The following is a 72,089-nucleotide window of genomic DNA, read 5'->3' as shown; positions in this document are numbered from 1 at the left end:
CAATGTTCTCCATTTTGAGGAGTGCTTTGAACAAATGCATCTTGAGATTTAGACTTCTAGTGTTGAGCAGCATGACCCTCAGATTGCATTCATTTATAGCTGTTATGGTGGTAATTTGGGTTTTGGAACATTGCCTAAAAAAGGCACTATAGGGGTGGCAAGAGCCTTAGCCAGTATCTGGAAACCCAGGGGTGACAGATGCAGGCCATCTCTGGCAAAGCATCAAGGTCTGTCAATCATGTCATCCCAAGCAGACAGATACTGGATCCCCTTAGAATGACACTAGAAACTTAGCCAATTGTTGAAGTCAATCATTTTCTGCTTGTACTGTGGTATCATTCTGGGTGTTGGTAGGATGCTGCTCAGGGCTAGGGTCATACCTGCCTGGGCCACATAATCTGAGTGCTCCTCCATGTCTCTTTTCATGTAGTCCAGGGAGATGCGTCTCAGATCATTCACACCCACATGGACAGTGACAGAGCCATACTTGTACTTGTTGTGGAGTGACCTGAGTGCGTGTTTTATGTGTCAGATTCTGGCACCTGATAGACAGCTGACTGTTACCTTCTCCTTATTCAACCTAGTGAGTGGGACATCAGTGTGCCTCACTACTGAGTCACCAAAAATTAGTGTATTGAGCAAGCTGTTTTTCCTTAGGGGCTTAGGTTGAGGGGCACACTGTGTAGGAAAGCTATGTGTCTTGTGGTTTGTGCTGTGTTGTGGTGGTTGAGTGTGTTTCTGCCTTGGAGGTCTCTGTTGTTTGAGTAGATTTCTATTGAGAGCCTCCACGAATGTGGGTGTGTGATTTGTGTTTTTATGTGAGAGCTGTGATGGTGGGTGTTCTGAAAGGCTATGTATTGCATGTGGTGTGGTGCAGGTGTTGTCCTTCTCCTCTTGACTAGCTATTCCAGTCTTGGATTGAGAGTGCATGGATTCCAATTTGGATATATAAGTACATCTCTCACAAGTCTGGGTGTTGGGAGGTAAGAGGAGAGGGTTGTCTGTGTACATGAGGCAGCTGCTACACTGCCTCAGAATTCCCAGGTTCACCAGGTTAATATGAGAAAGCACAGGGAACTGACCTTTAGACATGCCAGGAGGGATGGTCAGTATTACTAAGTACTGGAGCTGTTTCCTTATATATTCCTTTTACAGGAAAAATGTCACTCAATGTGTCTGAGTCTGTACAGAGCACTGCCAAACACTTGAGGGGAAACTAATACATAGACCCTGAAAATTTAAGGATGAAGTATTTAGGCAGATATTCTGAAGTTAGAAAGAAATCAAGCAGTACTTACTGAAAAATAAATAATTAGCTTGTCAAGAATGATGAAAAGAGGGGAGTTACATGAATGGCTACTGCCTGGCTACTACTAATGCTGGTCTCAGCACAGCTTCACTCTGTTGGGATACAATACTCCTTTGCTTCTTTTCTCAAAAGAAGCAAAATGTTAACACCAATCCCAAGAAGAGAAGCAGGCTTCTCACATCTCCTTGTCAAAACTTCAGTTTCTTGCATACACTATCAGGACTATAGCTAATGCCAAATAATGGTAAAGTGGACAGACAAAAGCTCATGTGTTATTATCAATACTGGGAATAGTTGATTTTCAAACAGCAACACAATGATATAACAAAATGTGTGTAAATATGTATTCAGGTCCCCCTTTAAAGTTATGGCTTAACTGGATTTGAACCCTGCATCACCTGTCTTCTTTTTCTAAATTTATTGCACTTGTACCTTGTGCCACTGAGAAAGTTACCTGACAGGTGCATTTTATTCACTGAGTACTATCATGAGTGCTGATGTTCACACACTAGTGTCAAGCTCATTTGCAGTACAGAAAGCAGCCAAATTAAAATTTTCACTTTTTTTCCTCAGGAATTGAACTTTTGTCCATTGCTATGGACTACTGCCAATCCAGAGTGCACAATGCCAGATGGCATGCGAACAAAGAAGAGAAAAGAAAACAAAAAGTTTTACTGAAGTTGAAACAAGTAGATAAATGCACAGTTCTGATAGGTCCTCTACTTTGTTGTGTTTCAACTTGATCATGTGCTACTTAAACATCATTATCTTCACACAAACAGCACCATCTCCAGATTAGAACCCCAGGGCATTCACAAGACACACTTGAGATTCTTATCAGTATGTGCCACACACACAAACTTACACTGGGAAGATAAAAAGGAGGTTACATATACTTAAAATGTAACATAGTATCAATTGACATTACAGGAGCAACAAAACTGAGTTCTGACCTTTGTTCTGTGTGCAGTTAGATGCATGGGTGGCTGTAATAATGGCAAAAGGGAAGATATTCTTTCCTCACATAATATAAAATAAAAATTGAACACTGCACATCTTTTCTTTATTTTGTGAAAATCATTCCCTTATCTATGTTCCTCTAACAAAACTGCTATGTAGTTGATACTTGTTTCAACGAGCAATCTACTTCCTTAGAAATGCATTCACAATGTACTCAGAGGCAGAAGCTGCTGTTATAAACAATTCATATAAATATTAGGAATGTTGCTCTCCTATGTCAGTTAATGTAGTCACAAACTTTCTTATAAGCCTCTTCTCCCTGATACATCCTCAGTTAGTGTATACCAAAGAGGACTGATTCTGAAAATCCGATTGATACTGCAGTAAGACCAATTATTCACACTTGCAATTACTTAGCAGGTAGCACTTCTAAGTGCCCATCCTTACAGAAGTAGGGTGTGTGCATGCACTTGTGTAGGTCCTTACACCATGTCTACATTCCCTGTATTTAGCATAGATTTTGGAATTAATGAATGCTAATGTGTTCAAACCTCATTTGCATATTCACAGTGCTAAAGAGATATAATCTGCACTATAAAAAGGTTATTGTGTAGGTAAGAAACTTTTATCACAGTAGGGGAAAATGGTTGGATCCAGAGAGCTTGATACTTCTACTTGCTTTTAAGACTTGTTGCTACTTTCATAACTGACTTGCTGCAAACGTAGGTTGCTGTTATTAACAAATTGATGTATTTAACCTTAATTATGAATTGCATTTCACAATACAAGTATAGCTTTACTGTCTTCATTATTCTCAGTAGCTATCATCATAGGCATGCATACTACAGATATTTCTTGACACTGCAGAATTTTTCCACGTAATGCTGACAGTTTAATGGAAATTTCTATCCTGAGGGCTGACCACTTTGTTCAGAAGACTGTAGTATTACTTATTATCAAGGTCATGTGTTTTTGCATTATTAGCAAAGACAATTATGTTAAGGCTCTGATGTCTACCTGGTCATCTTATACAGAAGTGGATATCATGCCAAAAACTGTCAACCATTCTTCCTTGACAGGTTACATTATTTTTGTTAATGCTGCAGTGTACTACAGAGTGACTGAAATGTTTACCCTTTCATTAATTTATTATCAGGTTCTTTCTTTTGTGTTTGGGGGGAATCTGTATTACGTTGTGAGTACTCATATGAAGCCTTATTCTTTCATCCATTTTGTGTATGATGGATGGATAGATTTACAGGTATTTTTTTGTGTGTGTGTGTGTGTGTGTGTGTGTGTGTGTGTGTGTGTGTGTGTGTGTGTGTGTGTGTGTGTGTGTGTGTGTGTGTGTATGTGTGTGTGTGTTTAACAATCAAGTTATTTCTTTATTTTGCATTGGGAAAGGAAGAGAAAATATGTTGTGTGTACTCATATTGAATCTTCCTTTTTCATTTATTTTGTGCATGATGAATGCATTCATAGATATTTTTTGGGGGGTTAACATTCATTTTTGTTTTTACTTATGTATTTTTTTCTTTCCTGTAATGCTTCCTGTCATACAGGACTGTGGTGACCAAGACATGTGCACCCCATAAATTGCCATATAGAGACGCTTAGAATAATGTGATCATTCAGGCCCTGTGTCACTATGAGTCATTTCTCTTAGAGATAGGCAGGGGTGACAAGTCCTCCTGTGACCATATCTGGGAGAAAGTGGTGAATGATGAGAATGTAGTGGGAGACCACAGAAGTACATATTCCAAAATAAGACATATGACCAGTGATATGATTATAGCAGCCAGATATTGGGCAGCTGCAATTGCCTGTGAATATATGACAAGGAGGGGGGTTATCCTCCTATGTTACAAAAGAAAACCCAAGTGCATCTACTGCAGAACTTCCAGATATGCTATATAATTAAATAATTGTCATTGTATACATACATGTATACACATATACATAGGTTCATAGGTTCATAGGTTGGTACTAGGCTATCGGCCCTAGGGCCTATACAAGCCAAGCCATAACAATTCCCTGGCTATTTCTTCCCACACTATTTACTTCCCTGGACCCCTGTCTAGCAGGGTGACTGACGTGATCCCCGGGGTGAATATCCTTTCTCCCATCCAATTATCAAGGTTCCTTTTGAAGAGGGCCAAAAAAGCACTCTGCTTGACATGTATGAGCAGTCTATTCCAGAGTCTGGGGAGTCTCTAGGTCAGGAACCTATCCCTCCAGCATATTTTGTTTATTGTGATGACAACATTTAGATCCCTGGAGCGTGTGGCTCTGAGGGATTGGGATTTCTTTAAGTGTAGCTTGTCCAACAGCTCTGGGTTTGACATGCCTTGTATGTTAAGCAGAGATCGCCTCGGAGTAGACGATATGTGGCAGAGTATATAGCTGGAGTTTTTTAAGGCAGTCAGCATAGGGCATCTGCTTTAGGCCTGCGATTCTTTTAGTGAGGTATTTCTGTGTCCTTTCCAATTGTTGCAGATGTTCTGAGAGGTACATTCCAAATGGGGCATTGTATTCTATAATGGGTCTAATGAGGGATGAGTACAGTGGGACAATGACCTCCTTTTTTCTGGATGAAAAGCCCTTAGTGATGAAGTGTGCCACATAGAAGGATTTTCTGACTGTTGTGGCAATGTGATTATTGAAGGTGAGACCACTGTCCACCTGTGTCCCTAAGTCTCTTATCACACTTTCAGTGTTTAGTGTAATGTCACCTATGTGATAATTCATGGGTACATGTTTTTTTCCCAAAGGGGATAACTATACATTTCTTGGCATTGAGCTTGAGCCCATGGCTCTGGCACCAAGCATCTGTTTCTGTAAGGCTCTTTTGTAGAGTATCCACATCATTTGGGGATTGAATAATAGCTCCCAGTTTGTAGTCATCTGCAAACTTTGTTAGCCAGAGTCCCTTAGTGTTGGCCTGTACTTCAGAGAAGAAGATGCCAAACAAGTGAGGTCCCAGGACGGAACCCTGAGGTACTCCACTTGTCACTTGTCTGGAGCTGGATTTGGAGTCAGCTACTTTTACAGTGTGGGTTCTGTCAGTAAGCCAGTTGGCAACCCATTGAGTGATGTAGGGATTAATGCCCAACTTAGTAAATTTATTTATGATTCCAGAGTGGAGGATGGTGTCAAAGGCCTTGGCGAGGTCCAGATAGGCTGTGTGGACTGCCTTACCCTCATCCACAGTTCTGGGGACTGATTCAAAGAAGTCAGTAAGGTTCAGGAGACAAGATTGGCCCTTCCTGAACCCAAACTGGGTGGGATCCAGTGTTTTAAGGTTGCCATTGTATTTGTTTATAAGTTCCATGATAATACTTCCCATAGCCTTGCAGATCAGGTTCAACAGACTGATGGGGTGGTAGTTCCCGTGATCAAGGTGGATCCCCCCTTATGGAGTGGGATAACTGTAGCTGTGCGCCACTCAGTGGGCACGAAGTCTGAGGTGAGGGTATGATTAAACATGACACTTAGTTGAGGTGCCAGTTCATTTTGTAGTTCATGTAGCACACAGCCCGGGATGTCATCTGGTCCCATGGATGCTGTATTCTTAGCTTTGGAGAGTGCATTTTTTACCTGTGTGGCCATTATTACCAGTTTTGGCAATCTTCCAGTATTGAGATGGGCCATTTAGGGGGTGAGAGGGTGGTGAAGTTTGCACTGAATCGATCTGCCAGGATACTGGCAATATCCTTGGGATCAGTATATTTAATTCCATTCTGTTGTAGCTCAGAGCAGATCTGAGCATTGCCATTTAGATTCTTGAGATAGATATATAGAATGCCTTGCAGTTGTCTTTGGAATCTTTGGCAATTTTATTTTCGTAACTAGCTTTGGAGGATTTTATGAGGGATCTCAGCTTCTTACTGAGGCTGGTAAGGGAGTTTTTTGCATCCTGGGATTTTCCTCTTTTCTGCAACAGTTTTTTCCTTTTGTTGTAAAGTTTGTTTATGGCAGGGGACCACCAGATTGGCTTCCTTTTTTTGGAGGAGAGCATCTTGGTTCTATTTGGGATGGCACGATTCATGCATGAGTGGATGTGCTTGTACAGTGCCTTAGTGTAGGACTCAGCAATCGAACTTTCAGTTCCCGTCTGCATGGGTGTCATGAAGTTTGTAACTTCTGACTTGAGTAGCATGATGTTGGCCTTGGAGAAGTTTTTTATGGAGGTTTCCTTACTGGGGAGTGGGGGTGGGATGTGGATGTTAAGGGTGATTAGCTTATGGTCTGACGTGACCAACGAGAGAATGACCATAGGTGTGGAGCATTGATTTCCCATGTTGGTAATGACCAGGTCTAGGATATTGGAGCCCCTGGTGGGACTATGGATTAGATGATCCAGGGCGTTGGAATTTATGAATTCCAAGAACCGTTGGGCAAAGGTGTTGGTGCACGAGTAGTTTTCCCAGTTAATGTCAGGGTAGTTGAAATCACCCAGTATTAGGGTGTTTGGGTGTATATTAATATTTTCCAATATGTTTAGAAAGGTGTAATGAGAATCTTGGGGCATGGTGGGGGATCTGTAGCAAGCTACAATTTGGATTGCAGCCTTACCTAGTGTTAGTTGCACCTGGAGAATTTCAGACGCATTGTGTTGGGCAACTAACCTAGTGGTGTGAATATCCTTGGTGCATATGGACACTCCTCCACCTTTAGTGTTTCGATCCTGGTTTGGTAGCCGAAACGTGTGGTAAGAGTTATAGCCTGGTATTGCAGGGGTGCTCTCTGGAGCCTTGAACCAGGTCTCGGTTACTGCACAGATATTGATGTTCTCCATTTTTAGAATTGCCACGCGAGAGTGCATTTTGATTTTTAGACTTCTAGCATTGAGAAGCATTACCTTCAGATTTTGCATGTATATACATATATATATATATCTATATACATATATATATATATATATGTGTGTGTGTGTGTGTGTGTGTGTGTGTGTGTGTGTGTGTGTGTGTGTGTGTGTGTGTGTGTGTGTGTGTGTGTGTGTGTGTGTGTGTGTGTATATATATATATATACATATATATATATATATATATATATATATATATATATATATATAATATATATATATATATATATATAGGGTCTATATTAGAAGACTGAAGACGCATTCTTTTTAATGCATCTTGGTCAAACTTAAAAGGCTGAAAACACAAAATATCGAAGTGGCTGTTAAGCAAATTCTTTCCCTGGGAAAGAATTCACTTGGCTGCTTCTGTACTTTTCCATTTTTGGCACTGTAGTGCGGTCTCTCGTGGTATATTTAAGAAGGGGGGTGTGGGGGTGTGCAGCCTGCCCACATCGAGGGTGTGGGGGGGTGAAGCCCCCCACTTAATGTAATGTTTGAAATTGATTTTTATTTATTTTTTTTTTGTTGTTGGAACAGCGATTTTTTTCCATATGGGTCTAACTGACTTTATTGAAAGCCCACTTCATCAAATCTCACTTCATTGACACTGAAAATATCAAAATGAATTTCATCAAAGCAGCGGAACAAGGAACAGTTTCCCACAGTGAGTAACTTGTTGTGCGAGATGGTGAACTTTGTCCTTTTCCTAACAGTAGTGCAATCTCAGAGTTGATATATTTAGTTATGGAGGTGTGGGGGCTCATAGCCCCCCACCTGGGTGACTTGGGGATGGTGCAGTTTATGTTTTGTTTCTGTTTGGGTAACTGGTTACTTATCATAGGAAAACCTTCCTTGTTTTGCTGCTTTGATGATGTGTGTTTCGATATTTTTAGTGTCGATGAACTGAGAGTCGATGAAGTGGGATTTCGACAAACTGAGGTAAATATATACATACATATATATACACACACACACACACACACACACACACACACACACACACACACACACACACACACACACACACACACACACACACACACACACACACACACATACACACAGACATAAACATAGAGCCAGAGACATGGGGGGATAGAAGAGACATAGAAGGAGTTGGAGAAGGAGGGGAGAATGGAGGGAGTCATTAAGGATATCCACACCTCCAGGCTAGTTGCTCAGCATAATGCATCCAAGATTATCCAAGTGCAACTAACTCTGGGCAAGACCGCAATCCAAATTGTAGCTTGCTACAAATCTCCCAAGATGCTATCCTCCAAAAAAAGCCAGTCTGGTGGTCCCTTGCCATAAACAAACTCTACAACAGAAGAAAGAAACTGTTGCAAAAAAGAGTAAAATCCCATGATTGGAGGAACTCCCTGGTCAGCCTCAGTAAGAAGCTGAGATCCCTCATAAAATCCTCCAAAGCTAGTTATAAAAACAAAATCACCATTGATTCTAAAGACAACCACAAAGCATTCTATAGCTATGTCAAGAATCTCAATGGCAACACTCAGATCTGCTCTGAGCTACAGCACAATGGCACTAAATATACAGAATCAACTGATATTGCCAACATCCTGGCAGATAGGCTCAGTGCTAACTTTACCCCCCCCCTCTCACCCCGCAAAGTTCCTGTAATCACGGCTTCACAGGTAAAAAACACACTCTCCAAAGCCAAGAACACAGCATCCATGGGACCTGACAACATCCCAGGCTGTGTTCTACATGAACTACAGAAAGAACTGGCTCCCCACCTAAGTACCATGTTCAATCATAGCCTCACCTCAGGCTTTGTGCCCACTGAATGGTGCACAGCAACGGTTATCCCACTCCACAAAGGGGGAGCCACCACAGACCCTGGGAACTACAGCCCCATTAGCCTGATGAACCTGGTCTGCAAGGCTATGGAACGTATCATCATGGAACTTATAAACAATGACATTGGTAATCTCCAATCTCTGTACCCTACCCAGTTCGGGTTTGTAAAAGGCAGATCATGTCTCCTAAACCTGATAGACTTCTTTGAAGCGGTCACCAAAGCCGTAGATGAGGGTAAGGTGGTTCACACAGCCCATCTAGATCTCAGGCTTTCGACACCATCCCCTGCTCTGGAATTATAGATAAACTCACTAAACTAGGTATAAATCCCTTTGTCACAAGATGGGTTGCCAAATGGCTCACTGACAGAAACCACACTGTGAAAGTAGCAGACTCCAAATCCAACTTCAGACCAGTGACACGTGGAGTACTACAGGGTACAGTCCTGGGTCCTCTCTTGTTTGATATCTACTTCTCTGAAGTGCAGGATAACACATAAGGTCTTTGGCTAATGAAGTTCACAGATGACTGCAAACTAGGAGCCATAATCAAACTCCTAACGATGTGGACATCCTACAAAAGGGCCTCAATGAGACAGATGCCTGGTGTCAAAGCCATGGCCTCAAGCTCAATGCCAAAATGTGCATTGCCATCCCTTTTGGTAAAAACTCTGTACCCATGAACTACCATATAGGTGGTAGTCTACTTAACACCGAAAGTGTGATAAGAAACCTTGGGACACAGGTGGACAGTAGTCTCTCCTTTGATAATCACATTGCCACAGTAATCAGGAAATCCTTCTACGTGGCACACCTCATTACAAAAGGTTTCTCATCCAGGAAAAAAGAGGTCATTGTTCCCCTCTACTCGTTACTCACTAGACCCATTATAGAGTACAACGTCCCTTTTGGTATGTACCTCACAAGACATCTACAACAACTGGAAAGGTTGCAGAAATACCTCACAAAGAGGATTACTGGCCTCAAGCAGATGCCCTACGCAGACCATCTCAAAAAACTTCAGCTTTACTCCATTGCATATCACCTGTTCAGAGGTGATCTCTGCCTAACATACAAAGCTATGTCAAACCCAGAGCTGTTGGAGATGCTCCACTTAAAGAAATCCCAATCCATCCGAGCTACACGCTCTAGGGGCCTAAACATTGTCACCACAATAAACAGAACATACTGGAGAGATCGATTCCTGTCCCAGAGACTTCCCATACTCTGCAACAAACTACCTATCTATATCAAACAAAGCTCCTCATTAGCACGCTTCAAAAAAAATCTTGATGATTGTATGGGAGATAGGAAATTCACCCCGGGGATCACTTCTGTGGCTCTGCTCGACAGGGGCACAGGAAAATAATTTTCTTGGGTGATGAAAGCCAGGGTACTGTTTGGCTAGGCTTATATAGGCCCTAGGGCCAATAGCCTAGGACCTACCTATCAACCTATGAGTCCAGTAAACAGTAATGATTTGTATGACATGTGTCTTATTCTAAGGCTGTAAAGGCAATTGTTTTCTGTTTCTGCTGCTATTTGCTTTGTGATGTGTATCATCCTTGTTTCATCTCACTTTTTTATATCTAGGCCATCTCAGTCTGTTATTGCACACCCAACTGCACATGGTAAGCACATTGTCTGTATTTCTATTAATGTCTGAAAGGTAGATGTATGTGTAACTGAAAGTTATTTGATTTCATTCCATTAGCACATTTTAATTTCTAATATATATTTCACATTATATAGGTTTGATCATTGTTTATTCTATTTTTCTGGGAGGGGGTTGTGTTGCTTACTTGTTATCATAGATGATCCTGCCAGTGGCACTGTGAAACTGCTGATGCCTAATGATGATGGCGGCCATGAAGCGGCCAGTATGCCTACAGATACCGATGAAATGGAGCCCTCTGATATAGGACAGGTGGAGGGTGATTCCTTTAATCAGGGTTTTGTGGTTACTCCAGTTGCAGAGCTAACTGATTCTCATCTTCTTTGTAGCCATCATGAGGGTGAGAGGCCACAATGGTAGGTTTGTAAAGGTGCTCAGAGGAGACCTGCTATCCACTCTGCTGCTGATTTTAGTGTGTCAGTAGGTGTCACACAATGTACGTGCGGGGCTGTCATGGAGGCAATGGCACATTCCACAAGGGCCTCAGAAGAGATAGTATTAGTACTAAACATTGTGCATTCTGACATGGGCCACTGCCTGAACTGTGTAGGTGACTCTTTGGACAGGATGAATGACACACTGCATCAGGCAGTGTCTGTAATGGAATGTTTGCTGGGGGAGGGTCGGCATCCACATGGCTGTAGAGCAGGTACATCATCTGGTGTTTGCAAAATTGGCCATGTCAGATCTTGCTCCCTTAGTGGCACTACTTCCACTGCTCTATCAGTGATTGTAGTGCCCACACACAGATGTGGTAGGCCACATTGTCATACTTTTAGGCATAGCTGTGATGACAGCTCCTCCAGAAGACATCATTCACATTCAGGTAGCACATAAAATTCAAGCCACAGCCATGGAACTAGCAGAGCAACTCCTTCCAGAGGATGTTCTTCCGGTCAGGGTGATGACACAAAACTGACTTGCCTACACTGCATGGCTCACACCTGTCCGACATAGCAGAACGTAGTGCTAACACAGTGCTTGATTGTGTTCATGCAGATACAAACATTCAACAAATACTTGCACATAGCACCACAGTACACACAAGCATACTACTTATATAAGCAGTACAGTGGACTGCTAAACATATCTTGCTACTGGCCCTGCAGATTGTAATAAAAAGGAATACATTTTGTTTTACTTGCACACACTTACATCGTTAGTGTCGGGCTTACCCTCCTGCCTCCACCCTATGCAAGTGATGACTGTGCACTGCCCTTTGTACATTTCTTTGTGACTTCAGGTTGCATATATGCCCGATCCACAGAGTGGATAGCTAATGCTTGCTTGCTCAGAACCTTCCTTTAATATAAATGTATTGCAGAATAAATAAATGCTTTTAATCATAGCTCATAATCAGTTGTGAATGATTGCTACTGTACTTGCTGTCACTGAATTTCTGTTACTGCTGTTACTCATCAAGCCATAGTAGATTTTTCCATCCTGCTTATTGCTATACTTGTGCAAATGATGCTAACATTGACCTGCTCACTGGTTTATATTCTGTGGTCAAATTAAATGTTTGATGCATGTTACTGGGCAAAATCCATAGCTGTGTATTGCAACCATCAGTCATAAGCTGTTACCGACATTACTGTACAGCTGAGACATGTATCAACTTAGGGATATAAGAGAATTTACATAACACAGTAATCATTTATATAACTGTATTGCTTTTTCTATACAGGTTCCATACTTACCTCGGTAATAATGCAGATACAAGCTATCTCCTTGAGGGGTAGCCTGTGTGATGCTAACAGAATACAACCACTATATGGTTAAGTAAAGTTTATGCAGTTTGGCAGGCATCATTTTTAATATTTGTATGTGCTAAGGCTGTTATTCTTTCATATAGTTATTCAGTGTATGTTTATTCTTTCATATAGTTATTCAATGAATGTGCTATCATTTTCCTCTTAGCCAGAACCATGGCATATTGTGCACACCTACATCTGCCAGCCGCATCTGTGGCTGGTGGTTCTCCCTCAGACTCTTCATCTGCATCTGATGGAGCTGCTGGTCCTGCCTATGGTACTGAGAACTATGATCAGTTTGCCTAGTTGTCATTGTTGAAGCTGTATCCTGAGAATGATATTGTGTAACATGGAACAGACTATGAGTATTTTGGTAGAGGTTGCTGAGTGGTACTGCAGGGCATCTTCTGAGGTATCTAGACACCAGAATCTTGATTTGAGCAAGCTAAAAACACATTCTATGATATTTGTAGTTTGATCATAGGCATCATTGTATCCTTGCTTGATAGGGTTGTGTGGGTTTCTCATGGGTGTTAAGAGCCATAGTCCCAGTGCATAACCTGCATCCCCCATCTAGCTGCCTTTGTGGACAGTCACCAGTAGCAAACCTTGTGTACAGCCCACAGGTGTGCCATATTTTAGAGTCATGAAAGCTGTTGGGGTTACCTGCACAGACACTGTAGATGATCCCTTGGGCATTACAGACAACATTGTAGTTTACAGAGTATTAGAGAATGGACAAACTGTACATCAACACCCTGACTGGAAAACAAATGTTCTCCAGCAGGGTATTAATGTATAAGTAATGCCCACTGAAAAATGAATCAGCTGCTTTACAGCAGCATATCAAGCTGCCATGGAGCGCGGACAGAAAAAAAAAATAATGGCCACCATAATTTCACACTCGCTAGAAGTGCTTCTGCTATTTAGCAAGTGTAAAATGCAAAAAAAAGAAAATTAAAAAGTGTGTGTGTGTGTGTGTGTGTGTGTGTGTGTGTGTGTGTGTGTGTGTGTGTGTGTGTGTGTGTGTCTGTGCTTATCTCTGTGTGTATGTAAGTGTATGCATGAATGTGAATGAAAGCAAGATTGATCGAGCCATTATTTCCCCCTCGCTAAGCAGCACTTTAGCTGTTTAGCAAGTATAAAACTAAATATAACAGAAAAAAGTGTGTGTGTATGTGTATAAATTTCTGTTTCTGTATGTGTGTTTATGTTTCTATCTGTGTGTGTGAATCTGTGCTGGCGTGCATGAAAGCAGGTTGTGTGTGTGAGAGAGAGAGTAAAGAGTGACAGCAATCCAACACTGGGAGCAGCAGCATTCAGGAGGTTTGTGTACCTCTCACGACTTAGATCCAGTTAACTGAATAAAACCTAAAATAAAGGGGGAACAAAGGCTCACAGCAGGAACATAACTTGTGTTAGCACACATTTTCTGAAGGGCAAATGTTTGTGTGTCAGGGGGGGGGGTCTGTGTGAGAGAGGGAGAGACAGTGAGATGATGGACCACTGGCAGCAGCAGGTAAGTTTATTTACCTCTTAACCTTTTAGTTCAAGAAATCTGGATAAAGCCATAAATAAAGGGGGAGCAAAGGCTCAAAAATAGGAACAAATTTTAAATGTCGTACTTAAAAAAATTAAAAAGTACGTTAAATAACAGGATTTCTGTTAACATGAATTTTATGAAGGAAATAAAGTCTGACGTATATCATTATTTAATGACTTCAATCCCCAGTGACTAGCAAGAAACCATTTTATCAGTAAGGGATAAAAAATAATCTAAATATCTAGATATTTTTTAAAAATGATATATTATGGATGTAAAATGCTTCCACTGACACCATTTACATATACTACAGCAACTTTGAAACATTAGGTGGAGGAACTACTTTACATCAAAAATATATAAAAAGAATAATATAGTAATAAAAAATATAAATAAGTAAGTAAAGCACAACAATTTTACAGAGATCTCATTCTCTAAGCTCAATAATAGCCTCCAGGGTGTGTGTTAATGTGTAATTAATGCCATTCCAGAGGTGTAGATGCCCTCCACTGCAGTGTCGGGCCACATAATAGCCCTGGGTGGGCATTAATTATACATTAACACACACACACACACACACTGTCAGGCATTATTTTTGCATATCCTTTTCTGTTGATGTACCTCCTTCAATGTTCATCAGGTGGGGCTTTTTGTTTTCTATGTGCATGCAATCTACAGCCCCCAAAACTTCAGAGAAAGGCGTTGTTGCTTAAAATTCATGCATGGTTCTTGCCCTCTCCTGTGGGATGTGTGGGAAACTAATATGCTCCTTTGCATGCTGTAGCACTGCATTCAGAAACTGATGTAAGATTTTGGAAGCTGAGGCCTGTGATGCCCCTAATACATAACCTGTGGATCTCTGGAAAGTACCTGTATCTAGCATACATACTGCTACACACAGGAGTTTCTCCACCATTTCCTTGAAGTCTCAGATGGGGGTGACAGAGGTTGCATATTTCCTCTGGTGTTTTCCCATTTACCCAGTATCACTTTGCAGTTTCTATGTCATGTAGTCAATTGTAGGTTAAATGGGATCCAAACACTTTTCTTCTTCTTGGCAGAGGTCTGGCAGTAGCAGCAGCAGCATCACCTTGAATTAAAGCCCGTTCCACATATAGGTTTATAAAGGCAGCAGCAACTGCAAATATGGTTTTTTTTAAGTGTAATCGTGGCTGTACTCCAAAGAGTGAGAGTACACGATTGTTTTATAGCTTCATGAATAGCTCCACTGTGTTGGATTAGTTAAATAGCATGCAATTCAGCTACTCATGTTGTCGTTAGCATATTCTGCCATTTATACTTGTTTTGCAGTTCTACAGTTAGAGCCATTTAATGAATATAAAATGTAAAATCACTTTTTGACAAGAGAGGCCATCATTCTCATAGAATTGATAACATCATTGATGAAGTTAAAGCAAAATGATTTTATAAATCTTCACCAATTTTAAGATTTGGTTTTACCATTAAGGGTGTAGGATCTGAAGATAATAAAAGTTATTTCATTAATGCTTTTCCTATACTTATCAGTGTTGACAGTGAAAGTGAGAATATTAGAACAATTATTTTTGATAACTGGAAAATCATTGCAGGCAATCAAGACTTGATTAATGTAGTAGGTAAACCCCCTCATTTTGTTTACAAAAGATCTGCTAATTTTAAGGACCGGCTTGAAAGATCTAAATCTGTTTACCAACCAAAAATGGAGTATTTGGCACTTACATGTGCAAAGATTGTAAACGTTGTAGGTTCGTCAATACTGGCCAAGTTTTTCTACTGGCACACAGTGGAGAAGAAATTTATAGCAATGGAAGATGGAATTACAAATCCATCCAATTGCATATCTTGCAACCTGTGTTTACTGCAAGGGCTTCTATATGAGCAAAACCCCTAGAATGCTCTTGCAGAGAATTAATGAACATACACTACCAATATTGAGGGATAATGATACCAATACCTTAGCTAAGCATATGTCCTCATGTAAAGATTAAAACTAATGTATTTTTTGTTTTAGAACAAATCAAAATCTGATTTTAACATGGACAGTCTGAACAATATTTTAGAAATTTATGACATTAAATGACAGCTTAAACTGGCTACAGATATTCCTTCTGGGTTAAATGAATCAATCAATATGTAAAATAATTCCAGAAGATGGGATAGCCAAGAAAAACATCAAAAATAATAATCAACCACAAAGGGTAAACAATTTTTCAAACAAAATATTTTTATAAATGAATTTAGGTCTATCGCTACTTATCTTAATTAACTCAGAGTTCCCTTTTAAGATGTTCTAATTCTTTTCTGAGTTAATTAACATAATTGGAGATAGACCTACATTCATTTATAAAAATACTTTTTGTTTGAAAAATTGTTGACTGTTTCTTTCTCCAAAACTACTACTACTATTAATGAAAGAGATAAGGGAATGTACAAAGTGGCTTCTGTAGTACCTGTAGGTTTATTCTGGATTGACCCTTTGTTCGGTTGCCACATTTGAATAGAACTATTGCCATCAATGGTGTTTACAATTGTAACACAAGAGGGATAGTATATATTGCTGTTTGTTCATTCTGTAATGAGTTCTATATAGGCATGTCTATGGGATGTTTGAGCAAAAGAATTAAGGAACACTATTATTGTATTAAAACAAAGAATAGTAACAACACTTTGTTTAAACATACACTTGAGTAAAGTTGGTGTTTTCCTCCTGTTTGGTCCTGTTCTGCCAGTGTGGTTGAATCAATCAATATAAAATGTATTTTAAAAGCCAGATGTTTGTGAATCATTTTTCTTGTACTTATAAATATTTTCTTTTGCACATTTTTATTGTATTCTAAACATTTTTATAAGTGCTTCACTGTAGAAAAAGTGTTTCTGGGATGTTTGTATTGTTTACTTTGATAATTTAATTGTAGTGATCTCTTCTGGTGCCTTGAAAGTCAGCTGACTTGTAATCACATGACTGATTCAGTATTTAAAGTTAGAGTTTTCTTCTGTTTGACCATTTTCTGATGAAGCTGTGGTTATGATTAAAGAATGAAAGCACTTCCATTCAAGTGTTTCTTTTATTTTTTTTGTAAGTTTGTTGGTACACTTTGGCATTGCCTTTTTTGTTATGTTTTAGTTTGTTTCAATACAAAATAGCAAGCTATCATGTGCTTGGTGCAACACAGCCCGTACACAATAGCTGCACTTAGTGAAGCCCTGTGCCTTTTAAGCTCTTTTAGGTAGCTTGTTGAATGGTTAGATAAGTTGGGTATAAAGTTGTATGACATTGAGTGAATAGATATGCCCTTTAAATTAGATAAGCTATAGAATATGTTTTCCTAACTTTGGATATGCATGGCGGTCAATGTTTAAATTGTTATACAACATTCCTCCTCTATCCTTAATAATGGTGTCAGTCTTTTTATAATTTTGACATTTATCTTGTAATCATGTGTCATTTTTTGTCAAGTCTAATGATTTGTTTATTGTTTTTACTACTGCACTAGTTATATTCTTTTTGTAGGCATTATTAGAAAAGTTCAGCATCATTTATTGAAGCAACTGAGACAAATTTGCAGGCATCAGCATATCTTGCAATCTGCAGCACATTTCCTCTTTTATGTCTATGAAGAATACTCCAAAAAGAAGTGGCCCCAGTATGGAGCCTTGTGGAACACCAGTAGTAATCCCTTTTTGGGAAAGATAGGTAACCCCTGCCTTCATTTGTTGTATTCTATTTCTTAACCAGTGTTTTGCCCATTTTATTATATGTGAATTGACATTCAGTGCTGTTAATCTGTCAACTATTTCCCCTTATGGAGAAGAGTGTTTAATGCTTTAGGTCAAGATAAGCAGCATATCCTGACAGCCCTTCATCAAATGCTGCTATTAACTCTTCAAAAATTAGTACAAGATTCACAAGACAAGTCTTCTTCAAACATACCAGAATGAAAACTTTATTCAGTAAAATTATGTCAGCATAGTGGGCACCACTTAGCTAATGAAGAGGCATTAGTTTTGTAGAACATATTAATACATGATAACAAAATTATTTTCCAAGTTTGAATATGTGTGTTCTTTAAAATTATAAAACAGTCAGGTTCTTTCAACTTAATTAAAATGTAAAGTATATGTATGCTCTGAATTTTAAATCTTGCAGGAAAAAAAATATGTACCGATATCTGTTTAATTCATACTGGTTTCCTAAAGAAGGCAAGACATATCACTTTTGTAATATGAGGAGATTAATCATTGCTTGTAGCATAAAGGAAGTGTATATACCATACATTTCCTAAAATATACAGCCATCCTAAATGTTTTGTAATAATCACTATGGGAGTAGTGGCATCTATTCATTTTTTTTTCTTTCTCACTCTTGGCATCTGTTTCACTCAACAGAGATATCCACTATCACCCAAAATGTAACCCTTGTCAAACTTTTTGATGTCATTATTTTTTTATTTATGTTGCTTTCCTCCCCTGGACCTTACCCTATAGTTCCTGTACATTCACCCAATTATGAATGGAAACTGGGTATTCCCTGGTTAGGCAGGAGCTCTACAGCCCATTAGTTCCTGCTCAGAAATCCCTATCATTCCTCATTCCCCAATGAAAGTTAGCTGGTACTGAGAAAGGGAGTTTGCTGACTCCTGGGATGGCCCACCCTCTCATCTTAGAAACACTGCCTTCCCTCTTAGCACCTCCTCTGAAAACCACAGTTGGTGCCACCCAAGAGGACTTGTGCCTCTGTATTATGTCCCTTTGCTCTGCATTGCATGGCTGCACCAATGGCAGAGCAGGATCAGCCGGCTAGGAACTCTAATATGTCAACACCTAGTACTCCCAAGTCTCTCCACTTATGATGGATGAACAGACAGTGACTGCTCACCCCCATCCTCCTTGGCCAGTTCCTACAAGCACCCAAGCTGCTAATGGAACTCAGGACACCTGAATATAGTCAGGGCAAACTCTCCCCCATACCACAGAGGGGGCTTACACTTTCCGACATCCTTAACAAACTTCTTCTTGCTGTCCAAACCTCACTAAATTTTTAATACTTTTACAATACGCCTTCCTGTGTTTGACAATACTTAGCCTTCTGAATAGCAAATATCTTTGTTTTTTCTAAAAGCATTTATCTCCCAATCAATCATTTCTGTTTTAAGACAATTTCTTGTGTCCCTCATAAGCTTTATAACTTCATTTTCATTTTTCAAAGAGTAATTTTCATCTGCCTGTATTTTAAGAATTTACCTGAAGTCTTTATATTTGTTTGTCTGACTCAATTTAATTTATTACGCATGCACATATGTTCTGTCAAATTGATCATTTTTTTTGTTAACAATCATTCAAACATCTCATTTAAAAGAATAACCTTGTTTAGAATATTGCTTTGTGCAAACTGGTTAAATTCTGTTGAATTCCTCTTTATTAGCAAAGTTGAATAGAAATAATTTCATTCAACTTCATAACGCTGTTTCTTTTTTCAGTGAACTCTTTAATAATTAAAGCCACCGTAATCAGTTTTCCTGCTCACCGGTAGCATTTCTGTCATCAGCATAAAACATTTAATTAACTGCTTTACCTTTAGGGATGGTAGAAGCTATGTCAGTTGCAGGCAATTATTTTTCAGTGTTCAGGTACTGAATCCCTTTGAACTGTGACCACTGCTCCAAAATCTGAATATAGAAAATGTCACTCAAAGGCAAAACAGCTGAACATTTTATTGTAGCCAACTGCTGCAGAGAAGTTTCCTCAGAAAAAAAGTTTGTTTTAGTACCTACTCATCAACTTTTGCATGTGCTGCAACTAATACAAAATATTCTAAGTAGTAGGACATTGGTTTCCATATCATCAGATTGTTTGCTTGTTTCTTCTAGTGAAAGGGACTTTTTCAAAGTAAATAGTGAATTTCCAGTACATTTCAGTAGAACACCATATGTTGTCTGATGTCCTTATTCTCCTCTTAGAAGACCAAAATGCCTTGGATTGCAAGATGAACTGCAGTGCTCTTTTACTGGCCATAAATTGCATCATTTTAATTCGAAATTTGCATTTTAAACAAAACAAAATATTTACTACAGGTGGAACTGCAAAATGGGACCATGGACGTTCATTGCTCTCCTCAGTGCACTTATCACAGAAGGTTCTTTCCTGTCAGTGGTGCCTTCTTGTTAACACACCTGAATCACCATCTTTTGGTTCTTAACTTGATTACTTATTCACGTTTTACAGTACAGTATTTTCATTACTGTGGTAAAAGTCATTATAGAACAGGTCATTGAAATGAAGAGACTTTACTAATATCTTTGCGTCTCTGTAGCCCTTTTGAGTTTCATACGTCTTCATTTTGCTATTGGAACATATTAGAACATATTTTATATATATATATATATATATATATATATATATATATATATATATATATATATATATATATATATATATACACACATATATATATATATATATATATATATATATATATACACACATATATATATATATATATATATATATATATATATATATATATATATATATATATATAGTGTGTGTGTGTGTATTTATGGTAAAACACAGAAGTTCACTCTGTCCAAAATCCATTTTCAAAACAAAGTAATCAAAAAACAAATGAATCGAATATAATGAAAAACTCACATAAATGTTTTGCAAGGGTGCCTCCCTCCATCTCCCATGTGGAGGACTCAGGTATCTTTCACACCTCTGCTAACTTAAATATGTCACTTCCAAGATTACACAATTGAGGAGGAAAGGAAAATTCCTATATTTCCTGTATAAAGTGATCTGACAAAAATATCACTTTTCCATGCATTCTTCTTGAAATGTGTTTTATTCAATAAGTTTAATTAGAACAAAATACATTTGTGCATTTGAAAAAAAATATATACTTCAACCAAGAACAGTAGATAAATATAAATATGTAATATGATACAATGCTTTCACTATGAGTATGTGAAGTTCAGTATGCTGAGGATCAGAATCCTTGAATGCCATTCCCCCCTCAAAAAAAAAAAAAAAAAAAAAAGATTAAAAAATACATTTCTAAGTGATATGTTGCAGGAGGGCAAGCCCAACACACCTCTAAAAGTTATATATGCCAAATCCTTGGATGTACCTAGTCAAAAAAGGGGAAAATTACTCCTAAAAAGAGCATCATTGCCAGCATAACTTGCTGACAGTGATTTCCTGTGGAGGAGCTCTGATCATTGACATGTTGAACCTTGGGTAAATGGCATTCACGTATTCAGTCTTTGTCCACTAGTGGGGTAACATAATTTAACATAATATAGTCATGCATATGACCATTTCATACACTCTGCAATGCTGTTTATACAACGTATGTTGGTTTCATCTTCTTTGCCATCTCTACTTGCAGCTGTTGCTCCTGTGTTTTTCTACCACCATTTTTTGTTTGTTTTTGATTACTGTATGTTCTCTTCTTCCTACTTCTGTTTGCTACTTCTTCCTATGTCCTTCAGTGAATAATTTGTCAGTATGTATTTTGCACTTCAGCTGTTGTCTGACCTGCTCGTTTTCAGTCTATGTAGTAATTGTTAGATTGATTTTTCTTGCAGGAATTCACAATGGGTAATTGGTTGTTTTTTTATAAACATGAATGAGTAGAGCAGTAAAGCTGGTGTCCCTTATAGGATTTGTTTTCTGCCTTATGCCTGTTGCTTTGTAAAATAGCCTTTTTTTCCCCACAACCCTAGATGGGATAAAGAAGGTATTACTGAATAAATGATTGACCTTCAGGTAGGGCATGCTTTCCACAATAACCATACAGCTAAACTACACTAAACAAAAAAGCAAACTTGAAGTCCAAAATCCATTAACAAATTTAAACATACCCCAGAGTACACTGAGATTGACCAAAGATCAAAAATGGACTTTAATAAAAACAATAACAATCAATTTTATTCAAAATTAGGCTGTAATAAAAATAAAAATGTATTTTCATTAATGTTCATTTCCAAATTTGGTCAGCCCCCATGTGTTCTTGGATATTTATAATTATACTACACTTTGAGTGAGGTGCTACGAGTAATGTTTCCATCACAGCACTTCATGTTGTGCATACAAACAAGCAAGGACTTCTGTGGTTCATTTGTTTTATAAAGCACATTTTGCACTAGTACTTATATGAAATTATTTAGTAGAGTTCTGATACAAGTGGGCCAAGTATGAAACATTAAAATATCTCAGTATTTCATTCGGGAGACTCTAGCTATCATTTTCTGCTTCTTTTGTTTTTTCCCTCCATCCTTTTTTGTCCATAACCATTACCCAAATCAAATATGCCATTGCAATCCATTTATTAAACATTTTACACATACATTTGTAAAACTGTACAGTCATAATCATTCTAAATTTATCATCAACACTAAATACAAATTCCTAGTTGAATAACACAGTTCCTTGGCACGGTGGGGAATGCTCATCAATCACCCCTCCAATACAAGCAGCATTAAACAAACCACTCACTGTGACTTAGAGATTTAAAACTTGGAACAGTATAACACAGCTTACTTTTAAAACATGCACAACCTTCGGCCAGCCAAAACAGAGGAGCAGAAAAGGAAACAAACACCCGACAAAGAGGACAACCCTTCTTCAAACTCTTTTATAAATAATCTCTTTTCACACTCCCCTCTCTTTACCTCACTTTCTGACCCTATCCCTCACACCAACTCTTAAATCATCCCTAACTCCTTAACTTTATATACCCTGTCCTCACCCTCCTTCACATAATGCTAAGCAACCTATACCTGCCCTTCAATACAGGTGTATATGGACAAATAGGTCTGCAAGCAAATTGCATTTGCACTGATGACCACTAATGGATTTACCTTGTTGCAGGATTTCAGTGAAACAAAACTGAATTTGTACATTTTCCTCTCCAGGTTCACTAACTTGACTTCATAGACAGAACCACACGAGACTGGTTTTACATGATTGTAAATCTCAGAATCTATACTGTGATTGATGGTGCACCACTGTGGTCTCATGCCCATCATCAATTCTTAATTTTAGAAAATGCTTAATATGCTAACAATGTCTTAAAACTGACTTATACCAGTGTTTAGATAGTCATCTTATAGTCAACTTATTGTTGCCTTCATGAAACAATTGTTCTAATTAATATTTGATAAAAAATATAATTTTTAATGTATACATTTTACTGTAAAACTTTAAGCCACTGCAAGTTCAGCTGCTTGATAAAAGTTTGCAGCTTGTTTGACACTAGAGTGCAAATACTAAGATGTGAATCAATAACAAATCAGACAAGTGTACAACTCAAACAAACAAGCAAAAACACATTTTTATAGTGGATAAGCCTTCTTTTTGTTTACCTTACCATGCGCCACATCTCTCCTCTACTTGCCACTTACATACTCACTTTGAAATCACAATACAACAGTTCTGGACTTCATAGCTGCTATGTGATTGTGTTAAGGCAAGTCACACTGTTCACAAATGAGCATAGCAAAGCTGCAGTTCATAGAGGACACATGCTATTGTATGATGACTTCGAATAAGCATAAGAAAATAAAGTAATAATGAGATGCAAATGTGAAATGATGTAAAACTGAGAATGGAAATGCAGTCTTCTCCTGCCTACCTGCAATTCATAGCCAATGTTTTGCACTTATCATACTATCCACAGATTCATAATAAAAGGCAAAGTTGCACCTGTTCTATCTACTTTTCAGATCCAAGATGAAGCTGTCACTTGCCACTAGCCTTAATATTTCCAGGGTGAGCTGCTTATCTTGGTCAAGCCAAAACTGTTTGTACCCACAAGCAGTTGCCAACCAATAAGGTGGAGATATAGACAGAGAATCAATCACTATAATTTTGACAGTCATGGGGGGTAAATGCTAAACTGGGGACATGTTGGGTATCTCATAGGCTTCTGCCCTGAGAATACTTCAGCAGTTCCTGGATGTACTCTTGGCACATGTGGATTAGTGCATCTATTTCCAGGTATTACCTCAAGATGGAGTCCAGACTATGTATTTATTGAGGTGGCATGTTTCCTTGCAATACTCGGATATACTAGGTTCCCCCCGTGTTACTATTAGGGCCCCATGTCATCCATAGGGGAATGGTGCCACAATAGGAAAGGCTATCATTCCATCAATTGTTGGGTAGTGTCTGTAATGCATGGGAGTGTATCACCAACATGTATAAACATTATCCTAGCAGTGTACACAATTCACATATCTGTCACATAGGCTTATCCTACCACCTCTTTCTGCATGGTAGGATGTCCAGTGGTCATCTTGTCGGTAAGTGGCAACATATTTTTTGTGTCTTTTTTATCTTATTTAAGTATTTGTGGTAAAATTTATTGCTGAATACTAAACTATTGTTCTTTGTTTTGTCTCCCCACTCCCATTTTCACTTTTTGTGTGTGTGTGTGTGTGTGTGTGTGTGTGTGTGTGTGTGTGTGTGTGTGTGTGTGTGTGTGTGTGTGTGTGTGTTCTTTCAGGTGATGCTGGATTATGACATCAGTTAGAAATCCAAGTGAAAATGCAGAAGAGAGCTACAACTCTGCCCTATCCCAGACCCATATTGTCATTAAGATGGTCTTTGGATTCTTGAAGAGTCATTTTAGGTGCCTGGATGAGTCTGGGGGTGCCCTTCAGTATGACCCAGCAACTGCATTGCAGGATGTTTACTGTATGGTGAATTCTGCACAGCATGATCATGCACCACTCTGGTAGTGAAATGAGCCATGCTGTCATTGCAGCTCCCATTTCCAGTCCTACTCTGAGTAATGGTAACAAGCTGGCAGCAGTAGAAAAGACCCTCATGTGGCAGGCTCATGCACAGCATACAGCTGCTCAGTTAAAGAGGTGACATCTAGTCCACAACTATGGAGCATGACATTGAGGTTAGTGGGGTTTTTTTCTTATATAAAACACATAGAGTATAATTGATGCATACAGTGATATTTGCGAGCTATGCAGTGTAATGCACTGTCTGCTGTCACCGTTCACCAGACATTTTTTCTTGTCTTTAAATAATTATTTTTTTATTTCAGAACAGCTACTTCTATTATTGTTTGTAGAAATTATGCCTGAGTGCTCACTGACACCTGTTCAGTGTTGTCATAAAGCACCATATAATGAATAATCACATTTTAACTGTTTTGCACAATACTTTCTGCTGAGGTGATGCATTTAAGTATGCAAATATTGAATGCCGTGAAGTGGTACAATTAGTAAAAAGTCTTTTTTCAGTACTTAACATGAGGTCATACCTTGCAATGCAATGAAATGTATCATAACATTTTTTTATTTTTATATTACACAATGTTTCTTCAGTTTAAACCATCTCCAGAATGTAATAGACTCTGTGTAGGCACTATGTAGAGCCTACACTGAATGTATCCATGTACACGACCACGGTGCCCCAACAGCAGTGTACCATGCATATTAATGATGGAGCGCTATCGATGGAGAGCCAAGGAACATGGATAGTGAATCACTGTTGTCTGTTTTTTTTGTTTTTTTATTTTTTTAAAATGCATGTCTGCATGGAGGGCACGGAATGCAGCAATGCCAACCTGTGCTCACATGTAGACAGGTGACATCTACCAGACATCTAAAAATAGAAACCAGATGTAATTAATAAGCATAATGACATTTTATGTGGGTTTTTTTAATTTGGCATTTGTGCTACGTGGAGAGCAGCTAAGCCGAGTGGAGCTCATACATACATGACAAGCACCTTCCAGACATCAAAATATAGAAACCAGTTGTAATGAATTGTTTATTTATTGTTGTGTTTAAGCATGCTCAGCAGTGCTAACAGGTAGCTCACTGATATATGTGAAGGTATACTGGATTTCTTAATATCCATGTAGCTTAATGGGTATAGTTATGGCTGTATGTGTAGTAGGTTCAGGGTTTGAATACATGGAAGTCAGAAGTTGTCTGTATTTTTTGTTCCACATCTTATGGACAAAATTTTTAAATTTTAAAATATGGCTCCCCTGAGCTCTGCACAACTGTGCTCAAACCTGCTAAGCACTACATAAACATGGTAATGGCTGCTAATGTTTGTGCAGTGCTCAGCTTCACTAAAACCATGATAGTGCGTGTTTGCATGCTGCTTAGCTCTGTTTGGCTGGTTTGCTCTCTGCCAAGCACCGCAACACTTTTTTGAATGTTGCTCATTGATATGTAAGGGTGGGAAAACAGCCTGTATAAAGCACACTAGGCGGGAATTCTGCAGAATCCATTGGGGTTCAATCATCTTTCGATATGGCTGATGGTGTTGGAGAAGGAGTGCACTTTCAGGTGTAGCAATGGGGCATTCAGGAGTCCAGGGTCATGGTTGGGCTCCTTATAAAAAAGCATGATGATAGGCTGCTGCAGGGCAGTTTCCAGAGTTCAGAGTGTAAGCTGGAGGCCTGGGACTGGCTGGCCAGAGAACTCACCAGTGTTACTGCTATCCCCCACACAGGTGAGCAGTGTCATCACCACCATGATGACCCGAAAAGGCAAAAAAGGAGAACCTTGGACACATGGGTCCAAGAAGTGAGAGCTGGGAATGACCCACAAGTATGTAAGTACTTTTTCCTCTTTTTTACCAATATGTAATCTGAATGTCTGCAAACTGGTATGCAGGTTGCACTGTGAGCGTGATGAGTATGGCTGTATAAAGCCAACTGTAGTGCAATAAGCAAGAAAGAGTAAAGCATTAACTGCAACAAAGTATATACAGTAAAGTCTGTAGTGCAATAAAGTTTGAATTAGAGCTGTAGTGCAATAAATGAATAATAACAACTTTAGTTAAATAAAAACAAGAAACAATACCAAATACAGCAAGGAAAAGGGAGTACATCAGAATTGTCTTGTCATAACCATTGTAGTAGAGCTGTATGCATTGAGTCTGTAAGGTAAAGTTGCTGCAGTCAAGTTTAACCCTGCAATAGCTGTAGAATGTGATTCTAATGGCTGCACATTGTATTGCTTAACTCATAGTACTGTTCAAGGTTTTCTCTAGGCCAGTACTGGTCACATAATGCTCTGTCTTCCACAGGCATCAGGTAATAAAAGTATATGGGTGAGGAAGCCCACTCCATGGCCAGATGTTGTGTGTGTGGACTTCACAAATATTGCAAACCAATAACAGTAATATGTGTTCACCAGTATTGTTGAAAGTGAAATAAAGCTGTAGTAATATATGCAGTATGGTTGTATACCATGCATGTGTTTTCATTGGCACTGCAATCTAGTAAAACACTGTAAAAGTACTAGAATGCTAGAGGAAAGTTTTGTAACCTGTATTGCACAATTCATAGTATGTTTCCAGGTGGTCTCCAGGCAAGTATCAGTCACCTGGTAATCAGCAGTACCTCAGTAGCTCAGTCTGTTAAATTATTTGTACACTATACATTTTGCCATGCACAGTCCTGGGTTCAAATCCAGTGCTATGTAGCACTACATTTTCAGCATCGGTCACGTAATGCTCACAATTTATCTCAAAAATGTGATGGGTGAGTTAACCCATATTATGAACAGGTATTGTGTTTTGATCTCACAGAATGTTACACTCAACAGCAAGAATGTGTGCATCAGCATTGTTGATTCAGAAATAAAACTGTATAATCCTAGTATGCCTGCATCTCCTGCATGTCTATACTATCCTGCTGCAGTCAGTTATTAAATTATTTGCAGATGTCCCCTGCAGTCACAACTAGTAGGTTCTGCTCCCTTGCCAACTGCTTTCATGACGGCAGTCTGGTTTAATTACTGTATCCAAACATGCCTCTCAAGTGTCACAATTTCTTGTAATGTAAATAGAATTGACTAATCCATCTGTCACATGTTTACTAGATAATTATTACCTGAATGCAATATATTACCAAATCCATTTACAGAACACCCTGGTAGTTATATAAGTCCACATTATGTGAAACTATTCTGAGTAGTTCTGTACCTGCATTTGTTAGTGCTTGGCATATTGTCTCATGCAATGAACTTGAGAGGTATGCATGTGCTACAACAGCTATAGGAAAATTGTAGTCACTGTAATCACAACTGTCAGTACACACCTGTAAAGTATGTATGACCAGTGCTGTCAGGGATATCATCTGCAGTGTCACTAATGGAATGTTTTTCTCTCTCTCTCCACCCCTTATCTTAATTTATTCATTATTGTAATGTATTATTATGATTTAATATTAACATATTTTGTTAAACTAATGGAAAATGTGGTTGATTATTGTTATGTTTTATTTAAATTGCTATTTGTTATATATTGAAATTTGGTCTGATCTGGGTTTTATGACCCAGCAACTGCATTGCAGGATGTTTACTGTATGGTGAATTCTGCACAGCATGATCATGCACCACTCTGGTAGTGAAATCAGCCATGCTGTCATTGCAGCTCCCATTTCCAGTCCTACTCTGAGTAATGGTAACAAGCTGGCAGCAGTAGAAAAGACCCTCATGTGGCAGGCTCATGCACAGCATACAGCTGCTCAGTTAAAGAGGTGACATCTAGTCCACAACTATGGAGCATGACATTGAGGTTAGTGGGGTTTTTTTCTTATATAAAACACATAGAGTATAATTGATGCATACAGTGATATTTGCGAGCTATGCAGTGTAATGCACTGTCTACTGTCACCGTTCACCAGACATTCTTTCTTGTCTTTAAATAATTATTTTTTTTATTTCAGAACAGCTACTTCTATTATTGTTTGTAGAAATTATGCCTGAGTGCTCACTGACACCTGTTCAGTGTTGTCATAAAGCACCATATAATGAATAATCACATGTTAACTGTTTTGCACAATACTTTCTGCTGAGGTGATGCATTTAAGTATGCAAATATTGAATGCCGTGAAGTGGTACAATTAGTAAAAAGTCTTTTTTCAGTACTTAACATGAGGTCATACCTTGCAATGCATTGAAATGTATCATAACATTTTTTTATTTTTATATTACACAATGTTTCTTCAGTTTAAACCATCTCCAGAATGTAATAGACTCTGTGTAGGCACTATGTAGAGCCTACACTGAATGTATCCATGTACACGACCACCGTGCCCCCACAGCAGTGTACCATGCATATTAATGATGGAGCGCTATCGATGGAGAGCCAAGAAACATGGGTAGTGAATCAGTGTTGTCTGTTTTTTTTGTTTTTTTATTTTTTTAAAATGCATGTCTGCATGGAGGGCACGGAATGCAGCAATGCCAACCTGTGCTCAGATGTAGACAGGTGACATCTACCAGACATCTAAAAATAGAAACCAGATGTAATTAATAAGCATAATGACATTTTATGTGGGTTTTTTTAATTTGGCATTTGTGCTACGCGGAGAGCAGCTAAGCCGAGTCGAGCTCATACATACATGACAAGCACCTTCCAGACATCAAAATATAGAAACCAGTTGTAATGAATTGTTTATTTATTGTTGTGTTTAAGCATGCTCAGCAGTGCTAACAGGTAGCTCAGAGATATATGTGAAGGTATACTGGATTTCTTAATATCCATGTAGCTTAATGGGTATAGTTATGGCTGTATGTGTAGTAGGTTCAGGGTTTGAATACACGGAAGTCAGAAGTTGTCTGTATTTTTTGATCCACATCTTATGGACAAAATTTTTAAATTTTAAAATATGGCTCCCCTGAGCTCTGCACAACTGTGCTCAAACCTGCTAAGCACTACATAAACATGGTAATGGCTGCTAATGTTTGTGCAGTGCTCAGCTTCACTAAAACCATGATAGTGCGTGTTTGCATGCTGCTTAGCTCTGTTTGGCTGGTTTGCTCTCTGCCAAGCACCGCAACACTTTTTCGAATGTTGCTCATTGATATGTAAGGGTGGGAAAACAGCCTGTATAAAGCACACTAGGCGGGAATTCTGCAGAATCCATTGGGGTTCAATCATCTTTCGATATGGCTGATGGTGTTGGAGAAGGAGTGCACTTTCAGGTGTAGCAATGGGGCATTCAGGAGTCCAGGGTCATGGTTGGGCTCCTTATAAAAAAGCATGATGATGGGCTGCTGCAGGGCAGTTTCCAGAGTTCAGAGTGTAAGCTGGAGGCCTGGGACTGGCTGGCCAGAGAACTCACCAGTGTTACTGCTATCCCCCACACAGGTGAGCAGTGTCATCACCACCATGATGACCCAAAAAGGCAAAAAAGGAGAACCTTGGGAACATGGGTCCAAGACGCGAGAGCTGGGAATGACCCACAAGTATGTAAGTACTTTTTCCTCTTTTTTACCAATATGTAATCTGAATGTCTGCAAACTGGTATGCAGGTTGCACTGTGAGCGTGATGAGTATGGCTGTATAAAGCCAACTGTAGTATAATAAGCAAGAAGGAGTAAAGCATTAACCTCAACAAAGTATATACAGTAAAGTCTGTAGTGCAATAAAGTTTGAATTAGAGCTGTAGTGCAATAAATGAATAATAACAACTTTAGTTAAATAAAAACAAGAAACAATACCAAATACAGCAAGGAAAAGGGAGTACATCAGAATTGTCTTGTCATAACCATTGTAGTAGAGCTGTATGCATTGAGTCTGTAAGGTAAAGTTGCTGCAGTCAAGTTTAACCCTGCAATAGCTGTAGAATGTTATTCTAATAGCTGCACATTGTATTGCTTAACTCATAGTACTGTTCAAGGTTTTCTCTAGGCCAGTACTGGTCACATAATGCTCTGTCTTCCACAGGCATCAGGTAATAAAAGTATATGGGTGAGGAAGCCCACTCCATGGCCAGATGTTGTGTGTGTGGACTTCACAAATATTGCAAACCAATAACAGTAATATGTGTTCACCAGTATTGTTGAAAGTGAAATAAAGCTGTAGTAATATATGCAGTATGGTTGTATACCATGCATGTGTTTTCTATTGGCACTGCAATCTAGTAAAACACTGTAAAAGTACTAGAATGCTAGAGGAAAGTTTTGTAACCTGTATTGCACAATTCATAGTATGTTTCCAGGTGGTCTCCAGGCAAGTATCAATCACCTGGTAATCAGCAGTACCTCAGTAGCTCAGTCTGTTAAATTATTTGTACACTATACATTTTGCCATGCACAGTCCTGGGTTCAAATCCAGTGCTATGTAGCACTACATTTTCAGCATCGGTCACATAATGCTCACAATTTATCTCTCCCAAAGAACACAAAAATTTGATGGGTGAGTTAACCCATACTATGAACAGGTATTGTGTTTTGATCTCACAGAATGTTACACTCAACAGCAAGAATGTGTGCATCAGCATTGTTGATTCAGAAATAAAACTGTATAATCCTAGTATGCCTGCATCTCCTGCATGTCTATACTATCCTGCTGCAGTCAGTTATTAAATTATTTGCAGATGTCCCCTGCAGTCACAACTAGTAGGTTCTGCTCCCTTGCCTGCCAACTAAGCCATGACGGCAGTCTAGTTTAATTACTGTATCCAAACATGCCTCTCAAGTGTCACAATTTCTTGTAATGTAAATAGAATTGATTAATCCATCTGTCACATGTTTACTAGATAAATTATTACCTGGAATGCAATATATTACCAAATCCATTTACAGAACACCCTGGTAGTTATATAAGTCCACATTATGTGAAACTATTCTGAGTAGTTCTGTACCTGCATTTGTTAGTGCTTGGCCCTTATTGTCTCATGCAATGAACTTGAGAGGTATGCATGTGCTACAACAGCTATAGGAAAATTGTAGTCACTGTAATCACAACTGTCAGTACACACCTGTAAAAGTATGTATGACCAGTGCTGTCAGGGATATCATCTGCAGTGTCACTAATGGAATGTTTTTTCTCTCTCTCTCCACCCCTTATCTTAATTTATTCATTATTGTAATGTATTATTATGATTTAATATTAACATATTTTGTTAAACTAATGGAAAATGTGGTTGATTATTGTTATGTTTTATTATAATTTAATATTAACATATTTTGTTAAGCTATATTTTCGAAAATGTGGTTGCTTACTGTTGTTTTTATGATTCAATATTAACATATTTTGTTAAGCTAACTGTTTTGTTGGCCATATGGTTTACTTCACACTGGTATGCTGTTAACATACTGAGTGTTATGTTACATTATGTTGTGTTGGATTAATAAATGTGATGTTCCATTCTGTTAATACTAACAATGGTTTGGTAGTTACTAACTGTAACTTATTGCTTTATTTTATTTACCACAGCACGTCAAGTTAGGCTGGTTCTGGCTGATCACCCTACCTTGCCTCAACCGGCCATGGCACCAGGTCCTTGCACGTCAGGGACCCAGACCACTGGTGCTCCCTCTGCTGCCCCTGCACAACCTGTGGCATCTGGTAGTACCACCCCAGGGGATGGGGCCCAGTCCCCCTCTGGGAGAGGTGGCAGAGGGAGAGTAACCACCAGTGATGAGCTACTAGTCCTGGTGTGCAGAATAGTTCACAGTGGCTATGACCAACACCTGTGCCAGATTGAGGGTATGCTGGCCAAGCTGGTGGAGCAGCATTACCCTGATGCCCAGCCTCCACCATAGCTACCCTCGGGCAGTGAAGGAGTGGTGCCAACAGTCCTGTGGGTGGGAACATGAGTCATGTTGCTGCCATCTGGAGGTACATGGGACTCGGATTCCACAACACCCTCTCCGTCAAAGGTGTTCAACCCCCTCATGTCACACACCACCCCTGTCTGCTGTCTTGCCTGTCTTGTCTGTTTGCAAGTGCATCCTCACCTGCCCAACTTACCTCTCCCATATGTACCTATGTCTTTTCCCCAACATTTCATTCTCACCTTAAAAAAATAATGGGCACCTGTCCCAAAAAAATATATTGTCCCATACATAGCTTTCCATTTCACATATGTGTCCACTGGAGACACTTAATTTTGTCCAGTTGTTTTGACAATGCAGTTATGTTGTCTTCACCCCTCTCTCTGGGATTTGAGCATCTAAATTCATGTACAAATCTGTCAAAGTGCACAGTTGTTGCTTTATGAGAAATTGATAGCTATGGTTCTTTCCTGCACTCTTCCTGCACATCCCTCCCTGTCTTTCAATATGTTTTTCCCCCTGCTTGCCCCCATTTCACCACTTTTCTATCTCCCCTTTTCTCTTTTCTTTATATTTTTAGCACAGTGCTGCACGGCATGCTGTTACATGCAGTTTTGCTTAGCCCAGCTAAATAGAGCTATAATTAGTATATGTGTTTTTAACATTGTAAGTCACATTTACAAAATAAACATCTCTGCCATGTTTAGAACCCAAGCACATCACACCTGCAGCACACTGCATTAACTCACCATGCCACATAACTCTTAAAAAGGTGATTTAAACAAAACATAGTAATTACCAACTACAGTCATTAGGTGTGTTTCAGCGCACTACCCCACACCACTCAAACTGGAATAAACAGTAATGGAAAAAATGGGAGTGTACCTTGGATTCTAGTGCAATAGTACACTACTAGCCAGCCACACACATGATAATGGATGTAACTGAGGCCTGTGATAGCAGGTAAATGTGAACTTTTATCAGCAACATGTAGAAAGTCACCTGCTCAGGCATTCATGGCAAAATATACATTCAACTGAGACTCTGGTGCCGAAATACATCCATATGAAGCCATGCACATGCTGATGGATGTAGAAAATGTTTGTCACAGCCTGTATGTGTGCACATATATCTTCCAAGTACACCTGCTATAGCAGTGACTCAGTAGCTCAGTCTGTTAAATGACTTGCGTACAGTGCATTTTGCCACACACAGTCCAGGGTACAAATCCAGTGTTGTGCTGCATTTCAATTACATTATTGTGGCAACAGCAATTAATGGATCACTAATACACTCTTTATCCACACAAAGCATTGCAAATTAAATATCCACTTTTCAGTGCATGAAGTCACAGGCCTGCAGGTAGGGACACACTTCACATATCTGTATAGCAGTACAATATGTCACGTAGTACTCTGTTATTGACACAGTTGCCTAACATCCGTACCTTAAATACATGCCTTAATTGTAGTGTAAAGGGTACTGTCACCCTGGCACTGCCTCTGCAACAAGGTTGACACAGCTGACACAGATACACCTACAGCTTGTTGCCCTCCAAAGTGTTCACACTCTCTGCTTATGTCTACTACCTGCAGCAGCAGCTACAGCCTATGGTACACGCAGCTCTATGTAAAGGTTTCTGCTATAGACCTACCCCCTGTGGCAATGTAGTCTCCTCACCCCAGTAGTGTCCATCTCAACAACTAAGAAAGGGGCCCAGGTCTACATGAAGCCCTTATATATTGCAAAGTGCTTACATGTCATTGGCTAATGACAGTGCAATTCAGCTGCTTTGGCTGCAATTAGCATTTCAGAACTACAGATTGGTTTAGAAGTAATCACCTACTGATGGGGAGCATGTTTAAAAGGCAGGCAGCTGGCTATGGGGAACCATTCTGTATGAGACCTTGCTCACAAAGAGCATGCCTTTGTGAAACTTTAACAGACACACAGTTCAACAGAAGAATGCTGCACTCTAGCAGGTATGTAACTCTTTTTGTGCATAACAGGATTCAGATGGGAGGATAGAGGTATGGGGAATAGGGATTACAGCAGTAAACTGGTCATAGACCTGTGCTAATGACAAGTCAGTGATACTTTGCTGACTTACACATACAGGGGATGCACAATACATTAGGGTGGCATTGTCTTTTGTCAGAGTGGCACACTGGTGTTGTTGGACTGTCCATATATAGCCCTATATAGTGGTTATTATAGTACTGCTATCTGTCTGGCACTAATTGTATGACATATTATTATGTGATTGGCCTTAGGGGACACACCACAGTGGACTGGAGTGTTGGGTGTATGATCATACAGTAGAAACTGTCATGGCACCTTGGTAATGGTACTATCTCAGTTCTAGCCATACATCTAGTATGTTGTCACACTGTGGGTTATGCCATGTCTTAGCAAGCAGTGAATAGTGCTGACCATTTTACCCTTGCTATATCTGTACATAGTGGACATCCATGTATCTGATCTTGTAATGTGTTCTTCTTGTGTTGTCTTTCAGGAATAATGTACCACAGATGACACCCACCCTTCTTGGATGCAGAGAATGAGATAATCTTTCAAGGACTAAGGCAGCATCGTGACATCCTGTTATCCAGGGGGAGGCATAATAGGGAACAGCAGTCTGCATTGTGGTCAGACCTTGTTCATGATGTTAATGCCATGGGCCAACAGGACAGGATATATGAGCAGGTTCGACACTGGGCAACCAATATGATTAATGCTGCATGTTGATGGGCAGTGGATATAGCCAAGGATCATGCTGTCAGCAATGGACAGTCTGTAGTGAAACAACAACTCTCAGCCACTGAGGAATTCCTGGCATACCTAGGCACACTCGACAGTTCCCAGGCATCCGTCACACCGTACATCGTGGAGGTGGGTGCCATAGTTTCCACAGCTGAGGAGCATGCAGGTAAATTTACTGTGATCAGCATTGTAATACTGTCATACTCAATCTGTCATGCTGTAGATACATTTATGAGGGGGTTAGGTCTTTGATCTTTAGGGGGGGTTAACCTCAATTATACACTTCTACCCAGATTGTGACCAATACAATGAGTAATACAGTAGCTCTGTAAATGTGAGATATATGGATGTATTACCTTGTTGTGCTGCAACATGCAGTGGTACTGACATTACCCCACCCTCAACTTTTCACAGGTCCATCAGGTATTGCCCAAGGCCATGGTCTTGCCCCTGGTAAGTATGACACTTATTTTGTTAAGGAACAATTATAGTCCAGTATGATTAAGGGCCAGAATGAGGTCCTATGCACAAGTAATTATGTTTGTAGACAGTGTAGGATATTTTTAAATGCCAGTCCGGAAGAGGTACCTAAAGTTTTGAGAGGGGGTAGTCACAGGAGTATAGTTCAACAAACAGATAAACTTTGGCAGTTACAGGCAAGAGCAGATAAAGCTCTTGGTTTAACTGAGGCAAGGATTCTAAAATGCCATTTAAAATATAACAGGTTGAAGGTAAATACATTAGGCAGTGAAATGTGTATTTCCATGCAATTGTGAAGAGAGTTGTACTGGGTTTTATGTGTTGTTTTTCAATTATAGTTTCACACTGAGTAAGTAAAAGGTAAATATTGCTACTTATGTTTGACTTGATTTACTTCATTCAAGTGATAGTTATAAAGGTCCTGAGTTGAATATGAATTGTGTTCCTAGGCAGTGCTTTGTGGATGAAGGTGGAGAAGGAAGTTGTTTGACCACTAATCCAGTTGTGGATCTTCATTGTTATGAGTCTTCGATGCTTTTTGTACACAATAGTGCAGGTATTAATGTTCTGCTTTTTTCATTCATATTGCAGGTGACTGTGGGGATTAGAGTTTGTCCTCTACAAAACCTGACAGCCTCCACCGCATTGGGGAAACCCTGGATTGGTTGACTGATTCAGTGGACAGATTGTGGGCTGAGACAGTGTCTGTCTTGCTGGAACATGTGGTTCAAGTTGAGTGTCGGACCCGTGGACGTAGGTAAGAAAAAATAACTGCTGAGAGTCCACATCACTGTGCACACTCACGTTCCCATAGTGGCAGTACATCCAGCACTACAGAGGGAAGTGTGCTGTCCACACCACAACATGGCAAGCCATGGGCTCTTGGTCCTGGGTGGTCCCGTGGGGGACATGGTCCCAGAAGACAGCAGTTTCCATCAGGTACTAGCACCACTTCTGACCTTGGGCATGGAGGTGCCAGTGCAACTCCTGGCAGAGCCAGTTCCCTTGTTCAGAGCCAGAGATGGTGAACTGTCAACTTTACCATGTAAAGTCCACAGCTGTCCAACATACACACATGTACACATGTAGGGCTAGCACTGAGCTTGACTGTGTACATGCACAAACTCACACACCAATGTCAAATCCAGGTCACCTACAGACACACACAGCACTTCTCCATGGTCCATCTTACATCCTCTCCTCTGACTCACACACATGCTATCTACTGTATGGGCCAAACTAGGTCTTCTGCATTCCTGTACAACACCCCGTGCAAGTGATGATACCTGTGCCACATCCCTGTCATCCTTGACATCAATGCAGGGAAATGAAGCTATGTGTCTGATGCACAGGATGACTATATTACTTAACATGTAATTGTGTAATGCAGTTTTGGTTCACCATGCCAATTGTAGTGGTTAACAGGAGATATTGTATGTTGGCATTTGTCACGTGTACACCACATACATGTGTGCACCTTATGTGATCCTCATGTTGTATGTTGTTGAATTGGCTGTATAGTTAAACAATGACAGATGTGTCATGGGCTTGTTTATGCTTCTGTTACAGGAGTCTGTTGGGACAACATATGGATATACAGTGGAAATAAAGCAGTACAGGATGGCATGTCAGCACAGCAGAAATATGTCATCAACAATGTACAGCACTATAACTGCATGGCTACATAGGCTCATATGTATATAACAGGCTAACAAAGACAATGTTTGCATTCAGCATATGCATGCACCCCTAATCTGTGAGGAGGTCTGCCACCCTTCATAAGTGCTACCAGGGTTTTGATGGAGATGATGCATCTACATATATTCTGGGTCCAGTACAGTGAGTTGCCTGGCAACAATTATGATTGTTGTATTCTGCATCCCAATATGTAACCTACACATGATGTGTGTCACAGCAGATGTTTGCGGGATATGCATGGGGGGAATGTTTCATGTAGGGTGTACTACCTGTGTTACATACGTGTCTCACCAGCATGTACTATGCATACCACACTGATGCTGTTGGTGTGTAGCACAGGTGACACATGTGATAGTCCTGTCATGGATGCATGGGAGATACACAGTGGTAATTGATACCTCTCTATATGAAACCATACACATTCCCTCCAAAGCATTTTGCAGACAGACTACACATGTATGATCCTGACATAGACCCCATGTAACATGTTCTCTACAATGTATATTGGTGTACCTTGGAACCTGCGTGGCTGCTACAGTTGTACGATATGCCTGTGTAGTGACATGGCAAGGATGCCATTGCACACAATGATAGCTGTGATGACTGCCACATTCAGTATACCAGTGCCAGTCTGGGATGTACGTCCGACACCTGTCGGTATTGGTTCTATAACAATCAATGCATCCACATCTTTCCAACCACTGACAGTCAAAGGCTACAGTACTCTATGTGCTCAATCCATACTTCCCATGGTTCCATAACATGTTGTAAAATGCTCTAACAGGCTCAAAGAAATACGCTACATTGAGGCTAGCACCACTTCCAATCAGTGCATACAGGACACCACAAGGCATACAAATAGTGCAGGTTGGCTGTATGTAGGTGCGCACACTTACCTACTTACATACTACAGATCACAGTACATGGTGCACGCAACACACTTCTTGTCTGCTTGTAGTATCATTTTAGGACATATTATGCTTGATGACATACGCATAGTCAGTCCTTTGGGGGGGGGGGCCATACATCACCCACTACAAATAAAACAGTGCAAAACCCTACATATGTCTAGGTTATCAAGGTTATGCCCTATGGATACACACACACACACACACACACACACACACACACACACACACACACACACACACACACACACACACACACACACACGCACGCACCAAATGTGATGGAGTGAGATTAGAACCCCTATCTATCCAATCTTATAAACTATAGATCATGGTACTCATTGCATGCGCCATGGCTTACATCTGATATTACACTGTCAGCTGGTAGTCATAAGGTGGCTGACATTATCAGACCTTGTAGAAGAGGGCAGTGTGGAAGTTAACAGCAAGTTATCGGGCCAAAAAGTGTATAACCATTGCAGGTGGAAAGCCCATGAGGGAATGTCTGTTCATTTGCAGGGAGATATACACACAAACACACACACACACACACACACACACACACACACACACACACACACACACACACACACACACACACCAAGTGAGCTAGACTGAGATTAGAACCTCTACCTATCTAGTCTTATGCACTATAGATCATAATACTTATCACACACGCCACATATTAAGTGCGCTGCATGCAGGTTTGCAGGCACAGTACTTGTGCATCACACAAACTAGGCCTGTGTTGACAAGCATCTGTGGCCTGCAGTGTGATATTGCTTCATACTGTTATCTGCATCTAGTATCCTAGCAGTGGGATAACTGTAATTATCCTAGCTATGTGTTTACAGTTACCAGTATGGCCATATATGGCTGCTTGCAGTTACATAGGCATACCTGTGGGCAGGGACAAGTTGTCCTGTCCATACATGCATTGACAACATTATACATTACAGCACCTGCTCACCTGTGTCTGTCTACATGGTGACATCCTGCAGGCACAGTGGTCTGTGAGTAAGTGGAATTTGTACTGTTGCACCCTTAGCTTGGATCCTTTGAGCAACAGTATGGCTGTGTGATAGTGGATATTTACTCACCATTATTAGGGTATGTTGGATAATACAGACATCCACACACATAATTCTGTATATAACAGGAATGTATATATAACTGTAGCTACAAGTCTGTATGCTATGTATATGGGGGGTGTATGTATCATTTTAATATATGTAGCTATATATATCAGTACATATCTATTTGTCACTACATAGCGATAGCTACACTATGTATGTGAGAGAGCGATAATGACAGGCAGATAGGTCATTTTTTTCAAGGGTCAACAGGATTGCGCTCATTTTAACTAAGTGTATGGGCATGCCCAGTGGGAATGTCAGTACTAATAACGTGACTGTGGTCCACACCTACCTGTACTCCAGACCGGAATTTTGTAAGGGTGGTTTGGGGGGCACCGCCCCCTACATCGTGGGTGTGGGGAGAGTAGACCTCCACATATTTTAAGTATATATTATGTTCAGAAAAGAGTAATATATTGGAATTGCAAGTATCCATGTATATAGTTCCCCCCACACCCCCCTTACTATATATATATATATATATATATATATATATATATATATATATACTAACTCCAGGATCGCACTACAGTGGGGAAAATGCCATATATAACTTTCAGTGAAATATGTTTCAGTGAATTGAGTTTTCAGTGAATTGAGCTTTCAGTGAAAAGTGCACACTAATTTGACTTTCAGTGAAATGTGCTATCAATGAAATGTTCTAGACCCATATATATATATATATATATATATATATATATATATATATATATATATATATATATATATATATATATATATATATATATATATATATATATATATATATATATATACTGTGCATGTGTCTACTTCATGGAGGTGTCTGATGAACAGCATCACAGAGTGTAGCTGGGAATACCTCTAACAACAAACACTGTGGAGACAGCCCAACAAACTGGGGGAGAATGTTCCAGACATAGGGATAGAATTCTGCATCTGATGAAGTACTTTAAATGAAAACGTATTTGTGGAGTTTGTTAAGAAACGTTAATGTGGTTTGATTCATTGGAATAAAGCTGTTTTTATTCGTTTTGTGACTGGACTTCCCTTCTTTGAGTAACCTTTTACTGGGGATTTTTTGGTACCTTAGTGTGCTTTTTTACATATATAAATATATGGTTATATATGGTTCCCATTCACATTGCCAAAAGTGTAGCTCTCTGAACTACATTTTACCTAGACCATAACTCCGAAGTTATACTTCTCCAAAATGGCACTTTGTGATTGCACTGCAGTATGTATGAAAAAATATACTGTTGTCACTGTAGTGTGATCTTGGAGTTAGTATATATAATTAGCAGGGGGTGTAGGGGGTGCAGTCCCCCAAATGGGAGGTGCACTGGGGCTTGCCCCCCTTTAAAAATTAGAGAAAATTAGTTAATGTGGTTTAACTATTTTCTGCTTTGGCAAAGTGTACATACGGCGTTATGGTCTCTGCAAAGTGTGGTTCGGAGAACTGTACTTTTGGCAATGTGAATGTGATCCATATATATTTCATTTATATTATGTAATACCTTAGTTAGTATTTAAATTACATGCTAACAGTTATTGCAAAGAAAGGATTTTCTTTGTATACACCAGAAAATATTTATTAGCATAGTAATTAAATAAGGCACTCATTTCTTCCACAATACTGACTGCACATACAAAATGGCTGAATTCAGTTGGGCACCAGACCCTATTTCAAATAGTAGTTGTGGGAGGGGGTGCAGGTTGCAGTATCAAGTGAACTACCAGCACATGGTTTAGTGAGAAATTACCAGATGTATTACTGCCTTTATATGTTTATAGTTGTTAAGCAGAAAATTATCATAGCACACATTATTGTTCTGAAGTATATGTACCACATCTGTCTGTAACAATATTATGTTTTGTTTAATGAAGGTTGAATTGAAAGGACAAGAAAACTTCCTTCAGTTTCTTTATTTTTCTGTGCATGTACACCTTCTGCTTCTGCCTGAAGAAACTTCACAGACTATCTGAAACTGCAACTTTAGGTATGTAAACCATAAACCTCAGCCCCTTAATTAAACTCCTTAAACTCCTTAATCAAACCCCTCTCACTCCAAACAACCCTTATTCCCCAAATATCACTAATACCCCATGAAGCAGCTCCAATCTCTTAATATTAAACATGAACCTAAGAAACATCCTAAATAAAACTCATGAATTTCATGCAACTATCACCAGTACTCTCCTGAATTAGCAGTCCTAACAGAGACATGGTTAAAACCTCACATACTAGATAGTGAAATTCTAATCCATGGTTATAACTTCCATAGACATGACAGGACTCATAAACAAGGTGGCAGCATAGCTGTAATATATAAAAATACTATCAAACTAGAAAGACTTCAAATCAACTTTCCAGACCTCTTGAATTCTGAAATTCTAATCACCTGCCTTCAACTAAGCTCCAACAAACACATCATTATAATAACTATTTATATACTCCCAGGTAACAATCCAGACATTACTGAAGGCCTTCTTTGTTGGTGTGCCTCAACGTTTAGTCAAGAAACAAAAATAATGTCGGATTTTAGCATGGACTGGTATACCTGCTCATCAGAAAATCCCTCCTATTTTATTAACCTCCATGGTTTCTGTCAAATTATACAATCCCCTACCAGATTTGACAAACACAGCAAAAAAGAATCAATCCTAGACTGGACACTTACAAACAAAGTGTCTCTCTGTCACCACTCTGGCTGTCTCCCTGACAGTTTAAGTGATTACCTATCCACTTACCTTCTTAGGCACTGCATTTGCCCTACTAAAAATATAATTTACAAACTTGTCTGCAACAAAAGACATTTCTCCCCTGAAGTCTTCATATCCCTCCTGCAACAATGTGACTGTTCCCATTTAAAACATCTGCACCTTGGCTCGGCTGTTCAATATTTCAATGACAAATTCCTCAATATCCTAAACAATCTAGCTCCCCTTAGAAAGGCCTGTTCTAACTCCAAGCACATACCATGGTTTACCAATGACATCAAGCAGCTTCTCAAACAGAGAGACAGAGCCTGGTCCCTATACTACAAGAGCAAAACTCAAGACTCCCTTCTTACCTACCATCAATTATGTAACTTTGTCAGAAAACAAATCAGGCATGACAAAAATATATGCTATACAAAAATGCAATAAAAACACCAAAACAATCCCCAGAAATTGTGGGGAGCCATCAAACAACTACTAAAGCCTGGACAGATCACAACCCCAGCTACAACCACAACAAATTCCACAGATACCATTGCCTCACAATTTAATTCACACTTCATCACCTCTATACTCTCCCAAGCAAAACACAGCAAGAATCCCATATCTATTCCTAATTAATTAGACAAAACCCTCAATTCCTTTTCAATCAAACCATCAAAAAACATTGTTCCAAACTTAATCCCTCCTCCCTCACAGCTGACCAACTCCCCAGTGAATTTCTAAAGCTAGCAGCAGATGCCATCTCCTACCCTATAGCTCTCCTAATGAACTGTTCCACTGCTGAGTAGTACATCCCCAAACTTTGAAAAGTCTTTTATATCATTCTTCTTCACAAAGGCAGCTCCTCTATTGAGTTCTCAAACTACGAGCAAATTGCCCTCCTCCCTGCCATAGCCAAGATTCTTGAAAAATGCATACACAGACAATTCCTCGATTATCAATTTATTTTATTTATTTTATTTATTTTACATTTGTTGACCAGGCTAGTCTAACTGGATATATGTCCATTTTCAGTAGAGACCCGGGGAGAAAAGCTCCACATAAAATATACATCACATTAATAATTCAGTTTAAAGACATAAAAGTTCAATTAGTAATACTAGTCATAAAAAAATAATAGTATGTGCTTCAAAGTAGAAAAGCATATGTGATATAAGACAGTAGAACAAATTTTTTTTTTTTTTTTTTGTGTTCCCCAACGGTCAATCACTGTGGGAAGGAAGTATTTAGAAGGATGAAGAGATTCTAGAACAAAGTTATAAGTAAGGAGAAGCAGGAGAGACTAGTTTAAGAAAACAGAGATAGAAGAAATTGGGTTAAGAGGTAGATACAGAGAGTTATATGGGAGAAGACAGTTATGTTTATCTAGGGAAGAATAAGTCTGACATAGAGGTAGGAAGTGGACTATATGAGAAAACTGAGTAGAGGTGAAAAAAGCAAAGGAAGAAATGGATGATAAAGATAATTGGATGAGAGAATATTAGTCTGGGTTAGTACAGGGACATAGCCAGTGGATAGTTAGATATACTTTAAGTTTCTTTTTGAAAAGTGTAGAAGAAGAAAGAGAGGTAAGTTCAGACGGCAGTAGGTTCCAGCTTTTACCCACTGGATTAGAGAAGAGGGAGTCACCTGCTTTATTGGAGGGTTTATATACAGAAACCAGTAGTTTGTGGGCTGAGCGTAGATTTCTAAGATTGTTATATTGGCTGATAAGATTTGTGAGAATTGGTGTTTTTCCTGGATAATACAGGGTTTTATGAGTAATAATTAGTTGCTGAAATAAAATCTGATTGTGCAGTTCAAGCCAGCCAAGTTGCTTCAGATTTTGGCAGTGGCGGGTTCTAAATGGGGAGCCAGTAGCAAATGTGGCTATGCTATTATAGGAGATTGCAAGCTTGTTGAGATTAGTTTTAGATAGATTGGTGTATATAAGAGAGGCATAAAGGAGAGTAGAGATAAGGTGGGTAAGGGCAATGGTAGTTCTGGTATCTACTAAACAATAATCTCCTATGTGCATATCAACACAACTTCAGACCTAAACACAATACAGCCATTGCCCTTGTTAGTTTTACAAACTCAATCAACCAGCTTAGAAATGACAACCAGCTCATCTCGTCTATCTTTCTTGATATGCCCAAGGCCTTTGATACAGTATTCCACCAAAAGCTACTAAATAAGCTAGCTTCCTTAAACCTAACCCAGCTAGCCATCTTCTGGTTTATCATCTACTTAACTGACTACCAACAGGCAGTCAAGTGGCAAAATGAACTCTCCATCTTATGATCCAGTACGCTCAATTCTTGGTCCATTCCTCTTCACCATATTTACTAACAGGCTTTGCACAGCCACCCAGCATGCAACCATCTCAGACAACTCCTATGTCATACGTTCAGCTCCCTCCCTACAAGAACTCCTAAAAACAACCAATCTTTCCAAGACATTGAAAAATACCTCTCTGAATCTCAACTCATACTCAGTCCATATATCACAAAGCTTATGCTTTTCACTAATAGAAAAGTTCCAGTTAACTCCCCCCTTCACCATCTACTCATCCAATAAAACTAAAATTGAACCTGTCCAGCACACGAAACTCCTTGGAGTCACAATTGCCCACAACCTAAAATTTTACAAACACCTCACTCTAACTATCAAAAAGGTCCACATTCAGCTGGGTTCACTATACAGAGTCAAGTCATACCTAACCGAGACCACTAGACATTCCATAGCTAGGAATCGTCTATTCTCTACCCTTCTATATGCTTCATCAATATTCACTAACCTCAGAATATTAGATTTAAGCAAACTGAAGTCCTGCTATAACAAAATCCCAAGATCCATTACTAACCTCCCTTACAGATCGTATCACTGCACAGCACGTTACAAACTAAATTGGATTGAACTACCCAATCTCCTATACCTCAACCAACTAACTTTCGTTAATTCCATCTTCCATCATCCAGACAACTGTCCAGCACTCAATAGCTTAGTGCAGCCCTACTCAAACGATAGACCACTAAGACCCTCCAACAAACTACTACTCAAAATAACTAAATCCAGTAATTGTTATGGTAACTCTATATTCTCCCATCAAATATCTAAGTCTTGTAATTCCATGCCTCAGGCAATATTAAATTCTAGCAACACATCCAGTTTAAACTACTGCACTAATCCAGGTTGATCATTCTGTCCTTCCTTGTTCTTACAACCAAAATATCTCTTCTCTTACTAAATTCTAACATCTAAACTATACCTTCTCTCACAGAATTCCAATTTCTCTCTACCTAGCTCAAGTTCACTACTGCTCTTATTTTATCTACCTATTTCAAGCTTCCTACAGTTTCATCATATTCCCTCCTTCTTTTACTTCACCTCAATATTTCCTTAGCTATCACTGTTTAATACAAGTAACATTAGCATAGCAACAATTTAGAACAAGTAACATTACCATAGCAACAATCAGCCATATTCTTGTTCATATACCATACATATTATCTCATAAATATTTACCACCAAAACCAGATACTGATCTACTGATCAGTCATTTCGCTATGATGGCACAAGCCATTTAATGTTAGTTTGTTTGTTAGCCTTCTTCTTTTTTCCACTTTATATTACTCTTTCAATTTGTATTGTTTATGTATAAACTATTTACTACCTATATTTACCAAAGTTATGTATTCTTGATTGTTATTGATTTCTTGCATTGTTTGTGATGTGCTTTTGTAATGAAGCTTTTCTCCCCGAGCCTCTGCTAAAAAAGGGCCACTGGCCCAGTCAGTCATCCCAAGTAAATGAATGTAAAATAAAATAAAATAAAATAAATAAACAAACCAACAAATAAATAAATAACAGATTAAAGAAGAACCTACACTGAAATTATACAGAGAGATTTCAGGCAACACCCATCCCCCGAACACACAAGCTGTGCACACATATAAAAGTGTAACAATGCAGTGCAAAGATGCAGTCCTGCTATTTATCCTTGTGTTAAAGTAAATGTTGGCACAATATGAGAAGTCAGATGTGAATGCATATTTAAAGAAATAAACAGATACACTTCCTATGTAATTGAAGCAGTAACTGAATTGCCTTGCAGAGTACTAGTAGACCTATTAGAAATGTTAAGGAAAAAAGGTGAGATGCAGGTAAAGAGCAATGGTCTTATGTCTTGCCTGTTTAGCAGGTGAGGAGATTACTTATAACAGTGCTGAAAAAAACGCAGTTAGTAGAAGGTGCTGGCAATTATGAATAAAGTATTAAATGCAGTATTCTTATCTTCAAAACTGATTTCAACTAATTTTATATATATATATATATATATATATATATATATATATATATATATATATATATATATATATAGACACACACACACACACACACACATATATATATATATATATATATATATATATATATATATATATATATATATATATATATATATATATATATATATATATATATACATTTATACACATATACATAAACATATATGTAAAACTGAACTGCATGATATATAAATGCAGTATTTTGTCTTTAACAGATTTTAACTGATTTCATTATATATGCGGTATGATTTCCTTACTATACATTGCAACAGTCTATCAAGAATAGTAATATAATGACTAAAATGCTTTCAGAATAATATTGGAACCAGATTTCTGTCAGGCAAAAAAAAAAGAAATATATTATCATATATTATGTTACTATGAAGAGACTGCAAATGTAAGCCCCACCAAAACATGATAAAAATGCACTCATTCTTCCCACGTATACATAAGCACTTCCCATATCATTGTTCCCACATATAAAAGCACTTTCCATAAATTTTGTTTTAGTTCAGTAAAGATTTAATAAAAATAAAACTGATTAATAATAATACATTGAGAGATGTATAACATTATGTGTGAATTTATTCTGTGTATTTCTTCTTTGTCTCTACCCCATTTTACTCTCTTTTTTATTTTAATGTTGTTGTCTATTGTCCTTTATTTTATTTCTCTCCCAGTTCTGTTAATTTTTTATAGATCCAAATTCCTCAAGAGCAGCACAGTCACATGCCTAACAGGTTAGGGAATGTTGACCCTCATCCAGGAATATCCTCACAAGATCAGGTCAGTGATAATGGTCTTTAAGGCACCCTGGCATATGACAGCCTAGCAATCCTTACTGAACAGAGACTTTGGGACTTGGTTAAGAATGTGGTGGAGCAGGTCATGAACAAATGTCTCCAGTCAATCGAGGCTTCTCTGCAGCAGGTGAAAGACATCTTTCCCAAGATGGAGCCAACGTCCATGCCACTATAGTCTTTGCTCCCTCTGCATCAAGGTCCTCCACTGCAACATCATCTGCCAGTGAAAATGTTTGAGGCATTGTGGACTGGGGACATTTGTTGAGCTGCACTCCTCTTCACCTCTTCCCTTATCCTCTCTCATACAATCTTATATTTACATCCCACCCTCTTATATTAGAAAAAAGAAAAATTGAAAAAATAGAGGGGTCTACCCCTGACAAAACTCAGTACCCCTCCTCTCCTGCCACCTACAGCACACCTCTTTTGAGGTGCTGCTTCTGTGTTTTCCTCTTTGTTGTGTCTCCCCTTTTTCACTCTTTCCTATCTTCCCTTTCCACTCTTTAATGAAAACAAAAGGTTATCCGCATAAGGATACCCCTGTATAAAACATATTAAAACCCTTTATTTTTTTAAATATTGTTAAAGTTGCAGCACTCGCCACTTACCTTATATTTTTCAAGTGTCATTGCACATAACTGCGTTCATCCGCAATATCCAGATTTATGCAAAGTCATACAACGACTAGGGCTTTCATGTACTCCTTCACATATACTTAATGCTTATCTTTAGGTACTTTATGTTTTTGCCTTAAGTAGGCATGTTTATCAAAACACCTTCTCATTTCCTTATTCAGCATAAATAACCTATGCTTGGTGTATTTCCATACAGACATAGCAATTAACTGCTACACAGGTACAAAAGCTGGGACTATGAATACTATCTATAGTCAAAACAAAACTACAAATTTGTATTTGTAGTGTCAAACATAGGTGCTGAGCAACTGTCTTGCTCTTTGCAAACCCACAAAGAAGTAAGAGTTTATATGCTATATAGTGTACAACACAGTACCGTAATGCAAAAAAATCACTCATTAGTCAGTAAGGATACATAAACAAAGCATCTGGTCCATAATATATCATCAAAATTAATAAAAAGGAATCAATTTAAAGATGGCAGTATGGCTAGAGAAGATTATAAGGTGTTACAGCACTGTTTTGTTGTCCAGTTCATTCCCCAACTATGGTATGTCCTAAATGGACTTTCCCTTTGTTTACACTGGTTTCCTATGATATCCCAAATACATGTTAACAGGAGAAATGATGATACTCTGCATCATCCATAGGTGTGCAAGCAGCATGTTGGTGAGTGTCTGTGTGTGTGCGTACACGCGTGCGTGTGTGTGTGTCTGTGTGCGTGCATGTGTGTGTGTGTTTGTGTGTGTGTCTGTGTCTGTGTGTGAGTGCATGCATGTGTGAGAGTGTGTGTGTGTGTGTGTGTGTGTGTGTGTGTGTGTGTGTGTGTGTGTGTGTGTGTGTGTGTGTGTGTGTGTGTGTGTGTGTGTGTGTGAGTGTGTGTGTTAACAAGGTAAGCATACTAGTCACAAAATGTTCTTTTCAGGAGAGAAAGAGGAGCACTCTCTGCTTATCATTTGGTCAGTCATAGAACTGCTAAGTGGTAACTGAAGGAATCAAACTCTGGAGAACTACAGGTTAAAGCTTTTCAGTAGCTCAGAATTTTAACAACTCTGTGTTAAACTGACGAGATCACACCAGAATGTAACACAAATGTTCTCTTTCACTGACATCACAATTAAAATGAAAGTGCACAGTGAAATGATTTATAGCTATCTTAAGTAATGTCTCTCTTTTGGGTCATAAAGGGCTATATGAAGGTCTTCCTTCTCAAAGGCAAATCATACAAAAGATCTTAATTAGTTTATTAAATTTATTAAATTAAGTTTAGTAGATATTCATGCATAACCTGAAAATAATATACATTACATAGCATTCATTTAAACACAGACAATAGTTATTGATTAATCCTTTCTGAAAATGAGTCATTTCCAATGTTTTATAAAATAACATCATTAGCAATATAAAATATATAATCCATTTTACCCTTTTGCATGATAAGTCAAAGTTGACAAAGTCTGACAGTGAAGTTTTTTTTGTTTGTTTTTTTAATTCAAGCTTTTATGGCAAGTATTTATTTTTTAATTTATTGCCAAGTTTTATAGGTATTTGATTCAGTTATAACACCATTTTACTGTAACTATTTAGTTAGTTTTGTATTTATTTATTTACTTACTTGCTTACATTTGTCAGCTGGCTGGGTGGGCTGATCATTGGACCGTTTTCAGTCATAGCCTGGGTACAGTGGTGATTTACATTTGCATTTAGTTACATATAAGATAGCTAACAATGCAGAGGTATTCAATATAAATAATTTAGCTTAACATGCACAATTTTAAATAGAACTTCAAAGTGACTTTTATTACTGGTTAAAAAGATAATAATGAAGGTCATGAAAACTGCCTTTTCAAATTCCTGTGCTGGAGAACTATCTCAGTGTTAAGAGTTTGATGTCCTGCACTTTAATTGCATGGCTACAGTTGGTGTTTTAGAGATGTGCTGCTGGAGCAGAGCACTGGTAAGCTCTAAATCAATGTACCGACTAGTACACACGTATTCACTTTTTGTGTGAGTAACATTGATATCAAAGTGATTGCATTAAGCAGCAAGGAGGGTTACAAGAGTTACTCCAGACAAAATACTGATGTAATAACTGGGTTGCCAACACAGCAAAAACTAAGGCACAGAACAGTAAACTGTAAAGCAGTTTACAAAGCAAGGTCCTGGGTAAAATAAATCATAGCATGTCATTGTCGGGGTAATCTTGGTGACACAAAAGGATGAAAAAATTGAAAAGTTCAGCAAATGGCTGAAAATTGCTGTGAATATGAGCAAAGTACATAGGGATGAGTCACAGTATAATAAGCAAGCAATCTTAAAAACAAGTATATTTAATGTGATTGTTCCATTCCAAGTATGAATGAGTATAAAGAATAGGTCTGTGGCACAATGTACTAGTGCAAACTGCACCACATTATGTGATATTGTGGTTCAGTGATCAGCTGACCATATCACATGACTATACATGGTTGCTGAGACTTGGCTTCTTTCTGTTTTGTTCTAATGTGCATTGTCATGCCATTACTGGCCTTAATTGACAGTACTTTTGTAGCACAGCCTGCTTTGAACTGCACTGGTCACTTTTTTTTGAGGTGGCCTTGTTGGGGAGTTCCAAGGTGTGTTGCAAACCTAGTACAATGGTACTGTACCCTTCATGACATAAAAAGATAAAAAATTGAACAAAGTTCTGAAGGACCACTGTTCATTTCTGCATGCTTTGCCCATTGGCAGGGTTGAGGTACAACAGTGTTGTAATCTGCACAATGTATGTGATCACTATGTTTTCTGTGTAAGTAATTCATGTTACACCAACTACATTTATTATGTATTATATTTCTTGTGCTGTGTACTTGTGTATGTTGTATAATAAACATTTTCTTAATGGTACATCTAGACAGTTTGATGCATATAACAGTGCCCCCATGTCAGCCATATCACATGCTACTCTTTTGATATTGTGTGTGTCAGTTTGTCTGGTTGTTGCCATTACAAAACTATGGAGTCCACTATATCCCTGCATCATTACTGTTCACCCTATTTGACTTTTCCTTAGGCAGCTCCACATATCCCCTAGCTTATCCTCTAGTAGAAGGACACACTGTTTTGTGGTCTTTTTTTCTGCTATTCTCCTATGATCCTATATAATTCAATTTATGATAATCTTAATGAAAAAGATAATAGAAAATGTAAAATTAGTATAGAAAATGTGCAATTATAGCTGAGAGTTATAAAATTAAAATGGATCTTGCTGTGAATGAATGATGCACACTGTAAGAGTTTAGAAATGTTAATAGGGATATTTTTTGTTTTAGCAGTGCTGTGTATGTCATCACAAAGATTTATAGAGTAATACACTTTATCACAAAAACCACAGTTAGAAGAAAAGAGGTTTTACCCTCTGTTTGTACAAAAGCCTTACTAAAACCTAATATTGAATACAACAGTTTATTTTATTATAACCACACACACTTTAACCAACAGTAAGAGTACAAAGGTATTTTAACAGGAAAATGTGCTGAGTTAGACACCTGAACTATGAGGAAAGGCTAACAAGTTTAACTCTTTCGTCTGTGAATTACAGTTTTATAAGGGGAATATTATGTATGATATATGGAGCCATACTGGATCTCTTAACACTGGAGCTTTATCGTGTTGATGATTTCAACCACTTAGACCTTTTCAAGACTGAAAATCCTGTTTCATACACCTGCTGAAATATTGAAAGAAAACATAATATTCATTCCTTCTTTATTTGGCTAAATGTTGGAACAATTTACCTTTACAGATTCAGAAAGATAACTTGAGTTTAAAAAAATATTGAAAATTTTAATAAGTACTTATGATATGCCACTTGTTCATAATGACTAATGTCAAGAAATAGGTATATAAACTCTAGACCTAAATCACTAGGATCTTCTGGTCGCAATTTCAAGTACAGTGTACAGTGCTTGATTATATGGCTGGTACTAAGATATTTACTAACTATAACTACCAGTACATTTCCAAATTGAGTATTGTTCTTAAGTAGGCAAAACTGTGATTCAGTAATTACAACTTTAATGTAGCTATTTAACAACCAAAAATATTTAAAAAGTCATCAGCAGGAACTGCTACACTGCAAAATTTTTAATTCAGTTTGGAAACTTAGACATTTCCTTGTCAATATAGCTCATGGAGGAGGTTTTTTTTTTCTGTCTCCCTTTGCAACTGAGCTTAGGCTAACTGAGCTATTGCCCATTGACTTGTCCATTTGTTCATGCTCATGGAGCAAGTACTAGTTGATAAATATGATGCTACCCATAAAGCTGTGTTTGTTATACCCTACCTATTAATCCCATTCCACCATTGTAAGAAGTGCGCAATGTCCAAATGGTGAGATAACTTATGCTTCTGTGTATGGCCAGCTTCAGCAGTTAGTGCTTAAAAAGGAAAACAGGGAGTAAACACAGGAAAGGTCAAAATAAAATGGAAAAGAAGTGATGGATAATTGCATGATAAAGGGATAACATAGGATAGAGTAAGCTAAGGAAAATAATTAGTTAAGGAGGATAGGTGGAGTAAAAAGTCAAGCATTCAAAATTAATCAAAAGAAAAAAACACTGTGACAATATAAAATTGTGCTGAAGTTTACAAAGGTGAGAGTGTTGACTCTTATTTATTAAACTGATTATGGTGTAAGGACAGCTATACTGTCACAGCATTGTTCTTTTGGTTACTTGTTGTGTTTATGCTGTGGAGTCATGCTGTTTTTTTTTTTCTTTTAATTTAAAATATAAGAAATGGTCTGCCACCTCAGTGTGTAACAAAGAAGAACAGAAAATGTATCAATAACATAGATAAAATGAATACTGAGTTGATCAAATGAGGCTTGAAAAGTGACCTGAGTGTAGGTTGAAAGGAGTTTAGATGATTGTATGGTACCGCCATGGAATCTAATTTATGTCAGAAGGAATAGAACAGGGGGCTATATTTAAACCGCAGAGGAACCACAGTTTATACCTTGAATAAATGGTAAAGAGAAATAAGTGTGAGCAGTATAAGCATCAATGTTGGGGAGAAGGTATAAAAGAAAAGAAATGATCCCTGTAATTGTAGACAGAAATGTGAAGTGATATTTGAGGCACAAAGGTACTGAAGGGAAGCAGAGAGGAGATAAATGGATTAGGAAAGTAAGTAAACTGAATGAAGATTAGAAGTGTGCTAAGCTGGAAATGTGCGGACAGGACAGTGTGTGAGAGATGGCTAAAAGTATTAAGCTGGAATTACTGCTATGATGACAATTAGAGAAAGAAGTAGGTGCACAAAGTATGAGAGATAGATTAGCATGAGATAAGAAGGAAGGAAAAATGATACTGCCTCCATAGGTCTTAAAAGAGATGGAAGGTGTAGTAAAAAAAGAAGGTAAAGACGGACAATGCAGGAGTTAATCTGAGATGATATAAACAAGGTTCTAAGTGGACTAGGACCAAGAGAACCCTGATAGGGTTAGGTTAAACACAGGTGTGAGTCAAGCTTGCTGTGCAGTTTCTGGTGATACAATAGGGAACTATACAGTATGTACAAAGGTAGTTATGCAATCTAAACAATAAGAATGGATTGGTGGTGGGTAAATAACAGCAGGCAATGTAATAGTATTTTGTATTGGATGAGAAGGAGAATAAATAGTAAGAGTCCAGTGACAAACTAATCACTTAGCAAATAATATACCAGGGAAATGTGTGATTTTTTAGTTAAGTGCAGTATAACAGACAGAGGAAAATATGAGTATCACATGGTAGGGGAAAAGGTCAGGTGTAGTCAAAGTCAGTTAGCTAGGTCATATGACCTAGGCTAATGGGTGACTGTGGGATGGGAATAGGGCAGAAAATAAGAAAATCACCTAAATGTTTTGTTTTCCCCTGTATGTTCACATATAAGGGAAAAAAAACAACCAGTCGCATTGTCATGTGGCAAAACTTAGATTTGTTTTTTATAAGTAGTCACCTACACTATGCTCACACTAAGTACATGATTATATTAAATATTAAGTATTACGTAAGACTGGAATTACTACAGTAAAAATTATAGGTTCCAGGTACCCTTAGAGTGGCAAAAACACCATGAAACAGTGTGCAAAACCAATAGAATGAATAATTGTTGTGTGTTTAATGCATTTAAGCATAATAAAGACAATATTTTTAGCACAGATCCTAAAAGCTGAACAACACCCTAAGTATAATATAGGTCACCAACTAAGAAGGTGCTCTAAGAACAAGTCTGAAGACAAGGTAAAGTAGATGAGAAATGTTCACATTACTTTGGCTAGCAGCATGAAGAGGGTTGGATACAATAAGCATTTAAATATTTATGAGTATGTGATTGCTACAGTTCACATCCAATATCTTTCTCCCCAGTTCTTGTGCTCAGCTTATCCCATATTTCCTCCAATCATTTTAAAAATACTCCCCAGAATGGAGGTCTTATTAACTAACTCCTTTGTAAATTTTACAGTTATGAATAGACGTTCCTTCACATTACCCTTCCTCACAGTTATGAATAGACGTTCCTTCACATTACCCTTCCTCACAGTTATGAATAGACATTCCTTCACATTACCCTTCCTCACAGTTATGAATAGACGTTCCTTCACATTACCCTTCCTCACTATTTAGCACTTATACATTTTAATGTTTTCTCCCATATTCTTTTTCCAGTGCTTCACTTTTATACTCGGTAACTGTCCACACCTTCAGATGTATTATTCCTTCTTAAGTTTAGAAATGCTGAAGTAGCATATGTGCATAACTGGTTTGGGGCTTTTATATAAAGACCTTGCTGTATATAACTTGATTTGAATCCCAATACTGCCCAAATAATCCATCTATATTTCTATATATTATCATCTACAAATAAGCTACTCATACCTTTATCTAATCGTCTGTTTTATTTAGAGTAATAGATTTCATATCTCACATATGATCCAGTCCATTAACGTTTTGATGACATCGAAGCTAATCCTGAAATAAGCAAACACAGTATGTGATAGATGTAGTTACATTATGAAAATTAAGACACAACTCTCACATACTGACAAATGAAATGACAAACAGGTTGTCATCACACACACATATCATTTCCCTCACTAAATAAGGTCCCAACACATAAATCCACATAAGCAGAAGTACTCACAAGTAACTTATCAAAACCTCAGAGGCCTCCTGTACACTGCCTCAGAAACCACATGCAAACAAAACAAAGCCAGTACCAACCACTACACATAAAATTACATATCACAGTGTCTCCACAAGCAAGTCCCTAAGGTGAAACACCACACATTCAAACATCTTGATCATAGGAGACTCTATCGTGAGACACATGAATGCCCCCCTCACCAAGTTGGATAAAGAGATGGTTACAGTCAGATGCCTGTCAGAGGTCAAGATTCACCAGAATACTCAGGCACGTAGGTCACTGAACCAGAAGTACCACTATGACTCAGTCACAGTCCATGTTAGTGTGAATGACCTGAAACATACCTTCCTGGACTGTGAGACATGATGGGCCTCTCTGAATATGTGTTGCTGGCTGATATGAGCCTAGCATTGAACAGCATTCTATCCCCACCAAGAATGATACCACAATACTAACAGAAAATTATTAGCTTCATTAACTGTCTTAGCACCCAGTATTTCTCATTCTGGGACAACATGATCAAGAGACCACATTGCTTTGCAGGGATGGTCTGCACCTGTTGCCGCTAGGCTATCGAATACTGGCCAAAGCATAAGCCACACCCATAGTGCCTTTTTTAGGCAGTGCGAAACCAACAGACCTACCAATATAACAGATTCTAAAGGTATTAATGCTCATTATTAGGATTCTTAACGACAAAGTGCATTCCCTGGAAGCTCTCCTTGCCATGGAGAATGCTGACATCTGTACAGTTACAGAAATGTGGTTCAAGGCTGCGGAAAGCACCCCAGCAGTACAAGGCTACAATGCCTATCACACATTCAAAAATGAATGGAGGAGGTGTTTCCATTTACATAAAAAGCAATCACACCCCCTAGATTGGTCAAGCAGGATGACTCCTTTCAGCTACTCCATATAGGGCTGAACATAGGCAAAATCCCCTACCATATCATCGCTAGCTACAGGTCCCCAACCATCAAGCATGAAAATCACTCCACATACCTGAAGTTACTAGAAGCACTTACCATTCAGCCCAACACACTACTCATGGGTGATTTTAACTACCCCTGCATAAACTAGGAAACATATACGACCACTAACTTGCAGGCTCAGAGATTCCTGGACTTTGTCAATGCAAATTCTCTGGAGCAACTGGTATGCACTCCCACTAGGGGCTAAAATATCCTGAACATAACACTCACAAACATAGAATAGCATTGCACTCCCCCCCACAATAATGTCCTCATTGGTAAGATCGGATTATAAATCTGTCTCCTTTAAAATAAATGTAATGATGGCACCTCCATCAAGCCCTAAAACCTAAAGAATTTTTCCAAGGCAAATTACCTCCGATTAAGTGATAGCATAGGTAATTTTAAAGCTCCCCCTAAGCATGAAAACACAGAGACCTATGCACAAGTATACATGGATGCCCTGTACAACCACTTAAACAGCTGCACAGAAATGGCAGTACCTGACTGAACTAAACCCATGTCTAGCCAGAAAAACAAGCCACCCTGGTAGACCCTGGTATAAATAGACTATACAACATAAGGAAGATATTCCTATCTAGAAGTAAGTGAAAGACAACACAACAGAGAAAAAAAATCCCTCACTCATCTCAACAGTCAAATCAGGGAACTTATAAAGTCTTCAAAAGCTAAATACAAGACTAAAATAGCCTCCCAAGCAAAGGATAACCACAAACCATTTTTTTAGTTATGTCCAAAATCTCTTAATGGAATCACTGCATCTATATCATATTATCGAAGACACAATATGTCAAAGCTCAAAAGAGCAAAAATTCCAAAACTCGAACTCCGTATTGTGGGGGGTGCAGCCCCCCCCCCCCCCCCACAAAATATATATTCCAACTCTGAGATTGCACTACAGTGAGGAAAGGGCAAATATCCCAATCTTCAATGTACTCCGATCTCAAAAACGGAACTTCAAGTTTTTGGCACGTTCGCTATTTTGATGTTTGACATTTTGAATTTGTGATAACATGATATAGATACGAATTACTCAACAATGTGCTGAGTTGGCTGTAGATGGCACTATCTATGCTCTGCCAGAAGAATTAGAAAACCTGCTGGCCATTAAACTTAGTTCAGATTTCACCCCATCATCACCTCTGGTCACACCCCATAAAATACCGTCTACCATTCTTTTGCCTGTTATTACAAAAGAACAGGTCATCACTGCACTCTCTAAAGCTAGAAACATGGCATCAATGGCTCCCTAACAGAATCCCATGGTGTCTATTAAATAATTTTGAATCATGACCTACAAGACCCACTCAGATCTCTATTTAACTACAGTCTCCAGACAGGCTTTTTCCCAGTAGAGTGGACAGCAACAGTCATCTGTCTGCACAAGGGGGGGGACTATCAACTGACCCAGTTAACTACAGACTCATAAGTCTTACTAGCCTCATATGCAAAGCTATAGAAAGGATAATCATGGATGTGATGAAAAACAACATAAGAAATCTCCAGACTCTGGACCCAACCCAGTTTGGCTTTGTCAATGGCAGGTCCTGACCAAGAGCAGACTGGGTATCTGACAGGTCTGACAAATGCCAGAAGGGCCAGTGCAAAAATGCACTGGTGGGTCAGTAAAAAAAAAAAAAAAAAAAAAGAGAGAGAGAGAGAGAGAGAGAGAGAAAATGAAAAAGTTTGATTATTAAACTTTGCACACAAGTAACAGTTCAAACTGGACAGATGTGATTCTCTACACGGAACTCGGAGCAGTGCACATGTGCTCGATTTCCACTTAAAAAAAACAAAAACATTTTTTTTTTGTCTTTCTGTTTCTCTGTCTCTCTCTCTCTCGCACACACACACATGCACACACACGCACACACGCACACACCCACACACACACACACACACACACACACACACACACACACACACACACACACACACACACACACACACACACACACACACACACACACACACACACACACACACACACAAACTCACACTCAATCACACTGTGTGCACTCAAACACACATAAGCTCAAACTAGAGCACACTTGCTCATCCTAGCATTTTCACGAGCACACATACGTATGTAGGTTGTACCTCCTGTCTTGCTAGCAAACAGAGAACAAGAACCAGGATTAATTTTTCACAAAGGATGACTGGCTGCCCAATTTTTTTTTTAATAATGCAGCTGATTAGGGATGCCCAGAAGCTGAGGGCACAGTCCGTTATTTGATTTAAGGGGGGCACACCCCCATTCGCCCTATGGTTCTGACACCATTCACCAACTATTTGGGCATGATATCTGACCCGCTTCTATAATTTCCAAAAATCAGTTGATCTTAAATTTTAGGTCAGAAGGTGAACCCCCCCCGCCCACATCATTTCAGATTATCTCTCAACTGCTCCGCATTTGCTGGAGTACTGCAATGTCATTCCCCTAAATTGTACCTGCTCTGTTGCTTCACTTTAATGGCACATAGCTCTTCTTTCTGCTTTTCATTGGCTTAGTTTCAGAGCCAATAAGAAACCTATTTCTGGAGCTCATTACAGTTCAAGTGATCAATGGAAGATGATATTAGATATTTTGCACCCCCTACTGTGTGCTCCAAAAAAAATACTGTTTACAGTTTAATGGCAGATTTCTGGTGGATCAAAAAGACTTTGCAAGCTGATGTTTCTGCTTCCAGGAAGAAAACAGTAGTGATGTCTTAAAGTTTATGTTGATTCTGAAGCATGGAACAGGCCTGGACTTCAGCTTGAAGTAAAATATGCTTTTAGACAACATCTCCCAGCTGCATTGCGAGTCATGGCCTACCAGGTAAGGACCTTTATGCTTTCACTGAGCTTCATATGTTGATGCAAGTACAAATGTTGAGGGGGTAGTAGTGAAGCTTGCCCAAATATTGTCCAATGCTAGAAATTCTGGGAGTTCTGATTTATGATAATCTAATAGGATGTAAGTTGGACAGGTACAGTTCTCTAGCATTTTCTAAATATTATTATGGCAGGGTTAATCAGATACTAGGGAGGCAATATGTTTAGAGGAGTGCTGCTGATGATTTTTTTGTTTATAATACAATACATCGGCATGGTTGACCAGATACTAGTGGTCTGTGAGTTTTGGGGGCTGTTGATGATTTTCTTTTTTAATATAATATCCTGGCAGGGTTAACTATATACTAGGGACTAGGAGGCAATGTGTTTGAGGGGCTGTTGATGATTTTTGTTTAATGTAATACCCTGGCAGGGTTAACCAAATACTAAGGAGGCAGTGTGCTTTGGAGGTGACTGTGGGTGTCTTCTTTTCTAATAAAATATTCTGACAGGGGTCAAACAGATTCTAGGTACACAGTGTGTTTTGGAAGCTATTTGTGGATGAAATGTTTTTTTTTTAACCTAATCTTTTTGCAGGATCAGTCAAGATAGATTAGGATGCTGGGTGAATGTTTTGTTGTTGAAACTCTAGCCTTGCATGACTAAAGTGTGTATGAGTGAACTGAAGTAAGATCACCTACAAACTCTTGATTATGCATTGCAAAAGAAATACAGTAATGTAATCATTGTCTTCTGTTTTCATTATTTTAAAAATTGTAGGCTCAAAGCAGATATTGTGGGTAGGCAATCAGGCTGGGGGCTATGCTTGGTATGTGTGAATGAAATGACTGTCCTTACTGTTGTACATCTGACTTGCTTTGCAAGAGTAATGTGCATGTGAGTGAAGTATGATCAACCACAAGCTCTGAACTCTGGCTACTGTTTATGTGAAAAAATATACATATTAATAACAGTGTTGCCTTTTATCCTTTTTTCGTCTTTTAACCTCGCAAGATCAATCAGATACCGTGGCTTGATTGGGCTATAGGGATTGGGGTTATGTGTGAATGAAGCAACTGGCCCTGCTGTTTACTGCTGTAATTCCAGCTTTGCAAGACTGTAATAGTTGTCTGTATTTTCAGATGAATGCAATTTAATTATCAAATGTATGAGTCATTCTTAATGTATGTTATTTCATATCTGTTCATGTGTATACTGAATGTCTCTTTAAAAATCTTTGTAATACTATGTGTTAGAGCTTTTCTCCCTGCCTGGACAGATGCTAAAAAGTTTTTAATTTTTTTACTAAAGACAGCTAGACAAACCTGGGTAAACAAAAGTAAAATAAATAAAATGAAATGTGTATTTGTGTAAGCCAAGCTAGCATATATAAGTTGTGACTAATGTTTCTATCAACTAAAAGTATGTTAATTTAATCCTGGCAGGGCCAAAGCAGATACTTTTGTTCGGTTATGGGGAAGGAGCCTGTTTTGTCTATGAAATGAGTTGACTAGCCCTGCTGTTTACTGTTGCACTTATGGCTTTGCAAAATGAATATGTATGTCAGCTGTTATACAAGTCTTTGTGAGTGACTCTCAGAACCTCTAGCACATTAGGCATTGGAGTGACCTTGAATTATGAATAATAAATTAAGATAGTACAGTGGGATTTCAAATCTCCTTACTTTTCACTTGGCATTGTACAAAATGCAGATTACCTGATACATACAATGTATGTTTACTACATCATGTGTACTCATAATAGTTTCATGCACTCAAGACCAACCATTTACTTACTGTTTAGAGATGTTTAGGTTTTGGGCTGTTATAGCATAGCTTAAGCATCTCATTAGCTCTGAAATACAATTTAGTCTATTATTAGTTGGTAGATTACTCAGTATGTGCAATAGTGATTGAGCAGTTATTTTATGTCAAATGGTAAGCATGATCAGTATTGATCCAACTGTAGCATAGCTCCCCTGTGAAGTTAACACCACCCCTTTCTAGTTGGCCCCACCCATTCAGCTGCCAGAGTCTAATTCTTGTCCCAGTTCACCCCTGGTCCTGCCTGCTCATTTTGGTGGACTTCTTTGAGGAAGCGACTAAGGCCATGAATGAGGGTAAGACAATGCATACTGCCTACCTTGACCTGGCCAAGGCACTTGACATAATATCACACTCAGGTATTATAAATAAACTCACACAATTGGGCATAAACCTCTATGTCACCAGATAGCTAGCCAAATGGCTCACAAATGGGACACATATTGTTAGACAGGTGGAATTCATATCCATCAAGAGGCCAGTCACTGGTGGAGTACCTCAGGGCTCAATCCTGGGTCCCCTCCTGTCTGGAATATCCTTCTCAGATGTCAAGGTAACTGTAGATGGCATTTGGCTGACCAGGTTTTCTGATGACTGCAACCTGGGGACAATCACTGACTCCCAAACGATGTTGATATGCTACAAAAAGTTTGATGCAGACCAATGATTAGTGTCAGAGACATGGCCTCAAACTAAATGCATAGATGAGTATAATAATACCCTTTGGAAAATCAAATACCCCTGCAAATTATAGCACCCCCTAACAGTAGTGAGAGATCTGGCTACTTAAATAGACAGTAATCTGAACTTTGATCACTATGTGTCCATGGTGATGAGGAAATCTTTCTATGTGGCTCAGCTTATAAGCAAGGGCATGCCATCCACATCTAAGGATGTCAAGGTACCACTGTACTCACCCCCTATCAGACCAATAATCATGTACAATGCACCCTTTGGCATGTACCTCACCAGGTACCTGCAACAGTTGGAGCGTCCTCAAAGGTTTTTTACAAAACAAATACAGGGTATAACCAACATGTCATATGTGGACTGATTAAAAGTCCTATCACTGTATTCTGTTTCCTACTGATTACTTAGAGGTGATTTGTGCCTGACCTACAAGACAGTCTCTGACCCAGCCCTGACAGAAATATTGCATATTCGCAAAACTAACTGCACAAGTGTTACCTGCTCCAAAGATCTAAACCTGATCTCTGACATGAATAGATCATGTTGGAGAGGCAGATCAGTGTCCTAGATATTGTCCCTCCTCTGGAATAGGCTTCCTATTCATGTGAAGCATAGCCCTTCCCTGACCACCTTCAGCATCACCTGGACTGATGGATAGGAAATCACAAATTCACTCCTGCGATGGTGCCCATGTCCCTTATGGACTGAGGTAATCTGTAAAAATTAGTCAAATCCCGGCTTGCTGACCCTTGTTAACTTCTCCTAGGGATAAAAATTAAGTAAAATCTGGTAAAACTGGTTAGACTTGTAAGGACTCTAGAGCAATTAGCCTAGTAATCTTCTATGAACCTATGAACATTTTTTTTCTGTTAAACTCAATGAGTTAAGAGGCTCTTTCAAATAATACAATCTATTTCAGTTCCTGTGTGCAGCTAAAGCTGATATAATTTTATTTTCAGAAATATATCTTCAATCTAAAGTACATAACAAGTTACCTAGGAGTTTCCTTTCTGAAGTCTCTACCTCATCTCACAACAGCAGTAAAAAGAGAGAATTTTCCATTCTACTAAACATGATGTCACTCATCTATAAATTCTAGACTCGTTTGGATAAACACAGATTCATAGAGTAGCACTAGGCTACCTGCCCTTGTGAGCCATTTTAAACCTAGACAGTTACTCCATGTGAAAATCAAACACTGCATCTTATGGCTAGAAGGTAAGTTCTTTAACCATTAGGCCAACCACCTACTGCCTGCTACCTGCCCTTAGGATGACCACTGATAAACCTGCATTTCTGCATTAGCACCAAAGAGTTCAGTGTGATTTTCAACACACTTTTTGACTTTCATGATGGAGTAGATTCAAAAATATTTTCTGCAAAATGTAAATTACCACGCTAATGGTGTGAACATTAGCAAGACAGCTTTATTTTCAAAAGAATACTTGATATCACTGAATACAAATGAAGAACCACGCAACCATACACCAGCAATGACACTGTACATGTGATTCTGAAACCACTTGGTGAGACACTAAGCTCTTAAGAAGAAATAAAACTGGGTGGAGAATACTAGAGAAGAGTACTATGCTCTTATTTCTTGCAAGAAACATATACAAAAAAGTAAGTGCATGTTCCACAGCAAGTTACCTTTTTCCCCTCAAAGTAGGACTTCATTAATTTGTGAAATACAATAACTGCATTATTTAAATAACAATGGTAAATAACCACATGACTAAAATCAGTTAGAAAATGCAAACAAAAAATAAATAAATAAAATAAAATGCCTGCTATTAAAACTAATGGAAAAAAGTTCAAAATTTCAGAGTTGTACTTTCAAAAATACTTTTAAATTTCCAGCCATCATTCAGTGTTCAATCTTTGTGGATGGCAAGCATTTAACAAAACTAGCCATTTTGTTATTTTTTTTTAATTAATTTATTTATTTTTTCTGGCTAACAAACATTCAACATTTCTACCATGATATTTAAGCACAGCAAGTTAAGCACATAGAATAAAAACATTTTTGAAATAAGAATAGGTTACTAAATATTTACTCAAGACATTACTGGTGTTCTTTGTTCCTGACATTGTAAGCATGTTCATACATTTGGCTATTTAACTTTTTAATAACCCTTCTACTATAAAAACACATTGCAACTCAAGCAATCATGTATATGTGCAATGTTTTAAGATGAGTATAAGATATGATCTGAGTCACAGTATGCAATATCACTGACACTCCAATAAAAATGTGTGGTACTGCCTATATGTCTGCATGGAGCACATGCCTCTCAACTGTCCAGATTTCAACAGAATGCCCAGATTTTTGCTTCATATTTCTAGTCTGTTCCTCATAAAATTTGTGATTTTCTGCATTTTTGTGGCAAATTTTTGAGGACTGAATTCACTAAATAATAACAGGCATTTGATTTTCAGACTTCATATCCTTCAGAAAATGTAAGGTAACACAAGCCCCTGGAGTCACTAATCTTCCGTGCAGGAGTAATCTAGTCCTGCATGGAAACGGCAGTTTAAGAGGAGGACGGCAGCGTGCCATGCATATTAAGGAAGGCATGCTGCCTGAACTCCTAATGCTACACGGAGTTGTTAATTGAACCCTCTCTCTCACCCCTACCACATGTGCATAATAACACAATGACACTACTCAACTGGTATGTGTACACTCCAAACTTTTGTTGGGACATATGTCCTCATGTTTTATAAATATTCACATTTGTTTCTATGCATGTGCCATGTTAAAATACACCCATATTGGTGGCTGGTTGCCTTCAATGAAAGCCACATGCTCCTGTAATGGCCACTGTTGTTCCATATATCCATGTGTTCTGCTTGCTCTGCAACTGTGTTAAATCTGGTGTGTTGGGTTAATGAGAATACCTATGCATGCTGTTATAACTAATCCTGAATGCTGTTGACTGTTACTAACCAATATCTGTCATAAACCTGCGACAACACAGCTCGTATGGGAAGGCCGGTCCCAGCAGACCCACCTGTCCCACCTCAGCTGGCCATGGCACTGGGCACCAGCACATCTGGGGCCCAGCCTGGGACCTCCTCCTCAGTGGGCCCCACACCACCTTTGGGAGGAACCGCTGCAGGGAAGGGGGCTCACCCCCCTCCCTCGGAGCAGGCGCTGAGGGGAACCTGTCACCCATCAACAGGTCCGGGCCGTGGTGTGTAGGGAGCTCAATCTGGAGTATGAAGAGTGGCTATGCCAGCTTGAGGGCCAAGTGGTGCTATTAGAGGGTAAGCCTGCCCTTCCTACACAGCCCCCAGCACAGCCACCTTCGGGGATGTGAAGGTGCAGTGGTGACTGCCCATGGGTGGAGACCTCAGTCCCACTATTTCCAGTTGGGGGATCGTGGGCTTGCGAATTCCAAACAACCCTCCTCCGTCCAAGGTGCTTACCCCCCACATGTCATATACCGGCCGTGTATGCGTCTTGTGTGTCTTGTCTGTTAACCTACCCAACTTCTCTCCCCAAATATACCTACTAACCCTCCCCAACATCCCACTCTCACCTGCAAAAAAAGGGCAATTTGTTCCCACAAAAAAATCTTGCCCCATACATAGCTGTCCATTTTGCACGTGTCCACTGGACACATGTAATCTGGTCTAATTGGCATCACAATGAATACATGTTGTCCTCACCCCTCCCCCAGGGGTTTGAGGGTACAAATGTACCTGCAAATTTAGTGTATATGCACAGCTGTTACTGTAGAAGAAATGGGCAGCTATGGACCTTTCCTATACCCTTCCTGCACATGCCTAGCTATTTTCCCTACTGTCTTTCTCTCTTTGTGCCCTGTTTTTCACCACTTCCCTATCAACCCCTTTTTCTTTTCTTTTAAAAAAATTAGCTCGGGGGTAAGCGGCAGTAAGCACTTTTAAGCAGCAGTAAGTGGGTTTGTGCGGGGGTAAGCTATGCCTACACAGGATGAGAAATTTGAAGCTGACTGTAAGAAAACATACGCGGAGGTTAGCAGTGCTTACCATCGCACAAACCTGCACAAATCTGCTTACAACTGCTTAAAAGTGACTTAATCACTCTGTAGCCAACGTGCCTTGTTCTGCTCAGCAACAAAATGAACTGCCTCTCCAAGGCTCAAACCCAGAACCCTGCACTCCATACACAAACTGATCTACCACTAAACCATGGCAGATATACATCACCTGATGTTTTCACAAACATATCATCCAGCACAATCAGTAAACAGTACAGGAAATGTAGTAATATCATATCACACAACCTCTTAATGCAAGAATTCTGGACAAAGTGTGCCAAAATGTGGGTACAAGTAGGGATATATGTTAAATATTGCTCTAAGACACCTAAAATGTTGCTAGTTATACAGTTATATGTATTAGAACACATATTTTGAAGGAGATGAAGTCTGAAACACAAACGTGTTGGCACTAGTTACTGACTACAGACCTGTGATCATCCATGTCAATTGCCAAGAGAATGAGGTACAGGTCAAAAATATGAGCCAAACATGCATGGATATATGGACAGATATATATCTGGAAATTTATACAAGTAGACAGCTATATGTGTGTATATATATATATATATATATATATACATACATACACATATATATAGATACACACACACACACACACACACACACACACACACACACACACACACACACACATATATATATATATATATATATGTGCATATATATATATATATATATATATATATATATATATTCAGAGAGAGAGAGAGAGATGGTTCCCCTTCAAACCATCGAATGTTTAAAACATCGAAGTTCAGATCATCGAGACCAGAACATCGAGTTTTAAAACATCGAAGGTTTGAGGGGGAAGAAAAAGGTAAGTGTAGGTGGGAGAATGTTTGTGTTTTTGCAAGGCACCAAGGTGTCCTGCATACTGTGTGTGTCTATGTGCCGTCTATGTGATGGCACTACAGATAGGGTATGGAAAATTACCCATTTAATGCTTCTTCATATAGCGCTAAATGGGAGATTTCCCTTTACTCCACTGTAGTGGGGTTTCGGAGTTGGAATATTAAAGTAGGGGGGTGTGGTAGTGCAGGGGGTCTGTGCCCCCACACCCCCCTACTTTAATATTCCAGAAGTAGAAGTTAGAAGTGGAACCATACACACACATATATATATATATATATATATATATATATATATATATATATATATATATATGTACAGATAGAACTGTGTATAGCATTACCACATGCGAACAAAATCCTGAACCACTCACTACAACATAACAGACTATATGCACTGTTAATAGGGGTGGGGGGTTCAAATGAGGGATATCTGGTAATTAGTGCTATGTTACCCCCCCCACAGCCCTAACGGATATGCTGTGCAATCCAATATCCAACACATGCAGTTCTTGTCTACAGGACCCTCCACAGCACAGCCACAATGCTTTAACAGTAAGCCAATTCACCTGTAAATGTCAGGGAAATATTTGTAACATATCATGCAGAAAAATAATTCTACCATAGGGAATGTACAATGTGGAAGGAGTACACATTACAATGGTTCATATATGCACACACATCTATACATTGACAAATATGTTCAGTTTTATATATATATATAAACAGTAGATGCAAGCAGTGTGGATATATAACATACTATGCTGTCCAGGCCAAGACCTTCAATTACTACAACAGTAGACCAATGATTTGCCTTCAAGATAGGTAACAATCAACAATTACTGATGTATTTCAGCAGCCTCCAATTACACCCTGTAGTCAAGCCCTAGGGGGGAATGTAATAGTTGTGGTAATGTCAATGTATCAGTCACATGTATGGACCCTGACCAACATATTTTGTGAGAGTCCACGACATGACTGGGATGGTTGCAGTAATGCTAGCAGTAAATAATGATAGGCCATTACCCAGCAACCCCCAACTGTATCACAGTAGGACAAACCTTGCCATATATGTGGAGGACAGTGGCAGGAACACAAGGCCATACTTGTAATATTGCTGTTACACATCCTGGAAATTGCTGGTGTTACAGGATTTGTTGCAACATACCCTTAAGCAGGAATATGACATCAGAAACACAAATGGATGTAGCCATGTTCTGATAGCACGCAGCATACAGACTGCCAGTGATATATCTAGGACAAGACCTGTGTAGTGCACAGACCAAACTAAACAGACAATCCACTTGCCATCATGTGAATAGGCCCACAGTTGAGAGCTATGCAGACAGACTGCATTCCAACCTAAACTACTATGCACACACAAACACTGCAAGACCAGCAAAATACAATGCACATAACAACACTACTCATGCTGTCTGTAGGTGTGGAACCTCATACACATGTGTAATTGGCCTGTGTCTGCAATTCCTGCTGTAAGAGGTATTGCAACCTGTTGTCTGTAACACTGCTGCCCACATACAAGAAGGATGTCCTCCATATTGGAAAGGTTAAGGGACAACCCCCACATGAGTCAGTATTTTATAGTACTGAGTTGCCATGACAGTGGTTATCTGAAGTACTACATGGCAGGCTGCATGCAATTAGCAACTGTTGCACACTGATTGGTGCAAAGCCCATCACCTGATCATGTGCATCACTTACAAAAGCCATGCTGCAATCCATTCAAACCAGCCCAATCACTCTAGTGGAGAGAGAGAGAAATAAAAAAAAAAGAAAAAAAAAACCTTAAACAACAAGCTGTCACAACTGTCAGAAAAAAATGACAGGTATGTAAAACATATATGTATGTAATTGACTGCAGTATGTGGTATAGAATAATAGGATATATGATGTGGAATGATTTATATGTGCCATCTGTAGTTGTCCCTGTAATGAAGTTCTGCTGAACAACTGCTCTGGACAATACTGCCTGTCCCTGTAGGCAGTGGGACATACCCGCCAACTGTTTCAGATCAGCAATGAATGACAAAGATTTAAGCCATAATATGTATGTTTGGTATGTTAGTGTGGGCAATAGCTGGTGGTGGAAGTACCACCATCATGAGAGACACATGGGTGTCAGAGCACACCACACGCAGGACAATCATGTTAATGTCGAATGCAGCATGCACAAATGCCATAGGTGTATAATAGGCTTACCAGCATTCTCTCACCATATATACCACCCTAATGTTAGTCTATGTGTTCATATGTGACACCTGGCTGTGTTGCAGTAAAGCAGAACAGTGCAGCTGTGAATGAAAGACAGTTACAGAATGCGGACCAGATGTCTGTATGTACCCCACATATAGATAAATATCTGTGTGATATATAATTAGACAAGTATGTCTACAGATATACAGACAACAACCCACAAGATATATTTACACATATGTGTATTTATATATATATATATATATATATATATATATATATATATATATATATATATATATATATATATATATATATATATATATATACATATAGTGGCACTGACAATGGCATACAGGTGAAACAGTCTGTAACAGGCCAGCAGAGATAGTGTCCCCACAGGGAGCATGGCTGCAAACACATAGCACAAAGCATGGCACAAACACATAGCACAAAGCTTGGTACAATACAACATATGTCCCAATGGTAGGTAAGCAGCCGCCATACCAACTGCATTCTGTGAATGGTTTGTTGTAGCTGATATGGTGGGGGGAGACAAAGATGTGTATTAAGAACTATGGTAACCCTGCTGTATGGTTGCTCAGACCTGTTTCCATCTTTATGTCTTCCAGGGAGGATGCCCCACATCTATTTGCCAGCTTACAGTGCTGCTGAAACAGAGGTCATCAATGAACATTTGGTACAGCACTATGAACAGCTGTTTGGCTGGACAACCCATGATCAGCAGAAGAGGACCGCCCCATGGAGCGAACTAGTCCACAGGGTCAATGATGTTGTATTGCAGAACCGCAGCTATGAGCAGGTCCGGCATCATTGCAGCGACGTGCCTCACCATGTACATCATCGTGCAGCTGCTGTATGGGGGAACCACCTCACAACAGGGGGGGCAAGCCACCCATCCAACCCTCACCCGTGTGGAGGAGCTTCTCAGGAGCCTTGTGGCACCTGCCTACCTGCAACACCAACAACTGGCAGGGCGCACTGTGGAGTTGGGTGTCACTGGCACACTGGCTGAGGAGCGTGCAGGTAAGGCCCCAGGGCACATCAGTACACCACTCTTGTGTATGCATCTGCATCTGTACAGGTACATCATGCAAATCTGAGATGTCATATACATAGTCTTTTGCTGTGTAGTAGTAATAGCATAAGCTGTAGTATTGTGGACTCCTACTGTAGATGTAACATAATGCTGCACTCACCCTTTACAAATGCCACAGCTGTGGCCACTGACAACAACTTTCTCACACTCTTATGTAGGTCCCTCCAGGATACCACCACAGCAGCAGCTTGTACCTGGTGAGTATGGTTCATGTTCATGCATGACAATACACTGTGCATGTAATTGCTATGGGATATTCATGCACACATCTAACACACCTACCCATACTGCATGATGTACACATTCATGGTTTGTTGTGAAATGCACTGTGTCACAGTAGAGACCATGCTGGGGTCTCGGAAGGGTATAACAGACACATGCAAGATAACTAACATCCTGTCATTGTACAATGTGTCCACAGGGATGAGAAGTATGGCAGGACACATAGCCTACAGTAGGGACATGTGTGAAACAACACCTTCATGGCTGTATCTGCACACAATCAGGTTATGTAACTGTGTCAGACATAACCCTAACCCCACAGCAATAGTGACAGCAGTGTGTGCACTCCAAGGGATGTGCACATGAGTAAACCTTGCAACCATGCAGAGTTCTGGGACATGTGTAGGGCACCCCCCACAGCCATGGTAAGGTCTGGTGGGTGTCAGTGTAATAGTCCTTTAATGGTCATACATACACTGCTGATGCTGTGATCTGTAAATCAGACATCAGACATTCACAAATAATATCTATTCACATATCATCCCAGGTATGAGGTACTGTAACACATACAGGCTATGAGCATTGGAGCTGACATAACTGATACAGTACTACATAAGCAGCAATGGTCTGTACACCTGTGTGGTATGGTGCACAGTACAAGGCACGGTGCAGAACAGGTCCACAGTAGCACTTCATACATGGGTGCAGTGTTAACAAGGGGAAGGGCCATCACCTACCAACAAAGCCCATGCATCACACACATGTATACTGCTGCTAGCATGAGGTCACTATAGTTGCACTGCATGCTGTTGAGCACCAGATGTAATGCATGCTGACAGAAGGATAATGGGAGGATTGTGTGTACAAAAGGTGTGCATCCCCACATGTAGGTGTGTGTGGGGGGGTTGATTGTGTGTGTAAGTGCAATCTGGTGGAGCAGAGTGTGGTCGATGCATGTCAGATGTGTGTGTACATGTGTGTCTGTTTGTGTGGGTGTCCATGTATGCACAGGTGATAGTGAGATTGATCACATGTCAGTACTTTTCCTTGGGATTGTGCTGTACATGTACATGTAGTGACACATGAGACACCAGGACAACCTGTCCGATATGTGAACACAGGACAGCTGATAGCATAACAAGGTCTGTAGCACAAAACATGCATTGGAAGGGAAAGTACATACCAGGTATACACATCATATTTCCAGCAGCAGATAGATAACCGGCTACCCACGTATGCAGCACTACTAATGCAATGGAGAATTACCAGAGCATATCAGTGAGTGTATCCAGGTATTACTGTTGTCCGCATGATTGGTTGATTGTGCAGCAGATGTAGCATGGACTGAGCAAGACTGTAGGATGAAGCTCCAGTGTGTGACATACGTAGTGAATGTAGCAGCCCCAACCATATAGGGGCCATGTACACCATAACTGGACATACACAGGGTAATACTGGATGACAGCAGTGAGGCCATGTACAACCTACTCCACCAAAGTCAGGGAGGTGATAGAGTAGCAGGTCATGTGTTGCGATCACACGTGTAGGCATGGAGAGGTATGATATGTTAATGGGTAGTATTAATGAGTGTCTGTTCGCAAGTGCCATGCAGGAGGGGGAACATATGTAACCGAATGTGGGACTGTCTGTAAACCCAGGGCAAGGGAGGTAGTAAGGTGGACTGTCAGTGTGTGTGTGTGTGTGTGTGTGTGTGTGTGTGTGTGTGACTGTGACTGTGTGTGTGTGTAAATGTGTCTACTGTTATGCAATGCTGTACAGGTCTTTAAGTGTGTGTTTGTTTCCCCCACAGGTGGCAAGGTGGGTCAGGGTCCCCCTTGCATGCAAACTGAGGTAGGTGTCCGTACAGACACTGATGATGATGGTACTGTTGAGGCACAAGTGGAGTTGTCAGAGGCTGAAACTGCGCCATCATGTTTCATCACCCTCCAAGCCACCCCAAGCCCGCACAGAATTACAGTGCCACTACAAACCCCATAACACGTGGCCATAGCAGAGGGACAGTTGGTGGTTGGTGCCAGTGACCAGGAAAGTGTGGTGTCCATGCCAACTGTGTCGGGTCACAATCGGCATAGCCAAATGTCCGTCAGGGCACCACATCGGCAGATGTACCATGGTGCTCGTGGGAGGGCCGATGGTAATCATGCCCCTGGCAGAGGCGCCACAACTGGTACCACCAGGAGCAT

The sequence above is a fragment of the Protopterus annectens genome, chromosome 2.part0 (genome assembly GCF_019279795.1).
Source record: "Protopterus annectens isolate FY-2018-M chromosome 2.part0, PAN1.0, whole genome shotgun sequence".
NCBI lineage: Eukaryota > Metazoa > Chordata > Ceratodontiformes > Protopteridae > Protopterus > Protopterus annectens.
The sequence above is the reverse complement of the archived record's forward strand: the minus strand, read 5'-3'. Positions refer to the sequence as shown.